This window comes from Xyrauchen texanus, chromosome 7 (assembly GCF_025860055.1).
Source record: "Xyrauchen texanus isolate HMW12.3.18 chromosome 7, RBS_HiC_50CHRs, whole genome shotgun sequence".
Classification (NCBI taxonomy): Eukaryota; Metazoa; Chordata; class Actinopteri; order Cypriniformes; family Catostomidae; genus Xyrauchen; species Xyrauchen texanus.
Window position 1 is genome coordinate 47,191,885 of NC_068282.1, and position 60,248 is coordinate 47,252,132.

A 60,248-nucleotide genomic window follows, 5' to 3' on the forward strand; every position below is an offset into this window, starting at 1 on the left:
AGAAACGTGGATGTAAAATGTAAAAGGGCTAGAAATAGCATGTTAGCTTCGCATAAAGCTGACAATTTACACTGTTTATTTCTATTTCTACTTCTCTGTCTGCTCGTATGAATGTAACACATCATAAGAAAATGTTTCACTGCTTTTCAAATGCACTTTGGATCGCATCATTTATATGTATGTTTTCCATCTGAAAGGACTAAATATTAAATTAAACAAATGACAATAAAATGCAAAGTAATCTCTTCAGTAATCTAAATACTTTTTGAATGTAGCAGTATTCTAAATACAAATTATTTAAATTGTAACAGTTATTGTATTTTGTATTTTAAATACGTAATCCCGTTACATGTATTCCGTTACTCCCCAGCCCTGTCTATTTAAGGTCTCACTGCTGAAAATGCATATCAGAGTAAAGACCAAGCCATGAGGTCAAGGAAACTGCCTGCAGAGCTCATAGACAGGATTGTGTCGAGGCACAGATCTGAATAAGGCTACGAAATAATTTTGGCTGCATTGTAGGTTCCCAAGAGCAGAGTGGCCTCCATAATACTTAAATGGAAAAAGTTTGGAACCACCAGGACTCTTTTTAGATCTGGCCGCCCGGCCAAACTGAGCAATTGGGGGAGAAGGGCCTTGATAAGAGAGGTGACCAAGAACCCGTTGATCATTCTGTTTGAGCTCCAGAGATCATGTGCGGAGATGAGAGAAGCTTTCAGAAGGACGACCATCACTGCAACTCTTCACCGATCTGGACTTTATGACAGAGTGGCCAGACGGAAGCCTCTCCTCAGTGCAAGACACATAAAAAAGCACCTAAAGGACTCTGGTCTGATAAAACTAATATTGAACTGTTTGGCCTTAATTCCAAGTGTCATGTCAGGAGGAAACCAATCAACGCTCATCACCTGCGCAATATCGTCCCAACGGTGTAGCATGGTGGTGGTAGCATCATGAGGGGCTGCAGGGACTGGGGGACGGGTCAGGGTTGAAAGAAAACTGAATGCAGCAAAATACAGAGATATCCTTAATGAAAACCTGGTCCAGAGCACTCGGGACCTCAGACCTTCCAACAGGACATTAACCCTAAGCACACAGCCAAAACAATGCAAGAGTGGCTTAGGAACAACTCTGTGAATGTCCTTGAGTGGCCCAGCCAGAGCCTAGACTTAAACCCAATCAAACATCTCTGGAGAGACCTGAAAATGGCTGTCCACCAACAGTCCCCATCCAACATGACAGCTCAAGAGGATCTGTAGAGAAGAATGGTAGAAAATCCCCAAATCCAGGTGTGCAAAGCTTGTCACATCCTAATCAAAAAGACTTGAGGCTGTAATCGCTGCCAAAAGTGCTTCAACAAAGTACTGCGTTAAGGGTCTGTATACTTATACTTAATATTATTTTAAATACATTTGCAAAGTAATCAAAAATCTGTTTTTTGCTTTGTCATTATGGGGTGTAGATCTGTTGACAATGTAAGAATTTGGATAATCTTACTATTACGAATGTATTACTAAGAATGTTTTTAATTGGCATGCCAAGCACCAGGAATTAAGAGCCAATACATGCATTTCTTCTGTAGAAATTGAAGAGAAGCATGTAGAGTGGCAGGAAACAGCTTCCCAAAGTAGGCGGTGCTTAGCCACCAGGAAATGATCACTAATTGGTTGATTGCGATTGCAACCGGTATTGTAGAGCTCCTTGATTGTAACTACCAACTTTCTCTGCAAAGTTTAAGAAAAATGATATGCTGACTACCACCCCTGGAGTCGTGAGTTCGAATCCAGATCGTGCTGAGTGACTCCAGCCAGATCTCCTAAGCAACCAAATTGGCCCGGTTGCTAGGGAGGGTAGAGACACGTGGGGTAACCTCCTCATAGTCGCAATTAGTGGTTCTCGCTCTAAATGGGGTGCATGATAAGTTGTGTGTGGATCGCGGAGAGTAGCATGAGCCTCCACATGCTGCGAGTCTCCACTATGTCACGCACAACGAGTCACGTGATAAGATTCGCGGATTGACGGTCTCAGAAGCGGAGGCGACTGAGACTTGTGCTCCACCACCCGGATTGAGGTGAGTAACCACGCCGCCACAAGTAGTGGGAATTGGGCATTCCAAATTGGGAGAAAAGGGGATAAATAAATAATGATAATGAAAAAATAAAATTTTGCAAAATAAAACCTAAAAATGACTTCTAAATTCTTGAGTAGGTTGTCACATGAAAATTCACTTCAACATTTTGGGAAGTTAGAAGTGAGTAAAAAAAAAATCAAACCTTAAAAGGGGACGTTTAATCATATTTAAGTAGTTTAAGAAGTTCTGAACATTTGTTTAAAAAAAATTTAATAGTAATTGTTCACGTTATTAATGTCCTGTTTATACATTGTGATCAGTTTAATGCCACTTTGGTGAATAAAAGTACCAACACCTTTACGTAAGAGCAAAATCTGTACATTATTCCAAACATTTGACTGCTAGTGAGTGTGTGTGCGCGCGCGTGTATATATATATATATATATACACACACACGTAAGTTTTAAGGATGCACGCCAAATTTCTATAAAAAAAAATGCTGATGTGTACAGGGTGTCTATATGAAGCTGTGTACTTAATTTTGTGAGAATCGGGCACAAGGTGGCGCTTGAATAAGATCATTTATGTTTTTGTTAAAAAGTCTGGAATTGTAATGGCTAGAATACAAATTGGTTTTGTTTTTGAATCTTTTAGGGCCTCCAAATCATTTGGGCATGTGGATTTTAATTTCCACTACAAAATGTGTCTACAACTTATTTTTGATAAACCTACTTTTTTGATCTAGTCCTAGGTCATTAGTCTGATTCACAAAATGTACTGTGTATCATTTAGGGATGATTTGAAAGATGCACCTGTGAAAAAAGGTTTAAAAAAAAAAAAAAAAAAAAAGTAATTAGTCAAAATACATTTTATTAATTTAATAGTTTAGGAAATATGAGGCAGTTTTCGGGTGTGGCCCATAATGACTACTTGGCCTGTTTCTTGTGAGCGCAATATTCAAACTTAGGCTATTCTGTCATTATTTACTCATACTAAAGTTACTCCAATCTCGTATGACTCGTACTGTCTTTCTTTAGTGAAACATAGAAGGTGAGTTTCTTGAAAGGTCTTCACAAGGTTTATTTGCCATGTAATGAAAGTCTGACATGCTCCAAAAAGAACAAAAACCCAAAGTTAAAGTCACCGATACAACTTGTGCACTAAAAACCGATATAGCGGTCACAGCGATAACAAACCATGCTTATTTAATTTAAGATTGAATAAGGACTTAAGTTTTGTTCTATTCATCACACAAAGAGTTGCAAAGAATACTTGTCCTTTTTGCATCATGAGAGACCGGAGTCACTATTCATTCTCATTAAATGGCAAATAAAACATATATTGTGTTTTATGGAAGAAAAAAAAATCATACTGGTTTGGATCAACATAAGGCTGAGAAAATGTTTCAGTTTTGGGAGAACTTTTAACTTTGAGGATTATTCTGTGGCTTTTGTGAAGGACTTTACATAGCACGCCCAAAAATGAAAATTCAGTTTTTATTTTTCTTCCAAACCAGTATGCTGCATTCGTTCGTTTTCTCTTTTTTTCATGCGTGGAACAAAAAAGGAGAATTTTTGAAGAATCTTCATGCAACACTTTTCCATACAAAAGGGGAAACCAGATCAAATGTCTGAAATGTATGTAATTTAGGAGCTAGACTGATGGACTCTCGTATGGAAAAGAGCTGCATTAAGCTTCCAAATTCCTCTTTTGTTTTGTTCTACATACACAAAAATATTTTTCAACAACAATCATTTTTGTGTGAACTTGAGGATTTTTCTGTAGGACTATTATCACTATACCCAAAAAGGAAAATTCTATTAATTTCTGTTACAAACCGGTATGCTGCATTATAGTTTTTTCATGCATGGATCACAAATGCAAAACTTCTCCATATGACAGTTTATAGTGACCATGACAGTCAAACTATGAAAAGAAATAAAAATAATAATCTTTGGGTGATCTTCAACCGCTTATCCGAAGTTGGGTTGCAGGGGCAGCAGCTCCAGCAAGGGGCCCCAAATGTCCCTATCCCGAGCCACATTAATCTGCTCTGACTAGGGGACCCAGAGTCGTTCCCAGGCCAGTGTGGAGATGTAATCTCTCCATCTAATCTTGGGTCTTCCCTGAGGCCTCCTCACAGATGGACGAGCTGAAACACCTCCCTATGGAGGCGCCCAGGGGGCATCCTTACCAGATGCCCAAACCACCTCAACTGGCTCCTTTCGACGCAAAGAAGCAGCGGCTCTACTCCGAGCTCCTCACGGATGACTGAGCTCCTCACCCTATATCTAAGGGAGAAGCCCGCCACCCTTCTGAGGAAGCCCATTTCGGCCGCTTGTACTCGCAACCTAGTTCTTTCAGTGATGACCTAGCCTTCATGACCATAGGTGAGGGTAGGAACAAAAATTGACCGGTAGATCGAGAGCTTTACCTTCCGGCTCAGCTATCTTTTCGTGACAACGGTGCGATAGAGCGAGTGCAATACCGCCCCCGCTGCCCCGATTCTCCAGCCAACCTCCCACTCCATTGTCTCCTCACTCGTCAACAAGACCCCGAGGTACTTGAACTCCTTCACTTGGGGCAATACCTCCTTACCTACCTGGAGTACGCACTCCATCGGTTTCCTGCTGAGAAATCATTGGGTGGACTGTTTCTTTAAAAGACCATTCCCATTAAAGCAAATACAAATGTGATTTCACATACACATCTTCAGAACTGACTTTTGTGTAAATTGTATAGAAGCACACACACTTTTGGTACAGTTATTTTTAATGACGCTGATAGGAATAGATACATTTGTTATAAAAATGACAAAATAAATATAACACAAACAAACACTCCAACTGCTCCGAGATCAGACGCTCAGATGACTCCTTTCTGGTCCTCGTGTGACCGCTGGTGAAAGACAAACGTGACGGCCGCGTCCCAGGATGCCTGCAGCATAGGGTCTCTCAGTCCTCTCTTATCTGAACAGTGCTGCCAGTTGGACAGATCGCTGGTGCAGTCGGAGTCTTCTGGAGGAAGACGCACCTGTCGACCGTTTACACAGCGCCTGCAGCGGAACCTGGCCAAAAACAAAACATTAAGGAGTTACAAGAAAACTAATGTATAAATGCGTACATTTTAGGAACAGCCCTTATGTCTGAAGCACGCCAATGATGCCTTAAAATGCATTGCTGGTGTTTTTACCTGTCGTGTGTGTCGCTGATTGTATCCTCATTGAGTGAGAAAAGCTCTCGTAGCTCTCCGAGAGAGAAATGTCTTTCCACGTCCTGTTCCTCATCTACAACACAGCTGCTCAAGGCTTTCTTATGAGCCTGTCTCTGCAAGATCTTTTCCTCAATGGTCCCTGTCTGAATGAGGAAAAAATCTTCGCTATACACAACGTATAATTTAAATGAATTTAAACCGACTGATCTCAGTTCAGAAGAATCTGTGTTGTCAGTAAAGGGTTAAACTTTCGATGCATGGAGTACAACATGACGTCGATCACAGCAGAGATTGTCTTTGGATGAAACACCAACAAAACTATATATGGTGAGAAACCAGTTTGAGGCAAAAGACTAGATTTATCTAGCGATTAGCGATTTATCGCAAAACACCACATTGCTAAACACAATGTACACTAATTATTTTCTTAGAAAACCTTTATTTACTGTGAATTATCACACTGGAAATCAATGAAAGTCCATCCAAAAGTTGAAAAATTTAGCTTTCAGAGGGTTTATATGGAGTTAGGATGAAAATAAGGTGCATTTCGAACTGTTCTGAGACCAGTGCAGACAAACAGCACACATTAGTCATTCACTAAATAGGGAGCAAGGGTGCATCCTATAGCTCTCTATGCAGTTAAGTGCATTCACTCTTAAAATCTGATCAAAAGTTCAGTTTCAGGCTGCAGATGATGTTTGGATCACTCAACATGTTTGACACACATGGGACAATGATCATCAGTACATAGATTCAACATTTATAATGGATCATTTTATTTAAACATGGTTGACAGTGATTGGATGATGCTGGACATTACTTTGAATCTGAATTAATTATGCTAATTTCTGATGTCTATAACGTCTCAAAAACATGAATAACCAACACTCCTGAAACATAATAAACGATTTAAAATGCTGAAGAAACATCTTTTGCAACTCACCGACAGCAGTCTGTAGATGTAGCAGGTTTTCATCTGTCCATCTCGCCACACTCTGGCCATCGCCTGCTCGTCATTGGCTGGATTCCAGTCGGGGTCAAACATCACCAAACGATTTGCACCAATCAGATTAAGGCCACAACCTCCAGCCTTACTACTGAGCATGAATATGAACTCTGGATTCTGTAAGGCAGAAATTAAAATGTTATTTACCCAATAAAACAGGCTGAACACACAACTTGAGTGGTAAATACTCTTACAGAGGGGCTGTTGAATCTCTCCACAATCTTGGCTCTCTTCTTGATGGACATAGTTCCATCGAGTCTCACGTAAAGGTATCTGTTTATGAAGGACATTAAGACTGATATTTTAAAACCGAATTTATGATCAAAATACAGATGTTGGATTTTTAGTTCAAACTCTCACCTCCGAGTCCGACACAGCTTTTCAAAAAGATCTAAAGTCTGTGTGTAGTTAGAGACCAGAACCACTTTGTCACTTGTTGTGCTCCTGGTCATCGCTAGGATATAGTCCAGTACCAGCATTTTCCCTGAAATAAGACACAGCGTGTCTTAAATACTGAACATATTCAATCAAGGTCCGAAATTATTGGGGGTTTGGGGCCAAAAATGCAGCAGAAAAATGGCAAGAATGCAGGAGACATTTAAAATGTGCAGGTGAAAAGGCCCCTGTATGAATTTAGCAATATCTGAACATTTCATTACATTCTATTTTCGGCCAATATAGTTACAGATTTTGCATAAAATTGGGTTTTGTTGTCCTGCAGACACCATTAAGATTTGAAGATGTTATTTTTATTCTCCCAGTCAAATGTGGTTCTGTGTGAAGATAAGACAAGATGTTTCTAATAAAAAAGTAAACGGCATTGAATGTAGTGAAAGCAGTCCAACAACTCCAGAACCTGAAATGGCAATAGAATCTAAGGGTGAAAAAGCCCACTCTTAAATCAAGCTAAAATGGACTGACTTGTTACCGAAACCTCTGAAAACGATATGGCCTCTCATTGAAGACATTATGGAGCACAGTCTGATATGGGCATGATTGCACGCAGCACCAACTCTGGGCTCAATGGGTCCCATGGTGCAGCTCCACCTCTGGCCTCAGTGAGCCCCATGGTGCAGCTCCACCTCTGGCCTCAGTGGGTCCCATGGTGCAGCTCCACCTCTGGCCTCAGTGAGTCCCAACCCATTTAAAATGTAGCTTTGTTGTTCTAGTTTAAAGACTTTGAATTTGATGTTGATCTATTTTTTTTTAGTAATATTCATAATTTTTCAGATTTAAAATGTACTTCCAATAATTGTTTAAATTGAAGTATTTGACAAAAATTAACAATACGTTGTGTGCTTTTATATGGTTAAGAATATTATGTGCTGAATGTATAAATAAATGCACTAAATATGAGCTCCTGGGAACAAATATTTTCAATTAAATGAATTTCACCCTAATTAACAATAGTAGAAACAAGACGGTAAACAGAAGCAAACTTATAACTAAGAGTTTACCAGAGAGTTGTGGTTCCACTGCTTTAGTTGAATAATTTTGGGGGAAGAGATCCACTGCTCCATCAAAACCCTCCTCTCCTGCCAAACACTTCTCATAAATCAAAGCAGGATCTAACAGGAAGACAACAAAACAGACTTTAATTTATTAAAAGTGAGCATGACAAGTTTTCATATAACAACTTATAACTCACAGGCAGTGAAGCTGATCTAAGTGTGTCTTTATGTGCAAGTTTACATTTTTGGAAATCTCTACACTGATGAAAAGGTCAAAGGTAAAGTGTTCAATGCTCACGGTTGCAGAGTTTCTTCAGTGATGTGATGGAGGACAGAGAGGACACACTGATATTTCCAGTGTTCAGACTCTCAACAGGTTTGGCCTGTTTCAGGAATAACTTATACAACTCTTTCTGCAGAGGAGTCAATCTGACAGACAAAAACACACACAAAATATTCATTAAACCTTCCAATGCAGAAAAATGACAAAAGGCAAAGACAAATGAAACACTTTAAGATCTACATGCCATTTCAGAAACAAGTGCATCGTTTCAGTCGCTTACCGGCAGCAGACAACTTGTTCAATCTTCACAGGTAGATACTTGGAAAGAATGTCTGACGTTCGCCGAATCAAACACCTTAACAATACAAACACAGTGTATATGATTTGTAGGGGGTGATACAGATAGGTGTCTTTGATGGACGGGTTTCACCAGCACTCACCTGTTAACAATGCTGATGAGTTCTCGAAGTTTCTCCTCTCCCGCAGCTCGGCCTTTATCGCTGGCGTCAGCATCACGACCTTTAAGGATTGGAATCTCAAACCGTTTCTTAAACTCCTGAGCTGTGCCTGGGAGAAGTGATGCATTTAATTTCTTTAATTACAAAAAAGAAATGTGAAAATAGACAAACTTTCACAAGACTTTTGGTCCCCGGCTGAATGTCGATAATTAATATTCGACGAAAAACAGATTTCAATGCAGTTCTCTACAAGTCTCTTACCGAGAATACCAGAATTGACAAAGTGCACCAGACTGAAATACTCCAGTAAATCGTTCTGTATGGGAGTCCCAGATATCAGCACTCTTCTCTGAGCATTCATAGAATTCAGCGCCTGATACGTCTGATTGTCTGAGTTTTTCAGCCTGTGACCCTAAAACAAATAACAGAGATACTGCCATACTGGACAAACCGAATGGACATCCCCGGCAAACATTACACAGCGCTTAACTTCTTAATAAGGACATTTAATTGAGATTGCACTTACATAGAGTCTTTACTAGGCAATCAAATATTTTAAAGCTGAGCACAAGTAGAAAATTCCTATTCACTAAATCGCTAGAGATTTCCATGACTTCTGGGAACGGAGATATTATCAGTTCTTTTCTAAATAGGTTACCTCGTCACAAATAACCAGTCCGACTTTGCCTTTGTGCAGGACTTCAGCGTGCAGACGGAACGTTTCATAGGATATGATCAGGATTGGAGTCGGCACCCTCAAGCCGTGTTGGGAGATGAAGTTTTCTGAAAGAATAAATGCAAAAAAACTGACTCTGGCTAACAGACATTCAGCAGTATAACGTAAGAGGAAAGCTGATGGTTGATCAACAGACTATTGTGTAAGAAAACACTCAAATTAAAGGTGCACTCAGTACGTTTTTGTTGACATTGTCTTGAACTTGGATGCAGCATCGTTCAAACTAGGGCTGCTCGATTATGGCACAAATCCCAATCACGGTTATTGAACATAATTACTCACTGACTTTGGAAGGAGGTTATTGTCATATGATAATTATTTGATGTTACGTATGATAGTCAAATAAAGGAAAGCCTCCATCATCATCATTTAAAGCAACATCTACCATGTACAATAAAGTATTGCGACCTTATCACAATACCAACATTTCAGTTGTCAAAACTGAACAGACACGCATGTTCAGCACACACACATATACGCCGCCTGTCAATCAAACAGGGCGCAGCTGTTCCTAGATCGCTAGCGAATTATAAAATGACGTGCTCTGGATTACTTTCAACAGCAGAATAAGAATATTAACTTTCTAATAAGTGACACAGGCCATTTCAATGTCAACTGGTCAAAATAACTAAAAAGATGCAGCGTTTAGGAAGAGCTCAGAAATCACTATTTGGTGGGATGACCCTGATTTTCAATTACAGCTTTCATGTGTCTTGGCATGTTCTCTAACAGTCTTTCACATTGCTGTTGGGTGACATTATGCCACTCCTGGTGGAAAAACTTGCAGAAGCACCCCCGGATCATCACCTATCCTCCACCAAATTTCACAGTGGGTGCGAGACACTGTGGCTTGAAGGCCTCTCCAGGTCTCCGTCTAACCATTAGACGACCAGGTGGAGGATCGGTGATGATCTGGGGGTGCTTCAGAAAGGCTGGAATCGGGCAGATTCGTCTTTGTGAAGGACGGATGAATCAAGCCACATATGAGGTAATCCTGGAAGAACACTTCATTCCTTCTGCTCTGACAATGTTCCCAAACTCTGAGGATTGGTTTTTCCAGCAGGACAATGCCACACAGCCAGATCAATCAAAGTGTGGATGGAGGACCACCAGATCATGGCCAGCCCATTCTCCAGACCTGAACCCCATTGAAATCGTCTGGAATGTGATCAAGAGGAAGATGGATGGCCACAAGCCATCAAACAAAGCAGAGCTGCTTGAATTTTTGCACCAGGAGTGGCATAAAGTCACCCAACAGCAATGTGAAAGACTGGTGGAGAGCATGCCAAGACGTATGAAAGCGGTGCATGAAAATCAGGGTTATTCTGCCAAATATTGATTTCTGAACTCTTCCCAAGTTCAAACATTAGTATTGTGTCGTTTAAAAATGAATATGAACATTATTCAAGGTCTGAAAACACTGCATCTTTTTTGTTATTTTAAAACAGTGTTTGAGGATACTGAAAAGTATGAAAAATAAAGATTTACTGCTGAGTGACTCCAACCAGGTCTCCTAAGCAACCAAATTAGCCCGGTTGCTAGGGAGGGTAGAGTCACATGGGGTAACCTCCTCGTGGTCACGATTAGTGGTTCTCGCTCTCAATGGGGCGTGTGGTGAGTTGTGTGTAGTTCGCAGAGAGTAGCATGAGCCTCCACATACTGGGAGTCTCTGCAGTGTCGTGCACAAAGAGTCACGTGATAAGATGCGTGGACTGACGGTCTCAGAAGCGGAGGCAACTGAATATTGTGCTTCGCCACCCGGATTGAGGTGAGTAACCGCACCACCACGAGGACCTAGTAAGTAGTGGGAATTGGGCATTCCAAATTGGGAGACATTTAACTGGGCATTACTTTTAACTTGGCACATCGTCCAATAAAATGAATATTTTGACCTTTAAAGACTCTTTGTGTATTCTTATAATTATCTTATTTTTTCTGGAAAATAAGACAAAAGTACTGATGAAGATGATATTGGTCTACAACTACTGATGTACTACATGAACTACTTTAATACCAAGTTTACGGTCTATTTCATCCTTGGAGCCGCCGTCGATAGCAACAGGATGTACCCGTCCACCGAGCCACTTGCCCACTTCATTGTACCAGTTCCGCACGAGGCTGGAGGGAGACACCACGATGACCTTGTCGATCTCAGGTTTGAAATCAGGACTCTGTTTCAGTAAAGTCCACATAAGAGTGATGCACTGCAGGGTCTTTCCCAGTCCCATCTCATCCGCCATAATACAGCCGTATGAGTTAGGGATCCGCCTGCCTGTCACACAGTCCCACAGGAACTTTACACCCTACACAAGAACGTAAGAAAGTAATTAATACACTTATACAAATCAGTTCAAGTAGTGATTATCAACCCAAACAGTGACAGTTTTAATTAGTTATATGGGTAGTTGAAGCATAACATGTCAGAATTTATTAAATCTAAATCTTAATATTTTAGTTAAAATGTAAATGAATGTGTAGGGGACAGTGTTTCCTGCCCCACTGTTCAGCAGTGGTACTCTGCCGCTAACGAATCTCTAGTGCCACGTCAAAAGAAATTATAATTCAGTCATTGTGATCATACAGCCTGAATTCAACGTGAAGAATGTTGCATTTATTTAGTGCTTTTTTTTGACACTACACTCAAAGCGCTTTACAGTGAATGGGACTCTTCTCAACCACCACCAGTGTGCAGCATCCACCTGGATGGTGCGACGGCAGCCATAGTGCGCCAGTACGCTCACCACACACCAGCTATTGGTGGAGAGGAGAGAGTGGAGTGATAGAGCCAATTAATGGATGGGGATTATTAGGAAGCCATGATTGATAAGAGCCAATGGGGGGAATTTGGCCAGGACACCAGGGTTACACCCCTACTCTTTTCGTAAAGTGCCCTGGGATTTTTAATGACCACAGAGAGTCAGAACCTCGGTTTCACGTCTCATCCGAAAGACGGTGCCTTTTTTTACAGTATAGTGACCCCATCACTATACTGGGGCAATACGACCCACACAGACTGCGGGATGAGCACCCCCTGCTGGTCTTCCTAACACCTATTCCAGCAGCAACCATAGTTTTCCCCAAGGTCTCCCATCCTGGTACTGGCTGGGCTCAACCCTGCTTAGCTTCAGTCTAGAACTACACGGTGATTTGGCTGTTGGCATACTGCAAAATCATGGCAAAATTACATGTCCTTCTTTCTCAGAAACATAAAGCATGACTAATTTCGTTAAAATCATGAATTACTCTTATGAGCCAGTTCTTTTACTGAATCGCTCCAAACAACTCAATAACTTCCGAGTTATTGCTTTGTATCAGGATTCATCTGCAAAATGACTCCTATGAGCCAGTTCTTTTAATGAATCACTCCAAACCACTTACTAAAGCGAATTGTCGCTTAGATTTCAGGATTTGTCAGACAAATTCTTCTTACTCGGTTCAAGTAATATATTGCTCCAAATGACTAACTAACTTGCGAATTGTCACTTTGAATCAGGATTCGTCTGACAAATGACTCTTAATAGGCAGTTCTTTTAATGAATCACTCCAAACAACTCACTAACTTGCGAGTTGTCTCTTTGAATAAGGATTCGTCTGACAAATGACTCTTAATAAGCAGTTCTTTTGATGCATTACTACAAATGACTCACTAACTTGCGATTTGCCGCTGTGTATCAGGATTCATCTGAAATTGACTTTTATGAGCCGGTTCTTTAATGTATTGCTCCGAACGAATCAAAATGCAGGAATAACTGTTTTATGTATAAGGTTTGTGTTGTAACTTGCCATGACAATGTGTAGTTAAATAAACACATTTGCAACACAGTTGTTTGTAGTAAATTGTATTTTAAATTTTATTAAAACATGTAAACGTTAAACTTTTAAATAGGCTACAAAAATAGTATATCGAGGAGCTCCCCGCTAAAAAAGCAGAATTCTGTGGGAAACTGCTTTTTATTTTATACATTTTAGCTTTTCATAATTTTTATTATCACTTTTTTGCCTTTTTGCATTATTTTAAATGGTCCTGCAGTGTGACAAATGAATTTCTTAAAGTACAAATATTTCATATAAACACTAAATTAACATGGCCATAAAATTGGCATGCATAATTATAAAATAATTCGCATAATTCTGTTTAAAATGGTTTTAGATGGAGTTTTGCATGTCACAGCGCAAGACGTGAATTTCCCAGAAGTATTTAATGTAACCTAACTATCCATCTACTAATATATTGGATTGTTTTTTTTGGCCATTTTCTGGGACGATGACTCCACTGATTTGGCCAAATAACAGAGGTATTAGTTTCCGTTTTTATCTTGTTAATGGATAATATTTTGCTCTTATTTTTTTTATCTTTGTTTTAATAATTATTGTGTAAAAAGCGGTAATTTCAGCAACTATCTGTGCATCTACTCTGCCGTAATTTTATATTATTATCTATATTTCACTTTTGCCGTTGAACCAGCCATATCGGACGACCATTTTTCACTATCTCTCTATAGTAAGATCATACCTCTCTCTGATGGGGGCGAAGCACTTTACTCAGTACTGGATCCACAACCACATGCACTGGTAACTTCTCCCTGCAAACAAGCAAAAAACAAAGTCATACATGTTATTGTTCAGCGGCTAGAGAAATATAAATGACTATCATCAGAATGTCACAGACTTGTCTGCTTTGATGAGGTCATGAGCACTGATAGCAGGCGGTTCGTACAGAACCAGAGCTCCATCTTCAAATGGGTCATGAAGGGCTTTCCTCACACCAGCCCGCCTCAATCCCAGAGCCCGCAGACCCAATGAGCCTAAACACAAACAACACAAGCATCTATATAATTACATGCTGGACTATCACACGAAGTACAGAGTGAGTCATTCTTAAATCAGCCAATGAGGAAAGGCAGTTAATAACACCATTATATTACATTTACATTACATTTATGCATTTGGCAGACGCTTTTATCCAAAGCGACTTACAGAGCCCTTATTACAGGGACAATCCCCCCGGAGCAACCTGGAGTTAAGTGGCTTGCTCAAGGACACAATGGTGGTGGTGGCTGTGGGGATCGAACCAGCAACCTTCTGATTACCAGTTTACCAGTTATGTGCTTTAGACCACTACACCACCACCACTCCATACACAAGAATGAAAATGTAACAAAACGTTCAGTGTTTACCTGTATAATTTAGGATGGGAATCTTGAATGGCTTTGATAAGATCTTGCGGATGAAGGCTTCCTGTACGAGATACACTTAATCAATCAGTCAACAATCCAAATCAACCTGGTTCCATTCTGACATGTAACACACACTTTTCATGATCTAATCCATTCCTGATGGATAAAATCAAGTCTTGCTCTACATACGGTTTCATTAGAAAATACATTACATTATGAATGTAAATTACAAACAGTATTTCACATAGTGTGTTCATGTTTTTTAAAACAACTCACATGTTCGTTGCCATCCACACACACAGGCCTGTTGGTGAGTTGTGTCAGGGGTTTCCTGTAAGGAGAGATGTAGTTTTCTCGACAGTCTCTCTTGCTGTCTGATGCCTGCGGGAGTAAATACAGTCCATCACACATCATGTATTCATGATCATACATGTACAGTACTTCAAAAATATTTTATGCATAAGTTATTAAAAGTATATTTCACCCAAAAAGGAAAATTCTCTCATCATTTACTCACACTCATGCCATACCAGATGTGTATGACTTACTCTCTTAAATTATTCTGCTGAGCACAAAGATTTTTAGAAGAATATTTCAGCTCTGTAGGTCCATACAATGCAAGTGAATGGTGGCCAGAACTTTGAAACTCCAAAAAGCACATAAAGGCAGCATACAAGTAATCAATATGTCTCCAGTGGTAACATCTATATCTTCAAAATGGTAGGTGTGGGTGAGAAACGGGTCAATATTTAAGTCCATTTTTACAATATTCTCTATATTCTCCTCCCTGCTCAGAAAGTGGCGATATGCATGCAGAATGCAAATCGTCCAAAAAAAAATAAAGTGGAAGTGAAAGTAGAGATTTATAATTACAAAAAAAAAGTTAAATATTGATCGGTTTCTCACCCACACCTATAATATCTCTTCTGAAGATATAGACTTAACCACTGGAGACTTATGAATTACTTTTATGTGCTTTTTGAGCTTTAAAGTTCTGGTCACCATTCACTTGCATTGTATGGAGCTACAGCGCTGAAATATTCTTCTAAAAATCTTTGTAAAAGAAAGTCATACACATCTGGGATGGCAAGAGGGTGAGTAAATGATGAGAGGATTTTCATTTGAGCTATCCCTTTAAATCGCAAAGCAAAAATTAGGGATGTGCACGAGCAGCTGAATCCTCAAGTATTCGCATCGCTGGCTGTAAATACAGTGAAATGCACATTAAATCCTGAACACCCAGAATAAAACTCGCTGTTATAACTGAATACATTGGGTGGTGCTGTGGACACAAGTTGATCACACTTGATGAGAGTATGGCGTCATCTGCCTCCAGGCTCAGCGAGGTTTGGAATTATTTTGATCAAAATGATCATCATGTCATGTGCAAGCATTATCAGGAGATCAATAAATCATATTTGAACTGACGGTTCAAACACTGAACCGTCAGTATTGACTAGTCGAATGAGAAACGACAGCAGTCGACAGCAGGGACAATGACTCCTTACTATGGTTAAGGTTAGGGGTAGGTGTAGGGATAGGCTTTACGGATAACAACCAATCAGGTAGCAGGGAGTCAAAATCTGGTAGGGAGTCAAATTTCGGCACAACGCACCGGCAGAGCGTGTTTTCTCTGCCTGACTTTCACCCGAGCATGTCATGTCATGTCATGGCTGCTTGTTTTGACATGACATGATGCTTGTTTTTCTCAACAAGAACATGGCAGGATACATGCTAACATGTTAACCATTATATGCTGAGTGCTTATGTACATTCTGTACATTAATTGTGGCAGTCTACTTTATTAGCGGTTTCTTTTTCTCCACTTTGGGTGAGCTTAAATGCTTTTGTTCTATACTTTTTTGTTTACACGCATTGCTTAATTAAACGTTTTCAACACAAAACTTGTTTTGAAATGGTGACGCAACCTTGACGATTAAAGAAATGTGTCTCTTTCTCATTAATTAACTTAAACTAATAATAGAGTATTTGTTTTTTTATGAGCTCAAATATTCCAATAAAACATTATTGAAACATGCCCATCCCTAGCAAAAATCATTTATTTTTTATTGAAAATAAGATTATAATAATTAACTTTCTTCACAATAATTCCTTTGCAACACAAGATAAAGGTAATTACACTGGCAGCCAAAAGTTTGGAATAATGGACAGATTTTGCTGTTTCGGAAGGAAATTGGCCCTTTAATTCAACAAAGTGGCATTCAGCTGATCACAAAGTATATTCAGGATATTACTGATGTAAAAAACTCTAGAAACTCGTCAGTCAATCATTGTTTTGAGGAATGAAGGCTGTACAATGCTTGCAATTGTCAAAAAATTAAGATTTCATACAAAGGTGTAACTACAGTCTTCAAAGACAAAGCACTACTTGCTCTAACAAGGACAGAAAGAGATGTGGAAGACCAGATGTACAACTAAACAAGAGGATAAGTACATCAGAGACTCTAGTTTGAGAAACAGACGCCTCACATGTCCTCCGCTGACAGCTTCATTGAATTCTACCCGCTCAACACTAGTTTCATGTACAACAGTAAAGAGAAGACTCAGGGGTGCATTATGGGAAGAAATGTAACAGAAAAACAAAAAGAAAAGGTTCGAGTAGGCAAAGAAACACAGACATTGGACAACAGATAATTGGAAAAGAGTGTTATGGATCTTCACCCCCATTGAGCTTTTGTGAGATCAGCTAGACTGTAAGTTGTGTGAGAATTGCCCGACAGCACAGCCACGCCTATGTCAAGTGCTACAGGAAGTGTGGGGTGAAAGGTCACCTGAGTATCTGGACAAACTGACAGCTAGAATAACAAGGATCTGCAAAGCTGTCATTGCTGCACGTGGAGGATTTTTTGATGAGAACTCTTTGAAGTAGTTTAAGAAGTTCTGAACATTTTAGTTTTTTTTCAAATTGTAATAGTAATTTTTCATGTTATTAATGTCCTGACTATACATTGTGATCAGTTGAATGCCACTTTGATGAATAAAAGTACCAATTTCTTTCCATAAGAGCAAAATCTGTACATTATTCCAAACTTTTGTCCTCAAGTGTATCTCAAAGGTACCTAAAGATTTCCTACTTTTATCATCCATTTTAAACTAGTCATAAATCAAATATATAAAGACATAGAAGCATTTAAAAAAATACTTTCATTACTAAGTGTAAAAGGTAACAATATTTTTGGATGGATCATAACAGCGTGAATGGATAGAAATAGACTTTAAAGATGCATCAGGTAAAATGTAATATTTACAACTATTAAAAACTCACAATGTTCTGGTCCCAGTCTTCATCATCATCTGAATCTTCTCCTTGTTTCCTTTTGGCCATCTGACTGGGTGCTAGACTTCTCCTCTGAAGTAATTCATAAATAAAGAAGATAATAAATGCAAACTATATACATGGACAGGAGCAATAACTGGAGCAATTCTGTGCAACTACTTTTTGCCACATTTTGGAGATTCAATTTGTAACCTACCATTCTGAATCAGGAAATTAATCTGATTTAAATAAATAAACAAAAATGAATGAATGTGCATTTGCTAATCTCTCTGTCAAATCTTCTTTTATCTTCTTATGTCCATCCACGCGCTACAGTCCTCGGTATCACGAAATTAAAAAATCAAAACTGTCGTTTCAAACGATACACAGTTCTTTAATTTAACACATAATTGTATTTTTTCGTTACAAATGAAAACAAAGCTGCAATTATGAAACACTAGCAGCGTACCTTAAACCGCTCTATGGCGAGCGGAAAGGGACAAACTAAGCTTTATGCGTTTCAAAAATGGCGCGCTTACAACGAGGAAAGGAAGAAGAATGAACATGTTTATTGTATTCTAGCATTTTTTTCTAGCAAGTTTTATTACATTATATTATTTGACAAAACTTTTTAGCACCAAAAGAAGAATATATAGTTTAGAGTTGTAAAGAATATGCTTATAGCTCAGAGCATTTGTTGTTATTTATATGTTAACATGATTTCAAGATTTAGCCTGGAATTAATTACATGACAATTTATATATATATATATATATATATATATATATATATATATATATATGTATATATATATATATATATGTATGCATATATATGTACATATATATATATATATATATATGCATTAAGTTACAATTACAGTAGCAAGTCACATGTATATGCATTGACTTGGCTACTAAGTTAAAGGTCATGACATATATAATTTCTTTATAATTTCTGTCAGAAACACTCGGTTTTGGTGCTGCTTCTCCTTTAAGACTTGACAGTACATGCCCACTATTCTGATTGGCTCTCTGCTTTTGACTGACCTACTCTCTGCTTATAATCTCTCTGCTCATCGCTACTGGGCGGGGCTACGGAAGTGATTAGGTAAAGCAAGTGTTGATGTGTTGTTGTGGATGCGGTCAGATCACTGATCTATATTTATAGCCTGGAGCATTTAAAGAATATATATAGATCAGTGATAGATTTGATAGACATTTGCGTCTATGCAAATGTCTATCAAAGTTTGGCACACAATGTGGAGGAAGTCGAGAACGAGTCTTTTTTGAAGCTCGGTTTCAACAAATGCTCTTAATTGCAGTGAGGAGGTAAGTTTTGAGTTCTGAAACGTACAGTATATTTTTTTATAGTACAATGACCTCTTATATCAAAATATCAAGGGAAATTTGATTCCTCATGTCATGAGGACTTTAACATTTTTGTTAAACATTCTATTCTCAGACACTTCTTGCTGCTAAGGTTTCTCTAGATGTATTTGTCTATACAGCTGCAAAGGGTTGAAAAATAAAGTGAATCATTATAATCGTTAAATCCCCTTGAATTGACTATTAGAGACTACAGTGGAGCAGTGAGTTTTTTAGCATTCTTTTAGGACCTTAATCAATATTTATCAAATCGTTGAAGTCAGTTAAACAAACCGGCCACCAGATGGCGCAGTAGGGTTAGAAATAGCTGCTGACGTCATAAAAGCCAATCAACTCCTGAAGTTGGAGCAAGCCAGGGAAGTTTGAATGGAAGTTTGTCATTCGTTGAGGATACTCATGAGTGAGATATTGTAAATTACAAACTATTCATCTTCTCTTTTGTGTAAAATAAATAAATAAATGGGTTTAGAGACACTGCAGAAATATGGGTTTGTAATGTTTCAAATTGACATTTAAATGATTAGAGACTCTGTCATTCATATGTGTAATTTACTTAAGCTGAATGAAATAAAATCTGAATAGTTAATGAGTCTTAGCTATAAAATCAATGACATCAAATACAAAAGTAGCTGTAAATAATGCACAAGATATCATAACAAAATAAACACTAGAATACATTTGATATAATGTATTATATCTCATAACTACCTAGAATGTTTTGACCTACTGTATATAAATCTTTGAAGACATATAAAATAGCAGAAATTGGCCCCAACATTTTAATGTCACTTTCGGCGACATTTAGTTAATTTCTGTATTTGCCCATAAAAACAGGACTTTTTAAACAGTAAAATTGAATTAGATGACCTTACTTGGATTGTTCAAGGCAATCAGTTTGCATGCTTTTTTTTAAGTAAGCACACTTACTTTGCTCAAGTAAACAAACCTTCATTTTTTTTAAGTAACGTTATCTAGTTACAAATCAACTTAACTCATCTGTGATAAAAGGATCGCTGTTTTTATGTAACTATTTAAATTGGGTTATAACATGTCTTATACAGTATAAGGGAAATTATGCCACGTAACACATTGGATTCTCCTCAGTACTTCTTAGTGCACATAAATCTGCACGTTTGTAAAGTACAATTGAGTAAAGAAGAATGGCTTGAACATAACGGGCTCCAAGGAAACAATAATCACCCTCATGGTGACTTCACAATTATCAAACAGCTACAACAAAACAAGAACAATAGTCATCAGAATTCAAACTAAATACATTTTTAAATAACAATTATTATTTTCTACATAAGTTCCCTTGTCATGACCAAACATGCATTTATTGAAGCGCAAGGGTTTATGGGTATTCCACACAGGTACTTGGTAACTTTGAGTTAGTAGTACTCAAAGCCAAAGTTTATATATTTGAGTCATGATTCCAAAATGTGACATTTCAAGTAATGTTTAAGGAACACTTTAGGGTTTAGAGAGTAACGGTACCTTAGTTAAAACTAGTAGGAATAATAACAACATAAGCTTAAGTTGAGTAAACAATTTCTTTTTATTTGAGATATCTACAGTGATGGGTACATTTGAATAGCAAATAAAACTGGTGAACTATTGTGAGAACATTTGTTTCAATCTCTTCTGAACATGTTAGTTCGGCTAGGAGGGTTATGTTTTTATGTTTATTTTGTGTTTGTGTGTTTTAGAGGGAATTGTGAGTGAGCGACAATGGTGAAAAATCCCTTGTTAAGTCGTACGTGAATGTTGCCAAACAAAGTGAAACACGTGGATCACACAAAGAGTACACTGTATTTCTTTCTTTAAATGCATCATTTGTATAAAAATCTGAGCAATAAATTCCACGTATGTACACGTTATAAATAAAATATAATTATGATAACATGTATACAAAAACACTACAATAAATACATACATCAAACAATAGTAGTAATTACCCTTAAATAAAGCAAGAGATGCATAGCATCCAAAGGGTGAGGTCATCTTTCACTATTCACTGCATCGCTGGGAAACTCATTTAGATGTTCGACTGTACAGCCATGAATGATCAAATCCTGTTTCCTCAGTTCTCAATTGATCAAAACTGACTGAAACTTCCCACATTATCACAACAACATTATTGCTAATGATATAAAAGTTAGAAAACATGTACATTATCGTCTGCCATTATTCAAATGTTGGGAAAAAGCTTGAAATGTTAATCTAGTATTATCAGACACAGAATAGAGAACAAAACACTGCAAGAAAATTAAACAAAAGATAAAGAAGTCCAAACAAAATCTGTTGAATAATATTTCTATTACACTGAATAATATCCTGAGTTTTGTTATTAGTTCGTAAGCGATTAAGAACAATTTCTCCCCAAATTCATATTAACATAATGCTTTGTTTTGTAATTACCATTATTCTCCATGGTGATTTTCAATGTTAAGTTAACAACACTGTAATGCAAGGATTTTTAAAATCATCAGACATTTAAGGAAGTGCAACAAATACTACCATGATAAGAACACATAAGTACTTTACAAATGAAATAATATGTAACCATTATGCATTATGCTAATAAGAATGAGGGGTGCTTACTTGTCATTAAAAAAATGTCACAATGCAAAAACAAAGCAATTGTGCTACAAAGAAAGAAAGGGCTTTGCTCCTATAAGCAAAGTGTCATTTCCAATTTCTTTTGATTTTAGGGTAAAATATGTCTGGGACATGTTCTTGACAGGTTTCGTTAGATTCACCAATGAGATTGTGTGTAATCATGGTAGTAACCAGGTAGTAATAGTGTCTGTAAAAATTAAGGTAAAATATGTGATTAAAACAGCGACAGTGAGAACCCGAATAGAGGAGTGTGAACTTCTGGAGGACTGTAGATTACAGATTTAAAAGAGCAAAGCTATGCTTTTGCTTACCCATAGTTCTCTCATCTCATACCATCCCAGAAGTGTGTGACTTACTTTCTTCTGCTGAACACAAATGAAGTTTTTTAAAAGAATATTTCAGCTCTGTACGTCCATACAATGCAAGTCAAGAAGGTCCAACAATTTGAAGGTCAAAAAGCACATAAAGGCAACATAAAATGAATCCAAAGACTCCAGTGGATTAATTCATGTCTTCAGGAGGGATATGATAGGTGTGGGCGTAAAACAGATATATTTCAATATATCAATATTTAAGTCCTTTTTTACTATCAACTCTCCCTGTTCAGTAGGTGGTGATTATATAGGTATATATAGGTATTTTATTTCGTTGTGTAGTCTCATGTGGTCCTGTGTTGGTCCTTTGTTGTTTTTATGTAGCACCATGGTCCTGGAGGAACGTTGTCTCATTTTGCTGTGTACTGTATTAACTGTATATGGTTGAAACGACAATACAAACCACTTGACTTGACTTGATATGCACAAAGAATGCAAATCTCCTAAAACAAAAGAAGAAGGACTCTTACAAAGACGAGCGCTTAACACGGCTGTTTAAAAGTGGAGATTGATAGTAAAAAAAGGACTTAAATATTGATTTGTTACTCACCCACACCTATCATATCTCTTCAGAAGACATGGATTAAACCACTCGAGTCGTATGGATTAACTTTATGTTGCCTTTATGTGCTTTTTGAAGCTTTACATTTCTGGTCACCATTCACTTGCATTGTAAGGACCTACAGAGCTAACATATTCTTCTAAAAATCTTTGTTTCTGTTCAGCAGATGAAAGAAAGTCATACACATCTGGGATGGCATGAGGATGAGTAAATGATGACAGAATTGACATTTTTGGGTGAACTTTCCCTTTAACACCATAAAACATGCATATATAAAGTGATATGACACTATTTATATTTTGTCAACCGACAAAAGCAGCCAGATGTTTGTGTGGTGACTTCCTCAGGCGAACGGGAGTTTTGTTTGTGAGCATCTAGATTCTGTTCGTGAGCGTCAATTTAACTTTTGTGTCTACTGAAATGTGAAAACCATTTTGAAATGTATATTAGTTATACTTATATGTTAAAAGAATATGTATGCTTTAAGACCTCATTTTAATTCACATCAAATTAAATACTAAAAATGTGAATATACAGTTTATTTTATTTTAAGTGTTTTAGAGCCATGAAATTGAAATTGTTTTTATTTTAGCATTCATTTTCATTTCAAATAACTACAGAAAAACAGAATACCACTCATGCAGTGGTTGATAAAAAATAACAATGTTGATGCTTTAAAAAAGTACTTTTTTCAGGATCACTGTATGAAAAAATTCCACACACTATAAGTTAAAGAGGTATTTCTTGAAATTGCATCAATAGAGGTTACTGGATCTGGCATCAAAACTACTGGCTAGTTGAGTATGTGTGTGTTTGTGTGAACTTGTGTGTAAGAGAGGGAGCGCTTACGACAATAACATCATGTCCTAACTAGGCGCGACAAAATATTACAACAATCAATCAAATGTCTTGCATGTAAATCTGCATTTGTGTCCAACCAGCAGCAACTGTGATGAGTGACAGAACATTCTGTCAGTAGCCCCACGGCCACAGCAGAATCTTATTGGTCCAATGTCATGCTTCACATATAGAGCACAACAGTCTGGTTTCGAAAGTTAAAATCTCATAATTTATTTCTATATTTAGTAGGTCCTCGGTGGCGCGGTTACTCGCCTCAATCCGGGTGACGGAGGACAAGTCTCAGTCGCCTCCGCTTCTGAGACCACCAATCCGTGCATCTTATCACGTGACTCGTTGTGCATGACACCGCAGAGACTCGCAGCATGTGGAGGCTCATACTACTCTCCGCGATCCATGCACAAATTACCACACGCCCCATTGAGAGCGAGAACCACTTGATCCCGACCACAAGGAGGTTACCCCATGTGACTCTACCCTCCCTAGCAACCGGGCCAATTTGGTTGCTTAGGAGATCTGGCTGGAGTCTCTCAGCACACCCTGGATTCAAACTCGCGACTCCAGGGGTGGTAGCCAGCGTCAATATTCGCTGAGCTTCCCAGGCCCCCAGGAAAATAGATTTTTAACAATAACTTGCAAACCTTTAAAGACAGACCTATCGTGAGCTCTGAGGTTGGTAAATGCTTCTGTTGACCCCATGTGACTCTACCCTCCCTAGCAACCGGGCCAATTTGGTTGCTTAGGAGATCTGGCTGGAGTCTCTCAGCACACCCTGGATTCAAACTCGCGACTCAGGGGTGGTAGCCAGCGTCAATATTAGCTGAGCTTCCCAGGCCCCCAGGAAAATAGATTTTTAACAATAACTTGCAAACCTTTAAAGACAGACCTATCGTGAGCTCTGAGGTTGGTAAATGCTTCTGTTGACCCCATGTGACTCTACCCTCCCTAGCAACCGGGCCAATTTGGTTGCTTAGGAGATCTGGCTGGAGTCTCTCAGCACACCCTGGATTCAAACTCGCGACTCCAGGGGTGGTAGCCAGCGTCAATATTCGCTGAGCTTCCCAGGCCCCCAGGAAAATAGATTTTTAACAATAACTTGCAAACCTTTAAAGACAGACCTATCGTGAGCTCTGAGGTTGGTAAATGCTTCTGTTGAAGCCATCAGTTCATTTTAAATTTCGTTTAATAGTGGAGACTAAGAACTACACTACCCATGATCCCGAGGGGAAAAATCCACCAAAAAGACAATTGTGGCAAAGTGCACCAAAAGAGCTCTGCAGTGATCGCACACTCCCTATGGAAAACATGAATGCAAATAATACTTCCGGAACCAAGATGGCTGAAAAAGATCTGTTGTGCTCTATGAAACCTCAAAAGTCTTCTGATTGGCTGGAATTGTGTCACGTCGTGTTGTGTAGCTTAAAACTTGTCACATCGCGCCTGTTTTCGACATGATGTCGCATGATAAACTATAAATAAGCACATTCAGTTCTGTTACAATGAAACTTCATGGTATCCACATAATTCTTAATATCTGCCTTATAAGAGGCCGAAATGTGAAAAGTAGACCTTCAAGTTCCTTCAATTTGAAAACTGCAGTTCGGAGCAGATATCTGAGGACTCCCATCAATGTTTTTTAGCTCTCTAATGGAGATGCTGAGGACAGAGGAGGTGTTGCATCTCCTCTGCAGACTCCAAAAACCAGCATTCATGGCAAGGTGACCTCTACCCTGCAGGTCATCCCTTATTCTTATGGTTCCTGGGGTTCCTCACGGTACAAGATCCACTGTGTATGCACCCTAGCCACAATAGCTACGACTGCAGCATCCATACGGGCATCACTAGGAACGCTGCATCGCTGTTTCCTTTCAGAGTATTTCCAAGGAATTACTAAGGAATCTCTTTGGATTGAACCGTAGGTTTGGATTGATTTCACCGGTTGCGTTTTATTTGTCTCTCTCATCCCACACAGCTGCAGTTGGCTGCTGAAAGCCATTTGATTGTCTGCCAGCTCGTCTGTGCATCCATGAACGAGACGGTCTCAAAGCGTGTGGGCCTGCAGCAGGGATGGGTGCTCACCTTGCGGCTTGGAATGCTGCCATTATCTGTCAGCACCTTCAGGGCCAAGTCGTAGTTCCTGCGGGCACTCATGCACGTCCCAACACAGTACTTGAACATCACGATTTCGTCCGAGTCATATCCAAGCCCTAGGTCACGCACCCTCATCTCCTTCTTCTCCAAACGACAGTCCTGACTGGTGCGACCTCGTGTCCGGTTACGACGTTCCTTTCGGTCCTTAGGGGATTTCCTCAAACTGGAGACGTTTGTAGAGGAACGCTGCCACCGGATTCTATGTCCCTCACCCTCCTCAGCCACTAAAGAAACATAAAACACATCAATTATAGTAAAAAAAAAAATTGTATATTTAGTTAAAGTTCGGTCTGTTACAGTTTGATACATGTTTGTTCCAATTTGCACTTTATCATCAACTAAAAAAAATATATATTTATTTGTGTCGACATAAATGCAATTTAAATAAAAAAGTGGGAAGTGTTAAAGAATGGTCTGCCAAATATTTAAATTATGTCATTTACTTAACCACATATTGTTGAAAACCCCTGGACTTCTTTTCTTCCATGGCACACCAAAAGGTAAATTTTTGAAGAATAACCTGGCCGATCTTTTCTATATAATGAAAGTAAATGGGGATTGGGACTGTCAGTCTCCAAAATGACTAAAAAAAATCTATAAACACCAAAAATGTTCAGGGCTTTTCCTCAAAAATGGTCATTCACATGATCAAAGTTGGTTTATTATATAATTTAATTAATATATAGCAATAGTTTGAATTCCCTTGCAAAAAATGTATCCTGGTTTTACTAAAATAACCATATTTTAACCTTGATATTCGTAGTAAAACCATAGTAGGCCTACTAATACAGGAAAACAAAAACTAAAAAACTATTGTAATAAAATACAATTATTGTCATATTTTTGTGGTTATTTTGATTTGACTACAAATACCATGGTAACATGAGTAACCACAAGATTAACCATGGTTAATCTATTTATAAAACCATGGTTAATATTTGGATACAGTATATTGTATTAAAAGCAGGATTTTGGGGGGTCTGTGTAGCTCAGCGTGTATTGACCCTGACTTCCACCACTAGAGTTGCGAGTTTGAATCCAGGGTGTGCTGAGTGACTCCAGCCAGGTCTCCTAAGCAACCAAATTGGCCCGGTTGCTAGGGAGGGTAGAGTCACATGGGGTAACCTCCTTGTGGTCACGATGTGTGGTTCTCGCTCTTAATGGGGCGTGTGGTAAGTTGTGCGTGGATCCGTGGAGGCTCCACATGCTGTGAGTCTCCGCGGTGTCATGCAAAACGAGTCAAGTGATAAGATGCGCAGATTGACGGTCTCAGAAGCGGAGACAACTGAGACTTGTCCTCCGCCACCCAGATTGAGGTGAGTAACCGCGCCAGCACGAGGACCTAGAGCGCATTGGGAACTGGGCATTCCAAATTGAGGAGAAAAGGGATACAAAAAAAAAAAAAACATTGTTATTATTATAAGCCTATTATTATTATTATTTGACTAAATAAGGGTGTTTCAAGGCTTTATTGATTTAATTTCTTTCATTTGTATTTATAATTCACTGCAAAATGTGTGCTTGACATTTCACATTTTGCCAGGTGACATTTCAGAAATACCAGGATAAATCACAGTTAACAACATATTCCACAGTTAATGTGGCCAACAAATTCAGTTTCATCTGGGTAAGAAAATAAATTATAAAATGCTATATTTTTTTAAAATAATAATGGTATTATAATAATAGTAGTAATAATAATAATAATTATTATAATAATAATAATACAATTATTATATATTATATTATTATTATTAGGCTATTAATAATATTATTAATGGGTATATTTTATTAATAGAAACTATAAATGTGAGAGTAACATTTAAAAATGGGCGTTTCATTTAGTTTTGGCACACTTCCGGTTTAAGCCCCGCCCACACCCAGTCCTCTCCGAATACAGTTACAAATACAGATAATGGTTTTGCTGCACACCCCTAATAGACACGCATCTAAAAGTCCTGTAACTTTGCCTTAACAAGCCATGCGAATACATAATTTGCTTAAAAATTTAATAAAAGAGCCACAGTGGGTTTTACGTCCTTTTTTATTTCTATTTTGCGCCATTTCCACATGAATGACAAATTTATTTTCTTAAACACGGGATGGAAACGCTGCTTTACTGGCAAATTGTTATTGCAATATTCAGACTTTTGGCATAAATTCAATTCTAAACTTGACTAATGACATTAAGTGTTCTTGGTTTTTCACATCATTGCCGTCAAACCTGAACGTGACCCATATTATCAGTGAATAATGACTTTGGTCTATTCCTCACACAAACCCATTAAACCGTATCAATATACAGGTATAACACACATAATGTAAGGACTACTTTTATGGTGTGTTTTTTTGTTGTTGTTGTATTTTTGGAGCTTGACAACCCCACTCCCCCTTCACTTTCATTTATGTAACAGATCTATTGTTGTGTTTCTAAAAAAGAAAGGTTTGAAACAACATGAGGGTGAGTCACTGATGACAAAAGTTTCATTTTTGCATGAACTATCCATTTAAAAGCTCCTCTCCAGAGAGGACAGCTGGTAGCACGTGTCTCTGATGCATTAAAATATCCTTCCTGACTGTACAAGGCCCATCCGATGCCCGCTGTAATGTAACACTGACATTTCAAAAGGTGATAACACCAGTGGCCCTGGTTCACACCTAAACAGCTGATTGTGTAACAGTAAATGCCTCTCAACCGAGTTCACACCACTGTAAAATTCTTTACGTTATTGGCAGGGCACATTATCACCACAACTCTCGACTGTTATTGTACTGTATGTACAACTCATGCTGCAGAGTTACACAGCATTGAACACAACCCCTGACATGCTACATCCTGTTTATAGATTTTTGTTTAAAGTCAGTCAGTGAGGAGAAACTAGGAATATGAATTAAAAGTTTCTTCAGGCAAAGACTGGGGTAATTTGCTTCCAAGAGAGCAATTTGCTGTGTCAAAACCTGCACGGAGGAGGTTTGGAATAATACTATATTGCATAACACCAATGATGGCATCATGTTAACACTGAGATTTCAGCATAAAATGGGTCATTTCATTAATAATAAGGAATTACATTTTCTTTTATCTTTTGGGATAAAACAGCTTGATGTTCAATGATAACATGCTGTAACTTTCAGAACTCAAAACGTCCTGCCCAGTTCAAAAGGAGCACTGTTTTTTTTTTACTGTAGCATTTTTACATTTTACAATAAAATAATTTAGGCCTGTAATCCTCATCTGACTTTGCATTCCACACATTTTTTTTTTTTTGCATTATTATGTAAACAAATATTTTATTTACACAGAATGGACTAAAATAAAAATAGAAGAATAGAGAAGAAAAGGAACTTGCCTTGAAGCAAGATGCTGACAGTCACAGTGACAGTGACATAACAATAACATCATCTGAAAAGGGTTTCTCCATAAATGGTGACTTTAAGGTGTTAGGGTGAATGTCACGGAAACACGTCTAGGTCACATTTCACTCCCAAATCATAAAAAATACATTATATTTTACATAAAGAAAATTAAATCGATTTGTTTTTCTATATAACATAACTTTCATGACCAAAAAATATTGTTTTTTTATTATTCACTGTTGTGATTCACAAATACAATACAGTATTCTTTAATATATTACAATTCAAAATACTGTAATTATTTTATTTAAATATTTACATTTTATTTTACATTTAATATTTTTATTTTTATTTAATTTATTTAAATGAGCATAAATGACATATATTACATATATTAAAAATAATAACATGTAAATAATAAACAATTATTTGTATAATTTTAGAATTATGTTTTTATAAAATCATATATTTTATATTTAAATTTACATTATTATATTTATAATAATGTTAAAAAATAGAGCATTTTATATATATATATATATATATATATATATATATATATATATATATATATATATATATAATTATATATTATTATATATTATTTTTAAAAATAATTATTATTATTATAAATATTTTTTTATACAGTAAGGAGAATTTGGGTGGTGGGATGTGTTTAATTGTCATGAAAAATAATGTTACAATGCAAAATAAATCTTAATGGTCTTACAAATAAGCTTCTTTTTCTTTGCTAAATATAAAGTCTTATTTCATTCTTTTGATTGTGGGGTGAAATGTGACCCAGACAAGTTCCTTACTGGTTTCGTTTGGCCGTTAAGGCTTTGTGGAGTATTTTTGCTTTTGTTTGAGTACACTGAAAGTGTAACGCATCAGTCCCAAAGGATTCAAACCTCTGACAGGTGTGAAAATCTAAAAGCAATGACGCTTGAGATCACTTCACATAAAATAGTCTGAGACTAAAATAGTAGGAGAAACATCTGAGACAAAGTTGGTAGTTAAACGAAACAATTACAGTGCAAACACTATTAAGACCCAGAACTATAAAAGAGAAACACCTACGACAGCTTGGTGAAGATGAATGGGCTTCTACCTGCTGCAGAACTGGCAAGATGGTTTGCTACACAACCTTTGATATACATTTTATGACAGCATATCATTTGGAAATTGCACACATCTATCATCACACATAACAGCAAATGCTTTGATGGGTTCATTTTATTGTCGGTACAGATGTAAAGTCTCCAAATGTAATAAGAGGTTTTGCAAATATGTTAAAGCTGGATGTGACTTCTTAAGTGAAGTGAACGGTAGATATCACATGGGAAAGTTAACAAGAGGTTTATTTCTAAATAACTCATTATTATAAAATATAATTATTATACTAATAAAAGTAGTCAAGACTTTACGATGTGTGCCTATACAGAAACTGACTTCCAAAAATAGCCTACCCCAAGTAATTTAACAATACAGTATAGACCATTTCAAGAATGTAAACAAAAACACAGGAATTAGAATGGTCCAGATGTATTTCTGGGTCCTTAAAATAAAGCCTCTTTGCATATGCGTTATTGAGTTGATTGACAGGTGATTTCTGTATCTAAAAGGTGATTGGCTATTTTACCTGTAAGGCGGGTTGACCGTTGGGCGTTCTAATTTCTCCCATTCATTTTAATAGAAGTGGCCTGTCTCTGCTAAATAGTCTCTGTTTTGACAAGCAAGAAATGTTCCTGGAACGATGACGTCACCAACGAACAGTCCTTGAAATGGTCTATATATATATATATATATATATATATATATATATATATATATATATGACAACTAGCCCCAGTCTCCCTTATATGCTTTAAAATACAGTGTCTATGGGGTACAGACCATGCAGTCCTGCCCAGGGTGCTTTGCTCAGCCACTGGTCTGCGTTCTTCTTGGGTCGGCCTGGAAAGGTCAAAGGGGTTCCTAGTATGCTGGTGTGGGGTTCCTGTGTCTCGTCCTGCAGGTAATGTCCATCAATCAGACCCAGAATACACACAACAACTAACAGAATCACCTACAAGCACGAGAAGAGAGCAAAAGTCAGAATATAGAAGTATAAAATGTAATGCATTACTAATGTGAATCACTATAAAGAAAGAGCAGACATCTAGTGTAAAACACGTTGACATTTTGTTGAAATCTAATCTTTGAGGTCAAATTGACCCGGTTGCTAGGGAGGGTAGAGTCACATGGGGTAACCTCCTCGTGGTCACGATTGGTGGTTCTCGCTCTCAATGGGGCGTGTGGTGAGTTGTGCGTGGATCGTAGAGAGTAGCATGAGCCAACACATGCTGTGAGTCTCCGCGTTGTCGTGCACAACGAGTCACGTGATAAGATGCGCGGATTGCCGGTCTCAGAAGCGGAGGCGACTGAGACTTGTCCTCCGCCACCCAGATTGAGGAGAGTAACCGCGCCACCACGAGGACCTACTAAGTGGTGGGAATTGGGCATTCCAAAATTGGGGAGAAAAGGGGATAAAATAAAATAAAAATATCAGATTTAGTATTTTTTTTTTTTACTTTTTTTTTTTTTTACATTCATGATGGGTCCTCTCTGTTTTTTTTTTTGTTTGTTTTTGTCACATAACAACAGAATGGCTACCTGCATGTTGGTTACACCACCTGACTTTAAATTAGTGGACAAAAGTTAAAAATAATATTTTAAAACAAAACTGTTTTGTTGCTCATTTATTTAAGAGATACTATTTTGAAGATTATTCCAAACTACTTGTGCCAACATTTCTTTTTTAAGAATTTAAGTGCTCTATTTTTGTGAGTCCGCAAAGCTTTACGACCATGTGCAACGTCTTATACAATTTTCGTGAGAGCGCTAATTCTAAGTGCAATTTTCATGCCAGTGCAAGTGGGCATGTGTAGAGCGGAGGAGGGCGTGGCCAGGCTGGAACAACGCACGCCAATCAGCCTGATGGGGGCGCGCGATGTATAAAGGTGGCCGGTGACGATAGTTCGAGAGAAAGAATGACCGGCAGCTGCTCTGTGTGTTTATGTTTGTGTGTTTTTGGTTCAGTTTGTTTTTAAACTATTATTTATATTGCCAAGCCGGTTCTCGCCTCCTTTCCCTTATATCCCTTTACAGCATGGTTGGGGGTGTTTGTGCTACTGTGGGTTTAGGCATGCAAACTGTGGATGTATTGTATGTAAATGACGTAGCGCAAACCATAATTTGCTATTTTCGTAAGAATTTGGTCGTTGCGCTAAGACATTTCTATGTCACGTCTTAACTCAGCGCAAAGTCCAAATTCAGCTCCTGCATTTGCAGTTTGGAGATTCCACCAGCAGATGGTAATAAAATTAATGTCCAAACTCTGAAAATACTGTATAGTGGAACTTTAAAGGAGCAATATGTAACTGACATCAAGCGTTTAAAATGGGTACTGCAATACAAATGTAAAAATATTGGAGAGAGTTGTCTCCCCCACGCCCTCCACCCCAGACACGAAGCTCACGTGGGTTGTCGGGTTGAGGACACGCAACAGGAACGAGCAAACTGACAATGGCAAGCGACGAGCCTTACAATGTAAGTTAATCAGATAATTATTTTGCAAAATAATAAGAGGTGTCGAAATACTTTTGGGAAATGGGCAGGATCACACAGGCCAAAACACAAACAGAAATTCCGGCCGTGAACGGACATTTCAAAGTAGAATATACTGGCTGTATATGAGGGAATGGACTATCCACCTTTTTTCTACATCCCCTGATGCTTAGCGAGAAATATGTGCGTTACTTCCGTTGTCAAGTTAACACCGCTGTTGTTGTGGTGTACGTCCATTCGTTCTTTCATTGTGATGTTGGGATTTTGAGGAGAGCATGTATGATTTCGTATGGACAGATCACTACATCAATCACTATATCAGTGTGTTACTGAACGATAATAAACTGCAAAAAAAGTCATAAAGACAAAGAAAGTGCAAACAAAACCGGCACGCTGTTACTCTCCGATGCAGTTGAGATATAATCTTAGCACAAACGCAACATTCAAGCAAAATGATTGGTTGTTTTAGTGGAGTAACTGTGTTAGTTCGGCTTCAGATACATTTTTAAATGTGTATCCAAATACTTTTGGGTCACTGTAATGGCATGCATGTGCATAGAGTGCTGGTGTGTTTTCAACACTACCAGGGTTAATCTCCATGCACTGTCATGGCCTGCCAATCACTCCTGTGTGTGTTATATAAACCCTGTGTGTGTATTACAGTAAACTGATCCCTGATGTCCGATCGGCCCATTCAGATGGATATCCCCTCCCCACCCCCAAACCTGCTCTGCACCCAATCTCCACCCTGCTGTAATGAATTTACACTGCCAACACTTCAACCTCTTCAATTACTTAAGTAACACCCAACACCGGCATAATGCCCGCTGAGTAAATATTTCAGGGTGACTTAAATGAACGAGTGTCTGTCTGTAAAAGATCTGATGAAAATCTACATACAAACAAGTCCAAACCGACATGCTCATTTGGGTAACACAGACAAGCAAAGACCAAACTGGAATAGAGATGATATGTCAAGCAGCATCAAAGTATGTGTTTATTAGGAGGCATCCTAAATGATGAGGACTGCTCACCTTCCAGTTTCTCAGGTGACAGCGGGCAGATGTTGCCATGGAATTCTCTGTACTTCTCCACCCTTTGCCATCTAGAAAAGAAAAAAGCAGCAATCGCTAATCAGAATAGAGTTTATTTGATATGCATGTAAATGCACGGACGCTAAAGATACAGAATAACCAGTGGTGTTATAGGATGCCATCCTGGAGTGGGTAAGTTCATCAAATTGCAAAACAAGATGCGCCCCTCTGCTAAATATGGTCTACATATAATGCCACACTGTCTCTTCAAATAAAATATGTTTATAAAATCGTTCGTATCGTTCGAATGTGTTGTGTTCTTACAGGCAAACTGACATGACTGCAAAACTGTACTAATAATTGAGTAAAATTAACATAAAAAAAAAAAAATTGTTAAAAGAAAAACATAGCCTACGTATACTTATTTAGAAACATTTCTTTACTGCTTGAATTTAATTGATCAAAGTAGTTTTTTCCCCAAGTCTACTTATTGTTTTTCCAACAGAAGTGCTTGATTATTCTCAAAACAATTAATGCCCTCTAGCAGCACAAGTTTTTTTTAATTCTCCTCTCTGCCCAGTAGGAGGCGATATGCACAAAGAATGTGAATCGCCAAAAACAAAAGAAGAAAGTGAAAGTGGAGATATAGTAAAAAATGACTTAAATATTGATCAGTTTCTCACCCACACCTATCATATCTCTTCTGAAGACATGAATTAAACGGTTGGAGTCTTTTATGCTGCATTTATGTGCTTTTTGAGTTTCAAAGATTTGGACCCTGTTGACTTGTATTGTATGGATCTACAGAGCTGAAATATTCTTCTAAAAAAAAACATTTTATTTTGTTCAGCAGAAGAAAGTTATACACATTTGGGATGGCATTAGGGTGAGTAAATGATGAGAGAATTTTCATTTTTGGGTGAACTCTCCCTTTAAAATACTCCATTACATGGCTGTTACTTTGTTTTTTAAAAGTGTCTGGGAGTTACTTACAAAATAATGACTTGTTGGTCTACAGGCCAGCTTTTTTGCTTTGAGTGTGAGAAGTCCTAGGTTTGAATCTCATGTAAAAGCTTTTCTTTTTAAATAATACAAATTGCAGCTGTATGTCAGTGGATGCATATCAGAAGCAGAATGCATTTTATTTTGTGATATTGCTAGAATGGGGTGCAGATCTATTCTACTGCCAACATCACCATTACTATAAATTGTATCTTTATACAAGCGTAAAGATTTTGTTCAACATGGAGCAAATACATTTGGAGGCAAAAGCATGTTTAAAGTTAATTGTCGAAGTCTGGATGGGATGTCCTGATACCTTTTTAACTACATAACAACAGTTTATTTCAATGTTATCATCCAAATTGTATTTAAATACATTCATTATTTTAAAACTTTAATCAAAGGAAAATATAACAATTAATTGGCAATAAAATCTTGTTTTATTTTTATCAAATGAAAGGATTTTTTACAGAACGTCACAACACAATCCAAAATACAGCATTGGAGTTTAATTTTGTCAATTATGTGCTGCATAACAGAACATCACAGAATATTTACTACTGAATTATTATTATTACTACTACTATTATTAGTAGTAGTACTAGGGGTTGTACTAGTAATACAATGAATATTACATAACTTTACAGTAGTGATATATTTCTGTCATGCTTTTTTCATTAAAATTTTGACGTAGCTTTTATTTTGAAGTGTTTCCGGTTAATAGTGGCAGACGGCAGTCCAGACAAGCCGGTTGCTACATGACCTCTACGGCTGATTTTTTAATTAAATAAATATATCTATATGTGCCTTGCACTACAAATTTGCACTCATCCGTTACAAACAGAGAGCGTGATGTTCGTGATGGTGTTTTCCCTGTATGAGCCATGGAGGAGCTTTAATAGGTACGTGCAGCTGGCATTAGCACACCCCTGTCTCCACACATTCACAACGCTCACATGTGAAGCGCACCACACATGCAAACTATATATATTTATCACATTAAATCGCAGCTTTTGCTGTAAAATAATCTCACTAGGACATAACGTAATTTTAATTTGTGCGCTGAATGTTTAGATAATGACATTCGTAGGTCAGATGGTATCGTTTTTTTGAATCGTAGCATTTTTACGAGTATATGAGCGTGGTGTCCGACCCAATTCTGATACCAGTATCGGTTTCCGTTTGGGGGCCAAAAGCATTAAATATTATTTCCTTATATTAAAGTAGATGTATTGCATGTGACTGCTCAGTGTTCTTGTGGTGCCAGCAGCCAGTTAGCGTTGCCAGTGTTCATTTTAATATTTTATTTTAGTCATCACTTTTGTCAATTTTAATGACTAAAATGGCATTTTATGAGTCGACGAAAATATCATACTTTGTACATTTTGGTGATGTTTTGTAATAACCAAATATTTAAACACTTTATAAAAATGCATACATGCTTAGTTCCTTAAACCTGTAGCCTGTTAAACATTAAAAAAATTATTACTATTAGTTACTTTTTAGAATCATTGTGAATCCCGTTTATGTCCTTCATTGTCTGTGTAGATATATTGTAAGATTACGTTTATGTTGTAGATATAGCTAAATAATCTCATATAAATCCCATATAGGACATTTGAGTGAGCAGGTTCAGTTTTTTCATTTCGTCAGTAATCTTGTTGACAAAATTAACACTGACCGATGGTGATGTGCCAGCCAAGCAACTGCCATTGAAATGAATGGGAATGCTAACAGCTCTCTCCAGGTTTGTTAACCTACAAGGTTTTTCCCCATGTGTCAAAAACCATGTGAGTAGATGTTTACCTACTTTATACAGTATCTGTTGCACTGTCTGTGTTTGAAGAGGTTAAGACAGCATGAAAGGAACTTTATACAACAGGTGACGTAAATGAAACAGTTTTGTAAAAGGACCAAAGAGTGTTTTTTTTCGTTCCAGGCAATTGCGTCCTTAAAAAAAGAAATGTATTCTTTTGTTTACTGTCTATTTCAATAAAGCATTCCAGTGTAACCACCTAAAATTCACATTATATCATCTTTAATCACACTGCTCAAAGGGGGAAACTTGACCACAAGTATAAACATGCATATACTGAAAGGCTCTCATGTGTTGCACAAGAACTGCACGCATTTAATAGTGGCTGCTAAAACAATTATACAACAGGACGTGATAAAATTAGCAATGTATTTTAGACCTGCATGAGTGAGATGTCATATCTGCAGCCTTAAATATCTATTTTACAGCACGGTGCTGCTATGAATAACCTGCGTTTGTCAAAGACTGCAAGGTGTTGCGAACACTGGCACAGTATGAATAGTTTGAGATGAATAAAGGTTTGTAGAAGCCTTAAAACCCGCTACAAACCTGACCATTCTGGCAATGAGCCGCAGTGTAATCCAGTGTGACGGTAGTGTCACAGACAGCAGGGAAACAACGATAAACGCATAATAAAATGCAACGAACCATATAATAGTGCATGATTAGCAGAGCAAGTCCCAAATTATATGGCCAGTAATAACAGTGATGTTTATTAATAGTGACCATTAATACATGACCCCAGAAGATGGAGGCAAGCAGCTAAAGGTTGGCCCTTAACCAAATATTTTCAAGCAGCAAATCACTAACACAAGCCTTCAAAAGTAGATCAAAGGAAGTAAATAACTCTGAGGTATGATTCACAGTTGAGCAACTGCCTTTTCTTCAACTTCAAATTAAGAAAGAGATTCATTCATCACTGTGAACACATGTCGAAACCTGGATGCTTTAGTTGTGGTAAAATATGTCCCGATGACACAGCAGGAACATTTAAAGAAACAAACACAAATATATATATATATCATACAAATTAGGCAACAAGAAGCCTAAGTCAATATCCTTTTCCCTCATGTACATGCAAAGTTAGATTGTTAAACTGATATGAAAGCTTCCGATTTCAAAATACAATCACACCAAAATACTAGTGCTGTAGTGCATCAAATTCCTGGAAAATGCCTGGAATGTACTGTATATTTGGCACCAATTATGTTTCATAAAGGGGCAAGTTTTTCATCTATTTTCAGCATGCAAGTACTAAACCAAAAATGTTAACTTAATCCAAAATGTGGCCCCCAAAGCATTTGGACACTTAAGTCACACTTAAAATGTACTGTTTAAGTGTGATTGCAATAGAACATTAAATATTAAAGCATGCTCTAGTGCAACTCAAAACAATGCGTTAATCCAACTCACCTGCTGTGTTGTTGATTCTACTAAAAAAATGATTAAAGTTTATTATAATAGAAAATCTGCATCAAGATGCAATATTTATGTTCTTGAAAGTTGCTAGAACTTCAGAATAGTATGTATAAAAAAAAATAAAAAAAGATAATTCATGCTCATGTTGTTCCAAACCGGTTTGACTTTCTTTCTTGAAAAAAATTAGTCTTTCTTTTCCATGCAGTAACAATGAATGGGGACTAGAGCGTTCAAGTTAAAAAAAAGGATGCTAAAGCACCGTGAAATTATCATAAAAGTGGTCCATGTAACTTGTGCGCTATATTCCAAGTCTTCTGGAGACATATGAGAGCTTTAAGGGAGAAACAAGCCGAAATTTAAATAGCTATACACTAATAATCTTCCCCTCCGGTAAGCTGTTACCTCAAAAACCGCTGTGACTGATTAATCATTAAGTTAGGGAGTTGAACTCGAGAACCAGATCAATCAGATTTGTAAACTAATCATTCACAACGTTTTGTGAACTGGATAATAAAATTCACTGAAAATATCGGACTCAAATGAACAATTTGTTCAAGAATCAGACGTCGATACTGCTCTCATAAACCCGCCAATGAGAGCCAAGGCGAATGTTATGATTTTTTAGTCAATAACGACTTAAATTTCAGTCTATTCTTCACCTAAAGCTTGTATGACTTCAGAAGAACATGAGGGTGAGTAAAAGGTTTCATTTTTGGTTGGACTATTCTTTTTGAATTCCCATGAAATCACTCGGCATGTGTCGTTTTTCTTTCCTTAAATTTCCAATCGAAACAGGAAGTTGAGTTGGGACTAAACAAACGGCTTTTAAGAAAAATAACTAGCCAATAACCTTTATTTTATGCCACAGACATGAACATGATTTGTTACTTGTCAGAAGTAGGCAGTGTTTGGGGGAGGGACATTCTCATTCTAGAGAGTATTTTATTGGACAACTTTTTTTTTATAAAAACATTACATGAACAAACAGCAATGAATCTGGAATCGGCAACAATTATATTGCTAGGTCAAAGCTAACAGCTCAAAACTCCAACATACTTATTTTTAACCATGTAATCATGTAATCTATAAAAAGTAACTAGTGTGATTACTATTCTTTTAAAATTGTTTTTGTAATCTGATTTTACGTAATCCAGATTACAGCTAATCTGTTACTAGCCAGCACTGCATAAACCAACCAGCACAGTGTTGTATTTATGAAAAAAAAAAAAAAAAAACACCTAATAAATATCCATTCTATTTTAAAATAAAGTGAATAAAGTCAAAATATAAAAGTATTTTTAGCCAGCTCATATCAGACATCTGTTAACTGTTAAGTGTTGCACGGTATTCACCATGTATACCATGCAACAAAATCAAGCTTCAACATAGCGGCAGTACCACAGTGTTAACATTAATTACAATTTTATGAACAGTATTAATATTTCAAGGTTGTGATATCTGGTTGAACTCGGCTGTGAAGCGAAATTTGCAGCTCAGACTCTCTCACACTGACGTAATGGCATGTATTTAACTCCAGGATTGACGAGTAATGGAATACATGCATTATGTATTTAAAATACAAGAAATATGTAACTTGTTACAATTACAGTTACATTCAAAAAGTATTTAGATTACTGAAGAGATTACTTTGCATTTTATTGTAATTTGTTTCATTTAATATTTAGTCCTTTCAGATAGAAAACATACATATAAATGATGCGATCCAAAGTGCGTTTGAGCAGCGGTGAAACACTTTCTTATGATGTGTTACATTCATACGAGCAGACAGAGAAGTTTTACGTAAGTTTGGAGCAGAAGAAATAGAAATAAACTTTGTGTAAATTGTTAGCTTTACGCTAAGCTAAAATGCTATTTCTAGCCATTGTACATGCGCACGTTACCAGACACGATCATATTTTTATTTAAAATATCCTTATTTTTCTCTAAGACCTTTTGATATTAGGGCAAAAATCATATTCTTTATTAAATTATTAAATTATAAATTAATTTATTATCAAAATGTTTGTATTGTTTTCCTGTAAAAATATCACAAAATCCTTAAAACAAGAATCACACTTTGATTTATCTTGTTTGAGAAGCAACACTGCATAAGACATTTAGTTTTTTCAAAGAATGTATTTTTAACATGTGTATTTTGTCTTACTGTACTGACAGAGTTTTTATAGACAAAACAAGTGAAAAAAATCTACTGTATTTACTATGCACATTGAGAATCAAAGGGTTCATCCAAAAGCTGGAAAATGTTGCTTTCAGAGGCTTTATATGGAGTTAGGATGAAAATAAGGAGTCTTTCAAACTGTTCTGAGACCAGTGCAGACAAACAGCACACTGGAGGTTAAGTCATTCACTAAATAGGGAGCAAGGGAGCATCCTATAGCTCTCCTATAACTGTTCTGAGACCAGTGCAGACAAACAGCACACTGGAGGTTAAGTCATTCACTAAATAGGGAGCAAGGGAGCATCCTATAGCTCTCCTATAACTGTTCTGAGACCAGTGCAGACAAACAGCACACTGGAGGTTAAGTCATTCACTAAATAGGGAGCAAGGGAGCATCCTATAGCTCTCTTATAACTGTTCTGAGACCAGTACAGACAGACAGCACACTGGAGGTTAAGTCAGTCACTAAATAGGGAGCAAGGGAGCATCCTATAGCTCTCTATGCAGTTAAGTGCATTCACTCCTAAAATCTGATCAAAAGTTCAGTTTCAGGCTGCAGATGATGTTTGGATCACTCAACATGTTTGACACACATGGGACAATGATCATCAGTACATAGATTCACCATTTATAATGGATCATTTTATTTGAACATGGTTGGCAGTGATTGGATGATGCTGGACATTACTTTGAATCTGAATTAATTATGCTAATTTCTGATGTAATGACGGTTATAAAAATGTCACAACTCAGTCCAGCTGTGCACATATGTGGACATACATTTTTAGGAAAACTATTTGCTCTAGAAACAAAAATATGTATATTATATATTGCTTGTTTATTTGGCGCTACTAGTTACAAATCAAAAAGGGAAATGGAAAATGCAAACAGCAGTCACGCTCTGGTCTCAAGAGGTTAAAGCAAACATACATGGACTAAAAAACAGAAATCACCTATTTTGATTTCAGGCACGTCTCTGGTCTAAGAGAGATGAGCTGTTGTGGTGGGAGCATTTTGACAGTTTTTAAACATGTTCCTGTATCTACAAATGAAGAGGCATCTGTTTGGATTCTCGACTGAGAAACTTCTGTGCGAGCGTGACAGTGGAGAACCAGATGTCCAGCTGTGAACCGCCTCAAACACACACACACACACACACACACACACACACACACATCTATCGCTCATCTCCTTGTTTCTGTGTGGCGTACACAGATACACACATCTGTCAGCTCCATTAAGACAAATGAACCTGCTCGTTGACATGATGAATCAATAACATTTGGCAAATAATACAATCCAGTGTGTGTGAAACAAATCAGATACACTTTTCCGGAGTGTGTGTGCATTCTCTGTGGGGTCCGAGCTGTCAGGAGAAAAAGGAGATGTACCCCTTACACCTCATGGGAACACTGGGGTGGCTAAAGTGTGTTAATGAGAGTAATGGTGAAACAAACGAAAGCACAAGTGTGACATAGTGAAATAAAATAGACTGAAAGAGGTATTCCGGAAAGCGCTTGCATTTGTTTTCTGACGCCAATAACGTTCCACATCGCTGTTTGTAACTTGTGAACCAAATTAATTTAGTCTCTGATCCTCCTGCAATTTATATGGATTATGAAATGCCTGGCAAAAGAACAGACCTGTTTAAGTCTCAACTTTGTCTCAGATGGTCATCATAAAAAAGCCTTGAGAGGACTGATAATAGACACAAGAGAAAAAATAGGTGACATACAGTAAGATTATTGAGCTATAACATGATTTGCAGAAAGTATAGCTCAGATGTGCTCTTGGAGGAGTTCATATTAAGATCTCTGACTTTGATGCATACTTTGGTATTTCAGCAAATCTGAGTAAAGTGTTTTTGCACAGATCTCTTCTAAAACTCCAGAGGAAATCCATCTGAGATTACTCCAAGAAATATGAGAAAAGCAGGAGACTTGTGTAAAAGTGCTCTCAATTTAATCTCACAAATGCGATATTAAAAAGATCTCTTTTTGATTTTGATTTCTATATTTACATGAATATACCTCTTCTATTATGAACATGTTTTCCATTTCTGTCTTCTTATTCATTTTAATATTAAAATGTAAAAAATGCTAAAAGTAAATACTGTCAAAGTAGTGTTACTGTTTCGGAGGAAAACTAAAATAAATACAGATAAAAGTTAAAAACTTGAATTAAAGAAATGTTGGCATAAATAGTTTGGAATAATCTTATTATTATTTTTATTATTATTATTTTAAAAATAAGTAGTGAAATAATTTAGTTTAAAACTATTACATACATTCGAAAAACCTTTGTCCACCAAATCAAAGTCAGGTGGTGTAACCAACATGCAGGTAGCCAAAAAAAAGCATAAAACTCTTTTGACATTACTTTGCGAAGTTGTAAAAAAATAAAAAAATAAAAAATCGAACTATTTTCGCTTTTTATGCAAATGCATTTTTTTCAAGTCAAATGGAATAAACCTAATACAACTTTTTGCCATTTGTTACTAGAAATAAATTTTTGTCAAAAACAATTAAAAATAAATAAATAAATAAAAATCGATATTTTTAGTTTGAAAAGAATATGTATGATAACTTTTTTAAAGATGGCATTTCAATACTGTTTTCTTGATGGTTAAACCACTTGACATTTTTAAAGTTTTAAATTATTAGTTTTAATTAGGTTAAAAGTAAAACATTTTAAAGTTGTGTTACAGTTTCAGAGAAGAAAAACAAAGTTAAAAACTTTAGTCCCTCATGACTGCAAAGTTTTGAAAAAATATCCGAAATTAATTTTTTTATGCCAATGCATTTTTTGGAGAAATCCTAATAAAACTTGTTACTGAACATTAATGATTATTTGCAACAAAAAAGAAAATTATATATTTTTAGCTTGAAAAAAAATGTATGCCAACTTTTCTATATGGATGGTATTTTAAAACGGTTTACTTGATGGCTACACCACTTTACTTTTTTTATTTTATTTTTATCCCCTTTTCTCCCAATTATGGAATGCCCAGTTCCCACTACTCGCACCCTGGATTCAAACTCACAACTCCAGGAGTTATAGTCAGCGTCAATACTCGCTGAGCTACCCAGATTATTAAAAATTCATAAAAACCAACATGAACACAAAGATTAAATTTCTACAAACATGTGTTTTAAACAAGATTTTTAAAAGATTTAACTGCAAACCAACTCATCTAGTTTGGAGTCTTAGCCTCAGACGTTACACCCACAGTCTGTTCACAGTCTGATGCTTATTGCACACACAACTGTGAAGTGCTTTCTCGATCTGGCAAGCTCTAATTTGATTGGCTGGATTCACTTAGCATAAGGGCGACGTCAGTACTTCTGAAATTAACATCAACACAATTTTTTTCTTTTGCTATTTCAACAGTGTTTTCCCTAAAATATTAATGGAGACTGCATCGCTATTATTTGAATTATTATTTTTGTGGTAAAACTAACTGTGATTGATTGCTTTACATTCAGACAGTCTCTTCTTGTCTATATAGGCAGTTCTTGGCCAGAATAAGCTGCAGTGTGGACCAGCTGTCGTGTTGTAATAACACTGAACTTTAGCAATAATTATCAGACCCCCTTTTTGCACTCTAGTGTCCCTCTGCCCGACTCTGACCCTGGATAAGGTGTTTCTCATTATCGCGAAACTAGCCTGTTCATTAGTGCAGCCTGTAATAAATTATCCAGCGGTTAGACTGCCATGCGGTGACTGCGGCCCATAATTTTTACTCACACCACAGCACTCCTGAGTCCCCCATGGTTGCCTGATACTCATGTTCTACCCTGTTTCCATGCTCAGAGAGTCATGAAACCAACACTTGTTATGCAGGAGCTCCATCAAAATTAAATGGCCACTGAAAATACAAATCGACAACCACATACTGTTGTCCTGCCCCAAACTCATGCCATTGGTTGAGCCAATGTTGCTGTGTCTGAATGGTCGGGATGCTCAAATTAACAGAACAATATTTTGATAGCGTCAGTGTCACAGTGTTTCACATTTCAAGCCTGATCTCATGAAAATGATGTGACTGTGGCGGCATATTTTGCTGCTCCACACATGTATCACGGCAGTTTTTAGGTAAAATGTCCACTATGTGGCGCTAAAATGTCGTTTTGCTCTAAAATGACTTGTGTGAAAAGGAATAAAATGTATTGTTGTTGTAGCGCCTCTAGTGTCCGTTTCACCAGGAAACTGCTGTGATACATACAATGAGTACTAGAGGTCTTCACAGGTCCAAAAATGTGTCCCCGAACCCGAAAAGATCTGGAAATGTGCTATCCGGAACCAACTCGGACCGGTCTATTATTTGAAATCTGGACCTGGACCCGGCCAGGACACACCGACCCCATTGAACCCGATCAGAACAGATCCCACTCTCCAGTACCCAACCGTGACGCATACAATCCATCCTCCTTGCCAAGAAAGATGGTATTATAACATCCATGTTGTTCCTCTCTTGCTAATTGAAAGAGCATGTATAATCCGCTCCTTGTTTCAGCTTCAAAAGTCCAATTGCGTTCACGTTGGCGGATGACAAACGCAACTTTTTTTGTTTTTTTGCATCTTGCAGAATATGATAACTTCCACTGTTTGCCCTTTTGAACTATAACAACGATTGCTCATTCAGTGCCATGGCCGCTGACGTTAGCATCAATCATTTTACTGTCATCTGTGCTCTCTGAGACGTGTCTGACCATAGATTTTATATATACAAGCGAACAAACTCCAACCACAATATCTCAAAAATTGCTCCGACGCCAATAATGCACTTCTGTTTACGTCATCTGTCAATTACCGATATTGCGGAATAAGTCCCGCCTTTTAAATAAAAGGCCAATCGTCAATTGGTAAAGCCATCATGTCACTGCAGATGTTAAACAGACCGGAGACCCAAAGTACATGAATGGGACCTGACCCGGACCCGGCTGACCGTTTAAAATATGGACCCGTACGGGGTCGAGTCCCGGGTCCTCGGGTTCAGGTGGACCCGTGAAGACCTCTAATGAGTACTATATAATATACATATAGTAATGTGATTCTATGAAACCAGGTTGCACTTTACAGGGAAATCATATAAATAAGCTGGGATAGGAGGAAGTATTTTAACATTTTACTACAGACACATGCTTACAAGTATTAAGAGGAAAACTCCATAGATATTGAGCCATTTTCCAAAAAAATAAAATAAAATAAGGCACATTTTAGAAGTGATTAAATGGTATTATAGTTTTCACAAGAAAGTATAAATGAAAAAGGCTGGGCGCCTGCATTAGTGTCTCTTAAAACAGGTGTGATTCACGCTGTTGAGTGTTAAAAGCCAGAACACCTAATCTATCATTCCTGCAGGAAAATGTACCAAAGACACGACTTAATGGCATGTCATAAATTACAGAGATCACATAAACCCATTGATGATTCGACAGGAGTTCTACAAAACTCCATTAAACTCTACTTGGTGACACTTCACAAAAGAGCACATGGTGAAAATACACCAGAAGTGTAAAGTTTGGACACACCTACTTATTCTTTATTTTCAATGACACATTTCAGAGTAATAAAAAAGTCAGCTGTAACACGGTCTCATAGAATCACGTTACTATCCCTACGTTTTTGCTAAATAATTTTTACGTGGCTCTTTGTATGTATCACATCAGTTTCCTGCAATGAACACTAGAGGCGCTACAACAACAAAACGTAAAACGGCAGATTATCTGTTCAGTTAAACCCTTACAGTTCTTTTCTCCCTTTTTCTCACACTATGTTATCTAATGACATCTAAACATTTTTAATAGTACATGACATGTAAGGCGATAGATGTTCACATTATATAACTGTATTTACTACTTGCGATGCAAAGGCCCGGGGTACGAGTCCTAAAGAGCACCACTAAATGATGTGATTGCTTCAGCAATTGTTTTTTTAATCTCACATTTGTTATTTATGACACGATCAGTTAGTTTTAGGTGTAAGGTTTAAGTCCTGTTCACACCAAACACATTTTTCTGGTGCGATTGTTTGTTCCGAAAAAGCTTTTGAACGGTATCAAGGGAGTCCGATGACGCTTTTCACAGCGGGTCCGACAACTCGTCCTTCGTACTGCGATGAAAGAAGCTTTTTGTCATTTTTCCAGAGTCGCTACAGCTGCTCAATTCAGCACGTCTGTGTTATACTACTAATACTATTCAACTGGCAAACATCAGCATTTAAGTATATAATCTAAATTATATACTTAAAAATAAAGAGTTGCAGTTCATGAACCCTTTGTACTGCAAACATAAACTTGGTCTGTTTTTGAAAGTTTGCTTATGGTTTTTTGTCTTAATCTACATTATTTAATATGTACATCACTGTGCCTGTTATATTTGCCTGGAATTAAAAATAGCAGCGAGGTTCGGCAGTTCATTTTCACTAAGCTCGTAGTAAAATAACGCGTTAAAAGATTTGTTACATGCAATGTTTCAGAAAAACTAATTGCAGAACCACACTGCTTTTTTATTGCAAGGACAAATAGCACAATAATTTAAATAAAGACCGTGAGTAGTGTTTTATATTATTTTTAATATATGCATCATATTTTATACTATACTGTTATTCTCAATGTACATTATTCCACGTGTATTTATATCACTGTACCTTGTGTTATATTATCCAGGCATTATAAAAAGAGACGTTGGGTTCGGAAGTCTTTAAGGCTAATTCTCGATCATTAGCCTTAAAAACGTCATCCTTTCAGGTGAAAATTTAACTCGCTTTTAGCGCCACACAGTGGATTTTTCACCTTGGTATCCTCATGCCAAAGTCCTTCTTCATTCTTCGCTCAAAGACAAAAAAAAGACTGAAACAGATGAGCAACGGTATACTTTTTGCAAACATTCAGACACCGGCCGCACTGCTGGAGGAGGCGTTTAGAGGAGTATTTAAATATGAGGATGCACAAGTCTACATGTAAAACCTTAAATAATGTGACATAATTAAGCAATAAGGAAAAAGAGGCATGCTATATTATGAATATAGTCACCGCTGAAGGGCTTTGTTAGGCACAACGCAAAGCGGAATAAACAGTAAACAGAATGTTGCTAGGCAACTAGAATAAGTGTGAGCAATAGGTATTGTGGAGTGATGCAAATAGAAGTTCCGTGAAGAGGTCAGAGCTTAATGGACCCTGTTCACACGTCCACGTGCCACGAAGCGGAAATCGTCATAGTTGGTTAAACTTGAATGGCGGTGAATGGGGGACCACAGCAAATTACATTTTTTGCTTACCCGTTTGCTCCAACAGCAAAAGAAAAAATCAACTATTATGTTTTCACAGCTTTGCAGAAGAAGTTAAAAATATACAGTGCTGGATTACGGCAGTAAGAAGAGATAAACGGGCCTCAGCAGCTGTGTTAGAAGCCTCATCGCAGCTATGGTAAATGATTTGGAAATATACAAATTTGCTACATTTACATTGTTAAAGAAAGCAGAAACGCGTCATAACAGGTCTGTGAAAAGGGTCCATCGTGAATAAAACACGGCTGTTGACCAATCAGCTTCCAGGACCAAAACTATCCATATCATTCACCATATGCGCTAGAGAAACTAGCAAGCAGCCATCTTGAAAAGGTTGTCTTTAAACTTCCAGTCTGGCGGTTTCTGTATAGCTACCTATTGTGTTTATGTCAATGTGTAATTAGATAGCGAAGTGGATTTACAGTTTGTAGAGTTGGCAAAAGGTTTCATGAGAACTGAAGAAGTGTTCAGGGGATGTCATTACAACTGGAAGCAGAGCAGGTATGGGGTGCCATTTTGTAAAATTAAACATTTTACAAAAACTAGGACTGGGAATCGATTCCAAAAAGAATCGACTACTCGATTCTGAGGCATTGGGAATCGAGAATCGAGTCAATTCCTTTCGGGGAAACCGGTTAACCGGACTAAGCCTAATATTACTGAACATTGGCAAAGTAGATTTCCTTGAATCCCAGCAAATACATACATAATAACAGAATACAAATACGTTTTCACACGAATTTTAAAAACATCAACTGACGGTTGATGATTAAACATGATTTCACCAAATAAATATATAAACATTACACCTTACTGCCTGCTTTCCAGTACAGTCTGCTGGTATTTTACTATGAATGAAACTTATAATCGATTAACATGGCATATTTGTGACAGTAAATTGGCATACAATAACAACTTCCCCGATGTTACAACACAAGTCTACAACAAGAAGACAGCAGAGTTCAGTTAGCGTCCTAGTTCACATCAATAAATCGGTATGCTAAAGTTTAAATGGTCAATGTGCTGTACTTATAAAAGCAAGAATCTAACACTTCTCAAATCATTCTCAACATTTTTACAGTGTTTTAAAACCCTTGGCATATATAAATATATGCATTTTAACTAGCCTACATTTTACACCATTTTACATTAAAAACTATTGTTTTAAATGAACCAGTACAACAACCTGGATGGTTAAATAAAACTGAAGTGTATTGTTTGGACATTTTATTCAATGTACAAAAGGAAGTGGGCATTTTCTGTACGTTATAATTTAAACCTCTTAAAAACAAGACCTCATGAGTGGAAACAGACCATTTCAATGTAGGAAAAATGCCGCTTTTAAGATGATTTGCAGTAGTTCTAGTAAATACAGCCGCATCTACTCGAACTTCCCTCACATTTATCTCATGGGATTGAAGCATCGTGCTTTGGTATCTGTACAAAGGCCCTGGTTTAATTTTAGAATAGACCTATTAATAGTGAATGTTGTTCATGCTATTATAAATAGTGGAAAGAACACTTTGTAGTGAGCTGTTTGTTATGAGATTTAACTTTACCTCACATTTTTTTCAGAATCGAAAAAATTTGTGTGGAATCGATTCCCAAATTTCTGGGTTTTCAATTTTGTCAGATTTAACAACAAAATCTGCTCAATTTGGACACATTTATATAAATAAATATGTCTCTTTTTTTTATCCATTTATTGTGCAACAAATACTTAAAAAATAAATATCAAATCTAAATCTGACAAAACTAAATATAACTGTTAAATCTAAATGTAAAACTCAAATCTAATATATACATTTTTAATATAAATATTAACTGTAAATGTAAATTCTACATGTAAATATAAAATATAAATCTTGAGCTAAACATTTAGAGGACATATAAATAAATTATATGAGTCATCAGTCTTGACTGATGACGTTAAAGCAGTGCGACAGGGCAGCAGTGGCAGATGACCCTGCGTCCCAAACGGGATCAACCCGCCTCTGAAGGGCACTTAGGGGGAACGATCGTGGCCGCCATGCTGAAGGGTCATTCCAAAATTAAGGGCTCATAAATGGCTGCTTCGAAGGGCCCTTCAAAATGAGCATTTTTGTAGGGTTCAACTGTTGGACACTTCGCTGCAAACCGGACCATATAAATGTGCAGATCTGCAACCAGCTACAACTACAACCACAATCTGGTATACCCAAAAACATGTGACATCCCTTCATCTCAATTATTTATAAAAGCTTTTAATCATTATAAATAACTTTTTAAATGTATTTTTAACCCCGGTTTATTAGTGTCAGTCTTTGTGGGACAGCAGTGGCTCCTTTGGCTTGGGTAGATGACGCTGAAGTGCATTCCGAATTACCAATATTTTCGACCAAATGGACACTATCTAAACTGGCGAGCAATGGGAGGGAGAGTGCCCTGGCCTCAGCCACGATGGAGGATGGTACGTTTTGTTACATTAACTCTATATTCTGCTTGAAAGCTAAACTTTATTTACTTGATCAGCTACTGGAATGCTTCTAAAACAACCAGGCCAAGTTACACTTGTGTAAAATCACCATGCAACAACTGCTTTATGCAGCACAATAAACTAGTAGCTAACAGCTATTATTGTTTATTGTTTTGTGTCGCATTTAAGATGATGTCACGGCAGTAGAGGCAGTGCAACTATTACGATCAGCCTATAATCCCACCCACGTTGAGTCGGCACTAAACAGCAGTGGAAAAGCAAGCTCAGAAAAGTAAAGTGAGTAGAGTCGAACCGTAACGTTCAGTGGAAAATTGCCAATACAAGCCAGAACAGCCACTGCTATTGGCTCTTTGTATTTACATGGGTACAAATGTGCAAAAGCATGACAGAACAACCACATAATTCAGTGATGCTAGGGAACTAAGAGTTTTAGATATTCTTATTGGAAAACAAGCTAAAAGAAATAAATGTATTTTGTTGCAGTGTCTAATGGGGCAAAGTCTACCCTCTCTCACCTTTCTGTTCACTTCAATCCATCTTTAACTCACAAAAAACAAATTCTCTCTTCTATCTAAAGCTGCATATTGCAAATTTTCTTCACAATAAGAAATGCATAGTGACATATATTATGATTCAATAAGTTGTGAGCAATCATGTTATAATCTAGCTGCATTAAATGTGTGCGCTCGAGGGATGAGCGTCCCCATGACAAAGTGTGCATCAGCCGGTGCAGTTTCAATCTCTCCCCCTTAGATCGGGACATTTGTGCAACTCATAGAAGAGGCGCTGACCGCACAGAGAAATGCCAGTGTCGGAGTTTGTAGTTAATTACATGATCTGCTTCTGTATTATTTGAACTTTAATAAAGCTATAACACATTCAATATAACGGCATTAAAGATGTAACACCGGGGTGTTTCCTTTAAAGAACTTTGACTCCGCTTATTCCACAATGAGTGTGCTTCTGTATTTACTTATTTGGTATTTTTGTATAATTCCTCATACGATCTACATCACCTGAAGCTGTTTGGGAAGTTTGGAGTGCGTCTGTGAGCTGTAGCCTAACATTTGCAAAAATGTCACTACAGTTCATTTTTATGAAATCAGTCTGAAACTTTGAAATACCATTTTGAATAATGATAATTATCTAGTGACCAAAAAATCATCAACAACTCAAAATCTTCTGCAAATTTGTCACCCTTTGTCTAGATTCCAATTTCCAAATCTCGAGCAACTTCATGAGGTGCATCCTGAGATGCTTTTCAAACAGTATTGAAGAAGTTCTTATGTATGCTGGTCCAAGTCACCCATTATTAAAAATATATACATTATATGCACGATTTAGCTATATTTGTCTACTAAATGAATGCCACCATTTATAGTGCCATTTATTTATTTTTTAGATCAAAAGATTATTATATTATGAGAAATTTAAATTGACTCGAGTGTGTCCAAACATTCGACTAGTAGTGTACGCAACAAAAAAAGAACAATCTAATGACTCATCAAAACTATTTTGTCTTTGAACATGACATAACAAACAACCGGAGAGAAAGTAATTCCAGATTCCAGATGACCATGCCAAAACCACACCAAAAACAAATGCATTAGATAATACTGATCCCACGATTGCACTAAATTACCAGAGAGTAGCCTAGTCTGCAGTCTGTTAAGAAGTTTTAGGAATATGCCACTAAAATGCAATATTGCCTGGCCAACACACAAGCCAACTAACTAACCAATGAGCCAGATGGGTAGAATATTATAAGGAAGCCACGGCCACACATGGGACTGGTTCTGAGTAAGAAGCTCCACACATTCCACAAATCTTTTTAAAAGGATTTAACATACAAGAGGGGTGGGCAATGGGGTGTTGTTGATTTGTTTAAGCTTTGAGCACCTTAGAGGGTCAATTCAACACAGGAGCAAAACACTTTTAGCTGAAATGCACTTCAAATCAGCCAATTTATAATTTCAAGCTGTTGGTCTATGGTCAAATTTGAATGAAACTGAATATGATTGGAATAATGAGGCTTTAATAGTCAGATATGAGACCTGACAGATCACAAATGACCAGGAAATGATTATTTGTTTTAATGATTATTACATATCATTAAGACTATGAAGTTCATGGCAAGTGTAAAGGAATGTTCTGGGTTTGATACAAGTTGAGCTCAATCGACAGCTTAATGATGATTACCACAAAAAATTATTTCAACTCGTCCCCATTTATATTAAAAAAAAAAAAAAGAAAGAAAGAAAGAAAAAGCAAAATTCGCAGTGAATGGGAGTGAATGGGGCCAGTGCACAAACGTTCAAATACTCACCGTTTCAAAAGTATTGCCACAAGATGTAAACGTTGTACATGTTTAAACATGATTTTAGTGTAATAAAATTGCTTACTACACTATTGTGGCAATGCTTTTAAAATAGGAGTATTTTAATGTTTAAGCACCGGCTCCATTCACTTCCATTGTAAATGGCCAACTGTAACCGCAATGTCTGCATTTTTATAAATAAACGAGGGATGAGTCTAAATTATTTTTTGTGGTATTCAACATTATTCCACAAATGCGGTCAATTGAGCTTAACTTCACTGTAAACCCTAATGCTGTCAATACTGCAAAAAATCGAGTTGTCTTAATTTAAAAAAAAAAAAAAAACATTACTTGAAATATCAAGTTTTGGAGACGTCATTAATCAATTCAACTGAGAAGCAAGTTTACTGCAAAAAAGACACTTACAAAAGGGGTGGTGGTGATTTGTTCCAGCTTTGAGCAACTTTGAGCAGAAACATACTAGTGCACCACGGCTGAAAAGTAACTGGCACAAGGCTTAGAGCTTAAACCCAACTCAAATCAGTCCATTTAAACAGGGAGTTCAGACTGTTCTTCATGATCTATGGTTACATTTGCATTCAAAATAATAGGATATGATAGTAGATGAGACTTTAATACCCAGATACGAGACCTTACAAATCACAGATGACCACAATGAGACCGGAGTGCAGAAAACAGTCCCGGGTCTGCTCGTCTCTGTATCCAGATTTCATCCCTAAAAACAGCTCTTTGACAAGCACACTTTTTATCAGTCCCATCAATCAGAACTTCAGCCAGAAGAAATCAATCTTATTCAATAAGCCTGAGGATACATTTCATTTGGTAATTGTGATATATTTTCATCATGCATGTTTAAGATTGAGGGTAGTCAATTTGTTTTCCAACATTAGAAACCACCTTTCAACAGACCCAAGAACAGTTTGTATATATTTGATTACGTTTTATATAAATCTTGACGCCTCCTGAGAAAATGTTCTTACCATAAGAGGCAATTTAGACTTCAAAGCTAAAATCAATAGAAACAGTGAAAGTATATGGCTTAAAAAAGTTTAAAAAGGTACATTTCAAACATTAAACTGTATTTAATGTTCATGTTTTTCTCACCTTTTTCAATGTAAATGCTCATGGCAAAACATACCGGTAAATCATTTCCTGATTCTTCGGCTTTTGTGGCTTAGCAAAAAAAAAAAAAACTTTCACATGGTAAAATTAATTAAATATTTGATTATTTATATATATAGTCAATCTAAAGATATTAAAATTATTATTATTTTTTTTTAAATTTCTCTAAAAAATGAGCACGTTTAAGTGGATTTAATAAGAAAACCTCTGCCAAAAACATACATTCAATATGTTATTATTTTGCAAAAATTGTTAACGTGTGCAAACTTCATTTTTAAGCCTTACACGGAGATTCATAGAAACTACAGTGCTTTAACAAATTAAATCAAGTGTTCCAGGGGTATATTTTCACTTGAGTTTTTGCTGTAATAAAGCTGTTTAAATAAAATAATAAAATGTTTTTAAGTGATTATGATTGAAGAACTCCTTCAAATGATTCTAATAAGTAAAATGTTACCAGACAATTGGAGACAATAAGTTTACAAAACGCGACATTAGCAGAGAGGTGAGTATTTTGCATCCTTTAATTAAAAATATAAACTACTGTAAACACACCTTTTCTGTCCTGATCGACCTCTCCAGTCATGGACTTGAGAGAAATAAATTAAGAGTGAAAATAATCCACAGATAATGAAAATGTATTCCTCAACGTGTTTTCTCTCGACTTCTCCCTGAAGTGATGATGCATAATGCTGAACTTCCACTTTTATTTTCACATAAAATGTGTCCGGAGTGGCCAGAAACACAGATGCGTCGCAAACGCAATTCAGACGCGTTCAGATGCAGGACGTTCCGCGTCCAGTAATTCCTCAGGAGAACTTCTCCACTCTGAACGCAGAAGCATGTGTGCCAAAACCAAGTCCCATAAACACATGAGAGTTCGGAACCCCGGAGGGGTCGAATTCCAGCCACATGATACACTACAAGCGAGCGACGAGTGAGCGCGTCCCGCTCCGCTGATTATAATGAGAGCGCTCTGATTGGTCAACTGGGTCCCAACGTCAGGATCTCATCGCTTCAGTGCACGCATCGTTCAATATATTGGGATTATATTGGGATATACGCTAACTCTAGAATATAATAGAAATATATGGTTCTTACACTCAAAAAATACTTTAGCCTATTTTTTAAGATTTATCCATTTCAACTGAATAACAAATTTCCATCTAATTGAATTGCCTAATCTTTAACTAAATAAAATTTATAAATCTTACAAAATGCAAGTGTTATTAATTACATTTTCTTCAAGACTATTCAATTCAATTAGATGGAAATTTGTTATTCGCTTGAACTTGATAAATCTTAAAAATAGGCAAAAATATTTTTTGGTGTAGTTTGGTTCTCTGCACGCACATGTACGAGCGCACGCGCGCACACACACACGAACACTTGTAAAAACCCCCTTTTATTTGTAAGAAGGTTACTCATAAGGCCCATTTTCTTTGTATATTGTTTTTGTTGACTATTTTGTTCTTTGGAGATTATTATATTATTCTAAATGGAACCTTTATTTTAAGGATTTTACAATTCTATTCTATTCTGGCTTTTCAAAACTAGTTTAATTTTACACAATAATAACAATAACACTGTACACTTCATTCAGAACCTTTGACACTGTAACACAAAGTGTTTACAAACAAGTGTAAAGTTAATTAAAAACATTATAATCATAAATAAACATATCCACATTTATAGCATAAGACCATCAGCAGTAAATCTATATTATATTATAAGATTACATAAAGATAAAAACATTTTCACATCCATTCATTGAAAAAAAAAATTATTCAGCATTTCTTCAATTCATTATTGCATTATTGTCATTCCAAGTTCATGTTAAATGAACAGTTCTCTTAAAGATGCGCTGTTCGTTTTTGTTTTTTTATTGGTTAAAAATTAACAAATTATTGATTAAGTACATAAACAATCAGTGTTCAAAACAATGCCCTTACCCTGATTCATTTCGGTAAGCCTATGAAAATCATTTGTATTTTGAGCTGTCAGGTCGGATTTGGCACGAAAGCACTAGCTTATGTCGTTCCTCTTTGCGTCATGACATCATGTCCGTAAACACAGGAAAGAAGTGCCGGCTGTCACGTGTTCTGGCTGAGGATGCTGTTCAGTTCAGTTCAGTAACACTCACACAGTTCAGGACAGCTTTGTTGCAGTCTGGATGGATGTTTATCTGTTACCCGTTATGTCTGGTAGGGGTAATGCTTTTATGAATCGAACAGTGCATGTGTGCTTACCGATCGTGATCCGTTGTCAGGGGAAGTTACTGTGCATGTTTACTAATATAATATGTACAAGTCAATTTCAGAAGTCATATGTATGAGTATTAGCTACTTTTTATAAATCTTCATGCTTTAGAGACTTATTAATTCTCCATGGAAGGATATTACATTGTGTGTAGCGTGTTTCTTATGGAAACAGTGTAGCCTATTCACAACGTAAGTTACGCAACGCAAATCATGACTATTCCGACTAGTGCATCATTTCATTCAAGCTCACATGTTCATTAGTTTTCATTGTGCAAATGTAAATTGTTCCATAAATGTTGTAGATATATTGATGAATCTCATGAATAAATAGGATGCATTTGAAGCGGTAAATTTTTTACCGTGTACAGCTTACACAGCTCAAGTGGAGAAATGCCCAACACACTGGATTAATGGATTAGGTGAATCCATATCTATCATCTTATATTTACAGATTATCAATATGTTTCTTTTTCTGTTTATATCTTGCACTGTTAATATCTTGCAGTATAATTTTTATAGTCATATTTTCATCAATAGTAGCCTATGCTTTAATAAAATAATTAAATTATCGTCATGATATGCGCCTTTTTCGTCTCGTCTTCGTAAATGTTGACAAAATCAAAAAACATTTAGTCAACGAACGTTTTACATTGAACTCGAATCAGCAGTATCACGATTTTCACCTCTTACATTAATAATACAATACAAACATAAATAGTCGATAATACACTTGAATAATCATTTTATAATATACTTGTAATATAATATACTAGAGTCCCCTGTTCTCTATGTAAAAGTGCTTTTAGTGTAGTGTCAGAAAAGTTTTCAATTCATTCATTCAAAATATGTAAATAAGAGTGTTGTTTATCTTCATCAAAGCAAGTAATATTTCATTTTTAAATGTTTAATCGTATAACATAATTATATCAACATGAATAAAGCATGTTATAACTCCGGCTCTGAATATCTTTCAGTCATGATCAAACAGGCGATGTCCAGGTAAGCTCAAATCATAAGATTCATCCGCCATAGCAGTAGTGTCAAAACACGACTGACGTAAAACGTTCTTCTGCAATTTTACATTTTAACCACAGATGTCGCTAGAGAGTAAAAAGATACATAGTGCAGCTTTAACACTGCTGAAGAGAAAATTAAAATGATAAATGATGTCAAACAAAAATGAAACATGCTGATTTTAAGGTCACAACATGTCTGGAGGCTTTACTTTGTGGTACAATCAGAAACTACATACTTATCTTTGACTGCATCCAACAACGTTCCATGTCCCTATTAGAAGTAACCGTGAAAGATATCAACGTGAGATTTCTAACTAATAGAACTGTTAGGAAAGCAAAAACAACACATTCACGATTGGCAAGAGTTTTCACTTCTGAATTTCCAATGTTTTCCTTTATCATGGCTCAAATGCAAATGGCTTTAACAGCTCAAATGCAGCTGAAGTGGTTTTTAACTGTTCGCTCAGACAATATTTGTGTCTGTGAAGCAAATGTCCATGCCATCTGCAAAGGCCAAAGAAAGAAGATTTAACTTTTTTGGGCAGTACCACCTTAAGATGTGCCGTTGGAGCTTGAGCTGATGTTTACAGACTAATCTCACTGTGAATTCGGGGAGAGGAGGTTGAAAGTTCTTCAGCTGAAATCGGTCTGTGCTTACCGAATTTTGAAGCACTGCCCCCAGTGGCCGAAGCTGGAAGAGTTGTTCAATGTTTGGGAACATGTGAACTTCAGTTTAAGGGGAATGTCCACAGTGTGTTACTAACTTCACTATATTTTCAGAAGATTGAAATTAGCTCAGCTTTAGCTTTTCCAGTAACAAGCTACATTTCCCAACGACTAGCGTCATTAAATGTTACATTTGTCACATTGTATTGCGAATGCAGCAATGGAGCCAAGGGAGTAATCAAGCACGATCACTTAAATCGTTCACTCTCGCTCATATAGCACTGTGAACACCAAAACACAAATCAAGTGAATCAGTTACGCTTAGGCAAACGATTCAATTTAACATCAATTTAACTTTAGTAAGTAGGTTTCTTCAGACGGTTCATGTAAAATAACTTGATGATTCACTTGAGCACCGACCAGCCTTCAAAGGGACTTAGGAATATTTAGTTAATTGCTGCTGTTTTTCACTATATTTAGTTTCAGTTAGGTATACATTTATGTTCAATTTAATGTCACCATATTTGTTTAACCCTTATGACAATTAACCCTTGTTTTACTATCGTAATATTGTCTGCATGATGTCATAAAATTACTTGACTGTGGCAGCATTTTTGAAAAATCACATACTTTATTATACGTTTCACTGCAGTTTCCCAGTGAAATGTCCAGTGAGGGGCGCCAAAAGCGAGTGAAATCGTGTTGTAATCAGACAAACAAATTTGACATGAAAAGCTAACTTTCTGAAGCAACCTCATCATTTCATGTCACTTCTGTGTCTCTCCCGTTTCATATGTCAGTTTGCATCCAGGGCTGGTCTTGAACCGCAGTCTTCCAAGTTCATAGTCCAACACTCAACCAGGTGAGCTACCGTGCAATATAATCGCAATTAAATAAGTGTGTAAATCTAGGTGCATCTGTAATACGCGCGTTCAAATGTCAATTTTCAAATGATGTATTATAGGAAAAGTGTTTCGATATCATAACATAGCAGTGTGTGAGTAATAGTGTGAAAAATAAGTGTTTATAAAGTCAAAATCAGCCATTGTAGTCATGATTTGTGTGAAAGTCAATAAAATGCACAGTTGTTGAAGTGCCTCTAGTGTTCATTTCACCAGGAAACTGTTGCGAAACGAAGAACGAAGCATGTAAAATTCAAGTTTTCAAAGATGTGGTTATAGTAATGTTCATTCTATGAGACTAATTTGCATATTGTAGTATTCATGACTATAGTAACCAATTTTAATTTAGTGGTGACTATGGTTTAGCTACAAATGCCATGGTTACTGTAGTAAAACCTTGGTTAATTTTCATAAGGGAATGTAGCATTACTTACATAAATCAATTAGAACTGATTACAGAATTAAATAATATAATTTGTTATATAATGTTATTTAAATAGCTTCATTGTAGTTAGCTAATTTTTGATAAATTATCTTGTAGTGTAGCTAACAACTGTTTATAGCTGTTTTGAGTACCTTGTAGATATCAGTAACAACAGATGGAAATGTGTTCACAGTTAAATCGATGCAAAAATGTCTGCTGAGAGATGCATTTGTGTAATTTGACAGAATAAGGTTGATTTCAGTGTACACGAACATTTGGAAGCAATATGTCGATTTTCTGTGTGATCATGTTGTTCAATGTTAGTCTATGTGTTCAATAACACACCAGGCAAAAATCATTAAGTTCAATTGCATTGAAGAGTGAGGGCACCCTTATCCTCAACAAGCCGCACGATGTCTGTAGCACGAATGGCGTGGGACGAGTTATGCACCCAAGTTTAATCCTTAAGGTTAGGAGTTTGCTCAAATCACCACTCTACATGAGCACCAGCCTTAGCAAACAGCACTAATGAATGGAGAAGCTGAATGGAGCTATGGTCATGGAAAAGATGAGTGACAAAAGAAAGAGGTTTGGTAAGGACACCAGGACTGAATCACTACTAATACTTGTCTTCCATCACAGTCTATGTGTATAGATGCACAAACATCTCCCATTGCCAAAAAGATTGCACATCAATCAGCTCAGGACTAGAACCTCCTAGTAGAGTGTGTTTGTTTCTACAAAGCTTAGTCGATCGTGTTTTCTTAAGAGCTCATCTTCTGAATAGATGATGAAATGAATAGAACGCATACAGTAGATAAAAGACCTGAAAGAGTCAAATGGCACGTACTGTAGAGACAAGCTAGTAGATACAATACATTAAGTTTATAGGGGTATACTCTTCCTGTATGTCCACAGTTGGCTCATTTCTCCATTTATTTATTTCTATGCCAGAATCATACCAGAAAATAACTAATTTGAAAAGGAGTCCCGACATTGGCAACTATTTTAAACCAGATGGCCAGGAGCCTGAAGCCAAAACAGACAGACAAACATGTTCTTAAGATGGAGTCAACACACTGTACCGTATGACACACTCTTGTTATGCACTTAAAAAGACACACACGCACACACACCCTTTGCTTTAAGCAAACAAGCCAAAACCCACCTGCTCTGTCTAAAGTGACAAACCCTGCCCCCCCCCCCTCTCCCTCTCCCTCTCCCTCTCACTCTCACACACACAAATACACACACACACACACACACACAAATCAGCATATCTGAACTGTTGTTCTGGTTCTGGGTACAATAGATACTTCATCACTTGATACTTTACATGCTTGATCGCTGTGCACACTAAGTCAATTCATGCATCTTGATTGATCCAATTGCTATGATCACACACAAAATTGACATGTTGTTTCTGAAATGTCACATACCCTGATATCAACCCCATTCAGACAAATAACTAACAAGCAGCATTATAGACATTTTTTTTTATTCAAGTGTAAACACATTTCCCTGTGCCACTACTGACAGCATGTTGCGTAATCAACCTCTGAGATAAATATTTGTATCATAATATAATGAATTATCATTTGTCTATATATACATTATGACCACCTGCCTAATATGCTGTTGGTCCTCCGCATGCTACCAAAACGGCATAGACCCGCCGATGCATTGACTCTTAAAGACCCCTGAAGGTGT

The 60,248-nt window shown here is 36.9% G+C and overlaps 2 protein-coding genes across 2 annotated transcripts; both read right to left on the bottom strand.

Moving 5' to 3' along the window:
* Nucleotides 1-4,839: 4,839 nt before the first annotated feature.
* On the bottom strand, nt 4,840-18,146 carry LOC127646758 (DNA repair and recombination protein RAD54-like). The gene is made up of 18 exons (XM_052130621.1): nt 17,890-18,146; nt 17,682-17,765; nt 14,672-14,776; nt 14,396-14,456; nt 13,888-14,023; nt 13,732-13,801; nt 11,233-11,521; nt 9,141-9,265; nt 8,744-8,894; nt 8,465-8,591; nt 8,305-8,379; nt 8,040-8,170; nt 7,748-7,858; nt 6,651-6,774; nt 6,485-6,563; nt 6,228-6,407; nt 5,264-5,427; nt 4,840-5,138 (listed from the first exon to the last, which is right to left on the bottom strand). Exons 1-18 carry the CDS (start codon nt 17,890-17,892, stop codon nt 4,937-4,939), a joined length of 2,217 nt encoding a protein of 738 aa, XP_051986581.1. The 5' UTR covers nt 17,893-18,146; the 3' UTR covers nt 4,840-4,936.
* Nucleotides 18,147-25,081: 6,935 nt separating this feature from the next.
* Nucleotides 25,082-54,055, bottom strand: LOC127646143 (neurturin). The gene is made up of 4 exons (XM_052129593.1): nt 53,825-54,055; nt 33,628-33,698; nt 30,881-31,052; nt 25,082-25,851 (listed from the first exon to the last, which is right to left on the bottom strand). The coding sequence occupies exons 1-4, from the start codon at nt 53,853-53,855 to the stop codon at nt 25,436-25,438; spliced, it is 690 nt and encodes a 229-aa protein (XP_051985553.1). The 5' UTR covers nt 53,856-54,055; the 3' UTR covers nt 25,082-25,435.
* Between the last annotated feature and the right edge of the window lie 6,193 nt (nt 54,056-60,248).

What these genes read in the sequence shown, in the direction of transcription:
- LOC127646143 (XM_052129593.1), bottom strand. Translation starts at nt 53,855, where the DNA reads ATGACTGGAGAGGTCGATCAGGACAGAAAAG. An exon ending in GGTCGATCAGGACAGAAAAG is followed by an intron (nt 33,699 to 53,824) that starts GTGTGTTTACAG and finishes TTTCTTTTCTAG; the next exon opens with ATGGCAAAGGGTGGAGAAGT. An exon ending in GTCACCTGAGAAACTGGAAG is followed by an intron (nt 31,053 to 33,627) that starts GTGAGCAGTCCT and finishes TCGTGCTTGTAG; the next exon opens with GTGATTCTGTTAGTTGTTGT.
- LOC127646758 (XM_052130621.1), bottom strand. An exon ending in GACCTCATCAAAGCAGACAA is followed by an intron (nt 13,802 to 13,887) that starts GTCTGTGACATT and finishes GCTTGTTTGCAG; the next exon opens with GGAGAAGTTACCAGTGCATG. An exon ending in AGAGATTCAACAGCCCCTCT is followed by an intron (nt 6,408 to 6,484) that starts GTAAGAGTATTT and finishes TCTGCCTTACAG; the next exon opens with AATCCAGAGTTCATATTCAT.